The 54,805-nt window shown below is 39.5% G+C and overlaps 3 protein-coding genes across 5 annotated transcripts; 2 read left to right on the forward strand and 1 right to left on the reverse strand.

Moving 5' to 3' along the window:
* Positions 1-2,635: 2,635 nt before the first annotated feature.
* slc33a1 (solute carrier family 33 member 1) lies at positions 2,636-7,347 on the reverse strand. Of its 2 annotated transcripts, none has more exons than XM_023350877.1 (9): positions 7,267-7,347; positions 6,230-6,687; positions 5,993-6,146; positions 5,580-5,775; positions 4,581-4,780; positions 4,302-4,486; positions 4,095-4,212; positions 3,686-3,901; positions 2,636-3,595 (listed from the first exon to the last, which is right to left on the reverse strand). In XM_023350877.1, exons 2-9 carry the CDS (start codon positions 6,643-6,645, stop codon positions 3,428-3,430), a joined length of 1,653 nt encoding a protein of 550 aa, XP_023206645.1. In that variant the 5' UTR covers positions 6,646-6,687; positions 7,267-7,347; the 3' UTR covers positions 2,636-3,427. The 2 variants fall into 2 exon arrangements, with proteins under 2 accessions (XP_023206645.1, XP_023206644.1); XM_023350876.1 differs by having other exon boundaries at positions 7,118-7,320.
* Positions 7,348-9,489: 2,142 nt separating this feature from the next.
* On the forward strand, positions 9,490-20,937 carry gmps (guanine monophosphate synthase). 2 transcript variants are annotated; one of them, XM_005805925.3, is made up of 16 exons: positions 9,490-9,685; positions 11,396-11,568; positions 11,707-11,821; positions 11,985-12,082; positions 12,977-13,080; positions 13,293-13,486; positions 13,824-13,989; positions 14,472-14,623; positions 15,125-15,298; positions 15,643-15,748; positions 15,950-16,065; positions 16,768-16,893; positions 17,591-17,706; positions 17,814-17,944; positions 18,464-18,636; positions 19,107-20,937. In XM_005805925.3, exons 1-16 carry the CDS (start codon positions 9,659-9,661, stop codon positions 19,206-19,208), a joined length of 2,073 nt encoding a protein of 690 aa, XP_005805982.1. In that variant the 5' UTR covers positions 9,490-9,658; the 3' UTR covers positions 19,209-20,937. The 2 variants fall into 2 exon arrangements, with proteins under 2 accessions (XP_005805982.1, XP_023207324.1); XM_023351556.1 differs by lacking the exon at positions 9,490-9,685 and adding an exon at positions 9,736-10,365.
* Positions 20,938-24,028: 3,091 nt separating this feature from the next.
* Positions 24,029-31,735, forward strand: LOC102237707 (vomeronasal type-2 receptor 1-like). The gene is made up of 13 exons (XM_023350960.1): positions 24,029-24,635; positions 24,717-24,959; positions 25,070-25,261; positions 26,278-26,403; positions 26,506-26,678; positions 26,897-27,017; positions 27,099-27,326; positions 27,402-27,525; positions 28,676-28,836; positions 29,989-30,184; positions 30,264-30,499; positions 30,597-30,796; positions 31,128-31,735. Exons 1-13 carry the CDS (start codon positions 24,378-24,380, stop codon positions 31,459-31,461), a joined length of 2,592 nt encoding a protein of 863 aa, XP_023206728.1. The 5' UTR covers positions 24,029-24,377; the 3' UTR covers positions 31,462-31,735.
* Positions 31,736-54,805: the final 23,070 nt, after the last annotated feature.

Genomic DNA, 54,805 nt, shown 5'->3' on the forward strand with positions numbered 1-54,805 from the left:
AAACAAATATTTAATGCAGCGCCCTTTTACACTGGAGGAGACAAAAACTATTTGATTCCTTTGTATGGACTTAAATTAAAATTAAAGCTGCAAGCAGCCTCGGGCGGCCCTCGCAGCAAGCGCCGCTCCGGCCTATTGGCCACCGCGGGGGTTCCGGCCACCGCAGAAGCTCTCGCGCGGTTTCCAGAGCCGCAGCCCGCTCCCCACCGCGGAAGCTCCGCCGCAGTTTCCAGCACCGCCGCCCGCTAGCCGCCGCAGGAGCTGTCGCGCATTTTCCCCGCCCGTCCACCGGTCGACACGCGTGAATGCGTTCGGCGGCGCACCCCGACGACTGTCGAAAAATCTGGTGCAGATCGGTCGATGCGTCGAGGACATACGGCCGATGTATTAACTTAGGGGGCGCAGTGGAGCCAAATTACATCTCAACCTCGTTGGGCTCTTTAGAGGTGAACAAAGGTCATACATATCCAGTTTGGCGTCAATCGGATGATCTATGCGTGAGTAAGAGCCAAACGTATGCATATGGCGAGGGACTGATATTGGCCATGTGGCCACGCCCACACGGTTCAGCCAGCAGCGAGCATTGACAGAGCTTATCATCCGAATCATCTTGATTAGGTCAAGAGAGCCATAAACGGAGCTTTCCAAGGAAAAAAACGGCACTTCCGGTTCCGAGGGGGCGGGGCTTAGATGACGTCATAATATGATGACGTAGGATCGACGGGCATCCCACCAGAATCACTCAGGTCAAGTTTGATGCGGCTCGGTCAAAATATGTGGAATGTAGAGGCAAACGTATACGAACGGCGTTGCCGCCATTGAAAACTCTTGGCACTTTAAAGCAAGCGAGATCAACTTCCTATCTGTCATCCAACACAGAATCAACTTGATTAGGTCAAGAGAGCCATAAACAGAGCTTTCCAAGGAAAAAAACGGCACTTCCGGTTCCGAGGGGGCGGGGCTTAGATGACGTCATAATGTGATGACGTAGGATTGATGGGCAAGCCTCCAGGATCACTCAGGCCAAGTTTGGTGCAGCTCGGTCGAAACATGTGGAATCTAGAAGCAAACGTATGGCATCGGCGTTACAGGTCACTTCGCCACGCCGCCACGCCCAGCTGCTATCTCAAAGCCGGTCGGGGTTGGAATCCTCAACACACCAACATGTCTTCTGTGTCTGGACACAGTTTCATGTTGATTAGGTCAAAGGGCTAAGAGAGCGACCGTTCACAGTAAAACATGACACTTCCTGTTCTCAGGGGGCGTGGCCTAAGTGATGTCATCATTTGACCATATGGTATTGTAGGCCACCTGATGATGATCAATCACTGAAAGTTTGGTCCCTCTATGTGTTTTTATATAGGAAATATAAGAGTTTCGTGTTTCATGGCGAGTAGGTGAACTTTGACCCCTGGTAACCCCCCTTCAGCAATCTCAGACAGTCACCAATTTGATAACTTTAAATCAGACATGCCTTATGATCAGACTGACCGAGTTTGAAGCCGATCAATCGAAATCCCTAGGAGGAGTTCGATCAAATGCAAAGGCTGTAAACGTCAAAATCGAGGTCAAATGAACTTCAATCTAAAATGGCCGACTTCCTGTTGGGTTTCGACCATGGCTGTAATAGACTTTTTTGTACGTCCTGACAAGATACACATGTGTACCAAGTTTCGTAATTCTAGGTTAAAGCATGGCTTAGGGCTGTTCATTTAAAATACTCTAGGGGTCGCTATAGAGAAATTAGGCCACGCCCACCACATTTTGTTATGAATTCCTGTCGGTGGGTGGATAATGATCCATCCTAGTGAGTTTGGAGCAGCTGGGCCCGAAATTGTGGAATTCAGAGCCAAACGTATGGCAACGGCGTTACAGGTCACTTCGCCACACCGCCACGCCCACCTGCTATGTCAAAGCCGGTCGGGGTTGGAATCCACAACACACCAACATGTCTTCTGTCTCTGGACACAGTTTCATGTTGATTAGGTCAAAGGGCTAAGATAGCGACCGTTCACAGTAAAACATGACACTTCCTGTTCTCAGGGGGCGTGGCCTAAGTGATGTCATCATTTCACCATAGGGTATTGTAGGGCACCTGATGCCGATCAATCACTGAAAGTTTGGTCCCTCTATGTGTTTTTATATAGGAAATATAAGAGTTTCGTGTTTCATGGCGAGTAGGTGAACTTTGACCCCTGCTAACCCCCCTTCAACATGCTCCAAAACTCACCAATTTGATAACTTTAAATCAAACATGCCTTATGATCAGACTGACCGAGTTTGAAGTCGATCAATCGAAATCCCTAGGAGGAGTTCGATCAAATACGAAGGCTGTAAACGTCAAAATCGAGGTAAAAAATGGACGTTCAATACAAAATGGCCGACTTTCTGTGATAGTTGGCTTATAACATTAAATGTAAGTTCTGAGTCTTTTGGTGAGCTCTACAAGTGTACCAAATTTCATGTCTCTACGATGAAGTACGTTCATACCATTGTGTCAACAGAAAATTGCTAGTTGCCGCCGTTCAGCAATTTTTTTTGCGATTTTTGCGACAACCTTAAAATTCAAAATTTTTAAATTTTCTAGTCGCCACCGCCAAGTTTGGTGAGTTTTTGAATATGATAAAGCCCCCAAAAAGGCGCCTCTTTGGGGGGGCAGAATCGTAATAATAATAATAAGAAACAGTACAGAAACAATAGGCCTTCGCAGCGCTTTGCTGCTCGGGCCTAATAAACATCAACTGCTATAAATATTATAGTAAGATGTCTCCCAAAATGTGCTAATTAGTAAAACTGAAATAGGGACAATGAAGAAAAGATATTTCTGCATACTGTAGATATTCATTTTTTTCTGTTTTCTTTTTAAAACATTTATATGTAACGCTGTCCTATTTCTCTAACTGTTTCCCTCTGAACTGCACTGAGACTCTATTCCTGCTTCGTGGTTCAGGCCAGGGATATGAGGAGAAATCTTCACATGTGCTTTGAGTTAAGATTAGTGAATCTATTCTCTGAATATTCCTTTCATATAAGAAAGATATATAGGTTTGAAGATGAAGTGCTAAACCCAGAAAGCATCTTAAAAAAATCTTTTTTCAGATGAAAAAAAAATTTGTCAAGATCTTCTTTGACCCAGCCTTTGTTTGGTTTTGCTTAAGCAGCACAACATGGTAAAAATCTACTAGGACACTTTATAAGACGGCAGCAATAGTTTAAAAAAAAAAAAAAAGAAGACAGCAATGGCAGCTTACTTCATATGTGTGTGCATATATGTGGCATGTTTAATGGTAAGTGTTTCCTCAATCTGGCAGCAAAAAAGGCCAGACCAGAGCAAAACGTTGCTGTGTGGGAATGACTGTGAGTCCGGCTGGTTTTGGAGCAGGAAATGAAGGTGCAGCTCACTACTGAAATGTCTGTAGGATTCATATCACTGGTTCACCCTGCATCTCCACGCAGAGGAGCTCTGCTCCTGCAGCCGCCTCATTCTTTTCCCCAGCCACACCCACCACAGTAAACCGATGACGACACACACCACAGACTCCACGTAGTAGCCGTCCATGGTCGTCACACAAACGCCTCCTTCCTTGACGCACAACTGGAGGGAGAAAAAAAATAAAAAATTAGGGGTTTACTTTATAAATAAAAATACACTCTGTGGTTTTCCGCCCTCTCCCGTTCCACTCACCCCTGCCTCCAGTGACGAGCTGCAGCTCTGTCCCACAGCCCCGTGGCACTCCTTAGAGGTCAGGGGGTCGACCATCCACAGAGCCACGGTGGAGGGCCAGTTTCCTCCCAGGTTAGTGACCGTGTTCAGTAGCGTCATGTAGGTCCCTCCTATGAGGGGGTCACTCACTTTGGCATGGAAGGCCATGCAGGCCACATACATGCTATACAGCGCCACCTAGGGACACCAAAATGGGGCTGACTTCATTAAATGTATCCACAGTCAAACAAGGTGTTTAAGTGTTTTACTGTCAGAGGTTTGTGAACGCTCATCAACCGGTTTATTTGAACAGGTTCCAGGAAGTCAGACTGGATTTGATGGTTGTAGTTAAGCAGGGCAACCAGCAGAGAAAAGGAGAAAAACAACAAACCTGATGCAATGCGTAGCTGAGCAGGACTATGGCGTAGTAGTAAAGTGGGAATCCTCCTTCTTGTTTCAAATGGGGGGTCCACCATACCAGCAGAGCGAACTCAAGCCCGATAAGCAACCTGCATAACAGAATAGGATTCTGCTAGCTCTTTGCTTACTGCATACAAACACAAAGCGAGTTCATTTCTGTGTTTACGTGAGCGCTTACCGGAACGGAAAGGCTTTATAAAAGACATCAAGGGGTCGCGGCCCCGCCGTGTATCTGCTGATGATCACTGGAAGAAGGATCTGCAGAGGCACCATGGGAACCGCCAGGAGCGCCAGCTGCTCTTTGGGGACTCCAGCCTCCACCAGCTTCAGACCTGTAACAGCATCTGCTGCAGAGAAACCGATCTAATGCAAAAGAAAAAAAAATTAAGATATTTTCACCATGAGTTTTCTTCAGATACAGACAAAACCAATCATCTTGCTGTTTGCAGTTATGTACTTTAGCTGTGAGGAGCAGGGAACAAAAAGTGAAGACTGTTGGCATCTTGACGATGGAGAACAGGAGCTTGTAGGTTTCCGTGACACCCTGAGTCTCGACCGGGACGTTGCTCCTGCCTCTGCTGTGATCGTTCTCCCTTTTAAGGATGGCCACCAGGGTAGTGGAAACTAGGAATATCACCCCCCAGAAAAATAAAAAATCTGCAACAGAAGAACAAAAGATTGACTTAAATCACCTCCCTAAACCTAGCAGAAATAAGAAAAACAATCATTTTCAATACATCACCAGATCTTATACAGCATTTCCCAACTCTGCCTTGCAAAGGTTCTTCAAACCTTTGCAGTTTTAGACATATGCTTGGCATAAGAACAGAAGTTTGGTTTCAAGTTTGGATACATTCTCCCACAAGGTTTGGGAATATTGTAGTCAGACCAGGAGGTTTACTGTCAGTCTTCAAACCTCCTTTCTTACTGAATTTCTTCTTCTAAAATCAGAGATCCCAATAGCCTCTTCTGTGTTGCTGTTTGTCTCTAAAATGATGTGCAAGTTTAATAATTTCACCTCTGCAATACATTCTTTCCAAGTATCTGTACCCGCTTTGCCTGTGCTGTGTTAGACATACAGTATATCTCTGTGGAATGTTAGATAGTCTGATACATTTGTATGTTCAGATCATTGAGTTAAAAGATGCAAAAGAAGAGCTGGACAACTGAGGTTTATTTCAATTCAGTCTGATTTGCCGTAACTGATGAGAGGTTTGTACCAACAAACACTAAATGTTGAAATTGAGTCAAAGGTGTGTCAAAGAAGTATTAGTGTAAAGGTGGGCCCCTTATGCAACCAGATTACTGGAGCTTTTTTTAAACCCATTCCTAGCAGATTTGTTTGATTTCAATTTGACTGGTACAGGAAAAGTTCAAGTAAAACATTTTAAAATCATTTATTATACTTCTTTTTTTACACCACACTTCGGAATTCAACAGTGGTGTGTCCATGTACCTGGCAGGGTGACGATCCCGGTGTCTTTGGGCACTATTCTGAGGTACTTGTTGCAAAATTCAGCAGACTCCAGAGCCAGAAAGAGCACATTCCCCAGGAAGTACCCCGCCGTCTGGCCTACGGAGTTGCAGGTAGACGCATAGCCCACATTTTCTCTAGATAACATGGTGAGGGCCCAGCCATCCACAGCTATATCCTAGTACACAGAGAGAGAGAGAGAGAGAGAAAGAAGATGTTTTAAGTTTGTAAGGATTTTTTTTTATTATTTCATTGATTTTTGAAACAAAGGTTGCACATTGTATCCTTTTCTTTCCACTTCATAATTTTATGGAGCTCTACCTTTAAGGTGAAACAGTTCATGGAACACGAATACTTTTGCAAAGCACTACATATGTGTGCTTATTAGTGGTTACCTGTGTGGCTGCCAGGAAGGCAAGCATAAAGAAGACTGCAGTGAGTGTGACCACCTTGGGTCCCTCCTCGCTCTGCAGCAGTGAGGTGACTGTTGTTGAAAGATAGAGCATGAACAGCCCCAGCAGGTACTGAGTGGGCACCAGCCACGACTTTCTGCAGAAACACATGACAACAGCTCAGAGACAAAAACAAAAGCATATATAACAGTATCATCCGTACTTGGGTTTCCGTCCTACCTTCTCCCAAACCTGCCGAAGTACAGGGCATCCACCAACGGTGCCCAGAAAAGTTTCAAACTGAACGGCCAAAAGACGAAGCTGAAGAAGGCTTGGTCTTTGTAGCTGACACTCTTGCTCTGTAAGATTAGGGGGATGCTGCCAGCCAGTCCCAAGGGAATCCCCTGCAGCACATAGAGGAACAGGAGAAGTAATATATTCCCCAGTTCGCCACGGATACCCGGCCGAACCCGGTGACGCCTCCTGTTCTCTGTGTCTGAGCTCCTGATGAGGCTGTCTGCCTCCTCTTCCATCTCCGGCTCAGGAGAACTCGTCTCCCCTCTGTCCATAGAGCCGATGTGCTCAGACAGGATGGAGGCGCCTGGTACTCTCCTCTGTCGCCCGTTCCTGCGTGTCGTCAAATCTGAGGGCTCCATGATGGAGCAAAGGGCATCAAACCTGCTGTGCCCACAATAAATCTGGAAGAAGAAAATAAAAAATACCGGTAAAACATTTACATGGAGTTTCTAGTCTGTTTTTTGAGGCTTCTGGGTAAATCAGCTATGTCTCCTCCAAATGTGCTATGGTTGGAAAGGTAAGTGTAAATAAATGATTGCAATCCATTGAAAAAACGGCGGAAAGGAAGAAACACATTCAGAAGCAGGTTGGATTTAAGGTGTGAGAAGAATCATCAAAAAGTGCTACATTTTAAAAATGTCAAGAATACATCCATTGATCTCTAACAGGAAGTATAATTATAAGCCAAGTCAGTGAAAAATTAACATGTCAGGTTTGCTGCTTTCACTCTGGTGTCGTTTAAAAGTAAACAATATTGTACGCTCACAAACAACCACAATAAACTCAGAAACAGCTAAAAATCAAAAGAAAAGCGGATGGGTTTGTGCATACCTGGTTATGACAACATGCCAAAGCAGAAATAAACACACAAAATTAGAGGAATGAGTGAGCCAATCAGCGGCTTGTTTCATAAGATTGTTCGGCTAAAACACGGTGACGTCCTAACAGATTAAATGAACAAAGAGAAATAATTAGACTACCGTTTAACTTAAAAACACATCGGTGGACAAAAACACAGGACAGCCAAAAAGAGCGTTGTGTGCACCACGGAAATGTGTCCGGGTAACTTTAGCTGACGTGTCTGAAAACGTCACTGCACGAAGTTCCTCTTCAGAAGCAATGAGTAAAAAGACGGACGTTTTTTGTTTGTTTTTTTTCTATGGAAGGAAACAAATCCAATGCCTGTCTTCCGAGAGGGAAAAAAATAATTAAGATACATTTGTTATCATTTTGATATTGATTGTACTAATTTATTCTAAATAAAAACATCCAGATATATGGGACATGTATTTTATTACATAAACTGATAATGTCGTCTTAAAGATGTTAATTGTTTTGCAGACGAAAAAAAAAGACAAATTAAACAGAAAAACTAAATGCAAAATGACAAGCTGCAATAAGGTATAATTGGCTCTCATCCATAATAAACAGAGATGCATTGCAAGATAAGAGCAAAAAATTTACTACCAAAATAAAATGTTACTACAGTAAAATACAATGGAATGGTAAAAAACTCAGTTTTATTGGTTTATGAGTTTGAAGTCTCCAGGATGGATTGTCAGACTTTTGAGCATTAACAACCACACTTTTCTTTATAGCAACAAATTGGCTGGTGGAGTGTTGCTTGTTTATTCAGCTGGTTAAATTAAAATACAACAGGAATGTATGCAGTAGTAGACATGATCCTGATGAAGACTAATCTTGATTACCAAGTTTAGTCTTAAATGAGAGTGACTTCAATCGCCATAAAATAAAGGCAATTTAAATAGTTTGTCCTCCTTAGCCATGCTCTACCTTAGTTTATTTTATGGCCACACTATATTTTCAGATTAGAATGTTTAAATTGCAAGCTACAACAAATGAAAACACCACACTATTAAAAGAAGCCATTCCTTGTATATATTAGAGAAGGCATTTTACTTCATAGCTGTTAATTAAAAAGATAATGACTGCACAAATTTTAATCAACTATAACATGGTTTGAAATTTTTTTTTTTTTTTGCTTAATCTAGATAATTCTTAGCTGTCTCCATTTCCTCCTGTCTTAGTAAGAGGCACCCATGACCCCACATTAAAGACGTAATGAATAACGACATGGTCTGGCTTATGGGTTGGTTTAAGCCCATGTGAAGTTGCTTATCCCACCCGCAAACATATGACAAGACGGAGGCTTATTTTAATGACACAGCATGTGATGAAAGGACCAACGTAAAGCTGCCATTACCACCACTTACCAAGATATAGTTTGAGATGAAGGGATGCTATTACAAGACCTTATTTTCCCCCCTATTTCACTAGACCTCCTGGTAAACCATGCTTAAATTACTTCATGTCTGAAGATATCTGTTATATATTTACCGGGTGCATCTACCAATCTGCAGACATCTTTGTCTATGACATAATTTTGAGAACAGCTGTCAGAACATTTTTCTTTTTTTTTTTTTAAAGTGGTGTGGATTAAATTTTAAAGACTAAAGATTAAATAAATTCCAACCCACAAATGTTGCTTGAATAAACACGCATGGTAACTAATTGAAGGTCTTCAAACATCCATATTGCAAACAGATTCAATGAATCTGATCCAGTCCTGAACCTCAGAGGTCAGTGTTGAAAACCATTTGACCTTCAGGTGAGATTTTGTTTGATACATCCTTCCACTTGGATAATATACCTATATGAGCTAGTTTAGGGAATGTTTTTCTCAACATAATCTAATCTGCATTAGCTCTGTGCAAAATATATACCTCTTTTTCCCCCCCAAAGGTCCTATGAGGTCAGATTTCAGCTTCCTTCTAGGTAATTTTTTTTTTTTTGCTAGAATGAAGAGAAGCACACTCTCCATACTGTCTTAGCAGGAGATAGAAAAGCATTCATCAATGCTTCATCTTAAAATGCAAATGCCTCGTTGCATCCTCACGGGCTAAGAATTTGGATTTTGGAGTCAACTCTAAAGAAATGTTGATGAGTAACAAAAACACTTAATTAAAAAAAAACAAAAAACTTATCGAATTGAATAAAAGGACAAAGCATCTGCTGGCTAGCAGTATACAGTATATGCTCCGTGTATATACAAATCCACAGTTTATTATTGTTGCTTAAAGGTAATTAAACAGGTAAATAACACAACTGTGATTCTCAGCCTCCAACGCAGACAGTCCTACCCTTCCCCTTTACTATCTGTTGAATTTCACTTTGCGCTCCACCCATGAGGGGAGAAAGAGGAGCTTCACCAGACCCACAGCACAGTCTGCCTCTCCAGCAGTAGTCGGCGTGCTGATCCAAGAGCTAACCAGCAGCCCTCTTTCAGTGTGAGACCTGGGACAGTGAGGCGAAGGGGAGAGCTTTCTACACTGAACACAGCGGCAGACCCCCATGGCTCTGTGCAACGGAGACAGCAAGGTCAGTGGATAGGTTACTCCGCGCCGCGACTCTAGCACTGAGTGGCCCGGGTGACTGGATCTGGAAGCCGTAGTACCCGCGGTTTAGAGACGGCCTCTGTGCACCTCAAGGGGGGGGGAAAGTTAGTCAGCATGTTACCAACAGCCCCGCGGAGGTGCGGGTAGTCCGCTGTGTGCCTGTTGCAGTTTCCCCATTTACGTGTTGCTCATAACTGCTAACTAGCTACGCGTCATATATCAGACTCATCTGACATGAAGCAAGTCTGTCACATATTTTTCCCACCATTTGCGTCTTCGTCGAGTAGGTGCCTGCAGCTGCTGGCGCGACGCGACGTGGGTTTTAGCATAGCTCTGTAAACCGTGCTGCTAACAGGCTAACGCTCCTCGCTGTGTGTTCTTCGCTCGCTAGCACGCTACCGCTAGCTAGCAATCGTTAGCCGGGATGAATATGTTGGGGCAGCATCGTTAACAGTGTAATAATGACATCATATTTATTTATTTTAGACGCAGCATCGGCTTCGAAACTAAAACGTTAACTCGTGTCAGTCTCGTTTACTTTGCAAGGCTGCTGTCACTCAGTTTGAGCTAAAATAACGTCAGTCTGCCAACAATCTGACGAGGCTAGTTTGAGCAAACTTAAAACTGACACCGACTCCTACTGCGATGTTAGCGGGTCGTCTGGTAAGTACTTTTCCTGAACATTCTTGGTTACTAAATATTTCTATCCAACCTCTAGGTATTGGAACAGTATAATGTGCATTTGGAAACAACTAAAATATGCTTTCACTTTTCACATGGGTCATATTTCTGGTCTTAGCGCTCTTCGTGGGATATTTTGTTGTTGTACATTGGTTGACTGGCACTTTCATTTCTACAGGTCCTCAACTGATGTGTTTTGTCACTCAAGCATATGCCATAAAACAAATGGTCCAAAATACCTTGACATGGACCAAGATCCTAGAGTAAACACGACTCAATCACCTTTTAAATACTCGTAGTCCATCAACCTTTTTCCTTGTCAGCTTATAAAGGGGTATATTTCACTAGAAAATTTTATGTGACACAGAAACATAGACTCTGTCTAGGTAAACAGAGGGGAGATGTTACGAAAAAGACGCCATGCCCAGCTGGATTTGCTATTCTCTCATTATCTTCTGATGATGATGATGATGGATAGAACAATGCTCTGTGGGATGTTTAATACTTTAGTGTTTCATAAACAGAGGTTTCTGATTTTTTTTTTTTTTAATATTGTCTCTGTTTTTGGTGATCTCTTACCAACACCCTCCCCTGAAATCCAGATTTTTCTCCTTTAGCTCCAGTTTCACTGGACCAAAATGTCCATTTAGGAAGCTGATCAAGCTAATAACCCTTGACTAGCTTGAGGTTTCACGTGATTTTTCTGAATGGTTGCAGCACATTTTCAAAGAGTGCCTGTCTGTCTAGATGTTGTAGCTCACATGTTCCTAATCACGTTGCGCCTATTTGTGAGTCACATTTTCCGCAAGGAGGTTAAAGATGGAGCACAGGAAAGTTTTGGAGAAGTTGACTTCACTGTGCTGGCTCTCATGCAGAGATACCAACTTAGCATTGACATTTCACTTTTAAGTCTGTGTTTGTGTAACTCTTGCATGTGTTTCTTTTTTTAAAGGCACAAAAACAGATTAAATTTAATCAACATGTTAATGTGTCTGTGAAACTGCATCCACAGCTGGATATCAGCACCTCAGCGCAGAATGGATCTTGCGAGGGGGCGGTTGCAATCCTGGATGCAGGAGCACAATATGGGAAGGTGATCGACAGACGAGTGCGGGAGCTGTGTGTCCGCTCAGAGATTCTCCCTTTAGAGACCCCTGCCTTTGCCATCAGAGAACAGGGTTACAGGTGAGAATCCTGGGGTGGGGGAAAAGTGCCTTTATTTTATAGTTTTTCTCCCTTTTTGTATGCTTTCTTTAAAATGAAGTGTGATGGTTTTGCATTGTCTTTATGTTTTTTTCTCTGTCTCTCTCGTTCACTCCTCAGAGCCATCATTATTTCAGGAGGTCCAGCCTCTGTTTATGCAGAAGATGCTCCGTATTTCGACCAGGCCATATTCACCATAGGAAAGCCCGTACTTGGCATCTGCTATGGGATGCAGGTAGCTTTATCCATGCTTCATACTTGAAGTGTCCTAAGAGGCTGTTTGCCTCTTAAGATAAGGAACAGCAATATTTCCTCCACTCTCTGAAATGATTTACTGTATTTCAAGCACACCATAACTAAGTCAGTTTGTAATTATTAACTCTGTGTGTTTGCCATAGATGATGAATAAAGTTTTCGGTGGTACAGTCCATAAAAAGAGCGTAAGGGAGGATGGAGTGTTCAACATTGTGCTGGACAACACGTGCTCCCTTTTCAGGTATTGTAGAAACTTTTTATACATTGAGTATCTGAAGTATTCAAACATAATTGTTGCAAAAATATTAGTTCAAAGGTTGTTGATATTATGAAATATGTACTTTTTTTATTCATCTAAATGCTTCTCTTGGCTTTGGGACTGCAGTGAACGATTATTTTAGTAACCGATTATTCTGACGACGGACCAGTTAAATAGATTTTAAAAACCTGCCACATTCTGCAGATTTTATACAATATTAGAAATATTTTTTTAAAAATGCAACTAAACAAATAATTCTAATCCTGTCTTAAATAAGAAAAAAATATTTGCTTGCCTAAAAGAAAAAGAACATAGCATTCTATTTATAGCAAATGATGCATTTGTAGTTCAAAAATACTTCTAACATCAACATGTGAAAAATTCAGCCCTTTATATGTTGTGTTTTCAACAAATGATCTTTTTTGAAGTTTGTATGTTCTAGTTAACGATTACTAAATTAGTTGATTACTTTAATATTTGATTCATCACAATCCAGTTCAATTGTTTCAGCTTTACTTGGCCTGCAGCACATTTCACTCAACTTTAAATTTAAACTAATCTTAACTACATTGCAAACTTTCTTATTTAGATAAGTTTAACTTTAGGTAATCTTCAGAATCACATTTATTCCTATACATTTTATTTCTTCTTGAAAGGTGCAATTTCTCACACAATCCGAAAAAAAAACATTTGATCAGAAATATGTAAGTGTCAAAAACCTTTTCTCTCTAATATGTCAAAAAATGTCACATTCATTGTTATTCTAGACTCCTACCACAAACACTGGGGGTACACAATAACTATCACCCAACAGATCAGTAAACACTTGTTATCTTCATTTGACGTTTGTGTGTGTGTGTGTGTGTTTCTTATCAGAGGCCTTCAGAAGGAGGAGCTGGTGCTGCTGACCCATGGTGACAGCGTGGATAAAGTGGCTGATGGCTTTAAAGTGGTGGCTCAGTCAGGGAGCATCATTGCTGGTGAGAGGCACTTTAGATAATCTTAGATAATCAGAGTTTTGCATATTCTGTATTGTTGTCATAAAACCTAGAAGCATGCATAAACTTCTGTACTATTTTAAAAACGATGTGCAGCGTATTCTTTGCATATTAGAGTATGTAGTTTAATTCAAAAGGTTTAAATGGCACATGTTTGGTCATGATTTGTGTTAAAAGCCCTGTTTTCAATCTAGGGATTGCTAATGAACAGAAGAAGCTGTATGGGACCCAGTTTCACCCTGAGGTCGACCTAACAGAGCGAGGGATGGAGATGCTGCGCAACTTCCTGTTTGAGATTGCGGGTTGTACAAGTAACTTTACCGTGCACAACCGGCAGCAGGTTTGCATCAATGAAATCAGAGAAAAAGTGGGCACATCTAAAGTTCTGGTGAGTGGAACTGCCTAAAGTTGGAGGAAAAAAAATGTTTTGCTTTGATTTCCTTCTGGAAGAAAGAATATTTTCTGACTATTAAACTTGGTGTGAAGTGCTGTTGCTGATTAGGAGGTGCGTACAGAAGTGGTAGTTTGAAGATAAGTAGCAATATTTGTATTCACTCTGTTGAATTAAAGTCATGACTTGGTTCTGCGCTTTAGCGGGAGTTTTAAACGTTACTTTTTTCACAGCGGACTAGGTGGTTAAGTCATAATGATTAGTTGGTTAAAATAACATTAAATTGATAAAATATTGATCTTGGTAAAACTCAAGTCATTTTTTGGTTCAACAGGTTCTTTTGAGCGGTGGAGTCGACTCCACAGTTTGCACTGCTCTCTTGAACAAAGCTCTAAACCAGGAGCAGGTGATAGCAGTTCACATCGACAACGGCTTCATGAGGAAGAGAGAGAGTCTGAGTGTGGAGGAGGCCCTCACCAAGCTGGGCATTAAACTCAAAGGTAGGAAACAAGTTTTTAGTTGTTCTGTAGTTTCTGTAGAAGTATTTTTATGTGGATCTTCTATGGGAAACGGTTTAAGATTTTGCTAAATTTTTTTATTTTTTTATAGAAAGGTGGTTACGTTGTGACATTTACAGGTTGATAAATGTGAAAACCTGATCAGATTTTCAGTCACACCATTCAAAAGTGAACCTCGTGTATTTTTTATTTATTTATTTTAAGAAAATTTGAACAATAAGACTAAAAACGTTTTTTTTCAATACAGAAACATTTGGAAACTGAAAACTATGTAGATGTTCTTGACAATATATCATCTCAACAGTTGGTGTTAAGGAGATCCAGGTTCCTTTAATGGTGACCTATGAGTTGCACTTTCAATTGAATTACTGGAAACACCCATGTTCTTTATTTATTTAATTTACTGAGTTGTGCATGTCTAACCATTCTGTATAAATTAACCGTCAGTATGTTCGTTTCTGTAGTGGTAAATGCAGCTCACACCTTTTACAACGGGACGACAACTCTTCCAATCTCTGACGAGGACAGAACGCCACGGAAACGCATCAGTAAAACCTTAAATATGACCACCAATCCTGAAGAGAAAAGGAAGATTATTGGAGACACGTTTGTCAAAGTAAGCAGCAACTTTTTGACAATTCTATTTAAAATTGTCCTTTACGGTTTTCGCTCTTTATAGAATAAAAATACTCTTTATTGTCCCACATTGGGGGAATTTGGGTGTAACAGCAGCAAAGCGACAGGCAGAAATCTAAAAGAATATCTTACAAAAAAAACAACTAAGAATATACTGTACTGTATCGATAAAATTACAACATAAAAATAATGTGTAGTTATTAAAAATAGCTCCAAGGATAAGGAATGTGAGACCGAGTAAATATTTTTTAAAACTGTGCATGTGTTATTTTGTGTTAAAAGGAAACAGACTTTTTACAATATGTGAAAAATTAAACTGTGCCGTACCAGCAGAAATGTTATTTCAATTAGTAAAACTGTGGAAATAATTGCGCAAATACCAGCAAGAATGTAAACACTTCTTGAGTTTTAGTTTTGACTTACTAACCGATTGCTTTTAATATTATAAGTTCACCATTTGATCCTCTGTGTCACTTGACAGGTGGCTAATGAAGTGCTTGGAGAAATGAACCTCAACCCTGAAGAGGTTTTCTTGGCGCAGGGCACCCTGCGCCCTGATCTCATTGAGAGTGCCTCTCATATTGCCAGCGGAAAGGCAGAGGTCATCAAAACACACCACAACGACACCGAGCTCATCCGCAAACTCAGAGATGAGGTAGGTACTTGCTCACACAAACTCCTACTGTCACCTAACTTGGACTGTCTGGTGTGAGTTCTTGCCATTTACTGAATGCAAGTTGGATTTCAGAAAGTAAATTGAAAAACAAATTAGTAAAGAATTTAAAACTCAGTATTTCAAAGAATTGTTTGCCTGCTCTCATGCTTAATCAGCACAGTATAAATACAGGTTCTGCTGGATATCTTGCATTTATAGATACATTTTGTAGATATTTACTGATTGTGCTTATGGATTAGTTTGTCTTGCTTTTGCCCTTTCACCTAAATCCACAGATATGTGTAAACTGTAAAAATGCTGAATACATTTTTATTTCCGTCCAGGGAAAAGTAATCGAACCTTTGAAAGATTTTCATAAAGATGAGGTGAGAGCGCTGGGGAGAGAGTTGGGCCTGCCAGAGGAGATTGTCTCTCGGCATCCTTTTCCTGGTAAGTAAACATACACATGTGCATTCACTGTCACTATAGTATTCAGTTGTTAAATCAATACAGTCCACACTAAATAAGCATTTTAAGCTTTTCATCTAATGTGTTTTCTCTTTTTTCAATCATATAAACAACTACTGCTCACATAAGTGTCAATCCTGGCGCCAGTGTACACATTATTTATTTATTTATTTTTTCCTTTAGGTCCTGGTTTGTCCATCAGAGTGATTTGTGCTGAAGAGCCTTATATTTGTAAGGACTTTGCTGAAACAAACAACATCCTCAAAATTGTCACAGACTTTTCTGCAAGTGTCAAAAAGGTCAGTGAAAAAGTCAGACTGTTTTCTTGTCTAATGGTCTTTTTGCAATGCATGAAAATACGATAACCATCATTAACTTTTATGCTACACTTTTCTCTAAAGTGTGGATGTTCTGTTTTAAGTCAACTAAAGATCCACTTCAGTTGAACAAGTTCATGTCTGATAACTTGAGTCTCTTTTGTTATTCTGATCAAGCATCTCAAACTTTGTCTGCAAAAAGGTATTCTTTGAAATTTGCAGGGACATAATTGGTGTTCGAGTTCATTTCTTACTGTGTAGTCCGATGACAACTCCCTGTTGCTTTCCAGCAGTAATATAATTTCTCACATGAAAGTTTATAGGAAGAACGAACTGTGGGAACATTCAGCATGGAGACAACATGGTGCTGCGGTACAGCTTTGGACACACTGAAAAGTGAAGACTTTAGTGGCTGTTTCTTCTCTAGGTGCTTTGTAAATAATAATGAGATGCTTCTGGTTGATTAGTCACTCCAGAAATATCACCCTTGTAATCTAGTTTTTCCATTTTGCCCTGAAAATATAGAATTTGCCTAAATAAAATTACTAACAACATTTAAGCCTCTTCAGTTTGCTGATAAAATAATTTTATGTTTATTCAGAGGTGGCTTGTTTTTCTGTTTGTTGGGACAAAGCCAGCTGCATTTTGTCATGTTGAACCTTCTCGTGTTTCCTTGCCGTCCAGCCTCATGCCTTGCTCCAGAGAGTCAAGTCGTGCATATCAGATGAAGAGGAGGAAAAGCTCATGCAGATCACCAGCCTTCATTCACTTAATGCCTTCCTGCTGCCCATCAAAACTGTTGGTGTCCAGGTAAACCAGAACATCAAATGTATTCAAACTCTTGAATCAGGGTCTACACTTTAGCTTGTCATAATTGTTACAATTTTTAATTTTCAGTGAATTTTCATCTACAGATTAGAGGACCTTGAGACAGAAGCTGTAGAAATATTTTATGCTTAACCCAAAAACAGCCTGTTCTGGAAGATGTCAGCTGTTTCACTTATGTGGGAGAAGTAGCATTGCTTCAGAGACAGAGTTACTCTGACACAGTGTCTGTCTCCAGCGGTTTGCTTTTTGCTGGGCAGGGACAGTAATTTAGATGTTTCCCACAAGACACACCCACACAAAAGCCACCACATTTTTTTCATTACTTTTGTCTTGGAAAATGTGTTCAGAGCAAGTTCTTGTCTTAAGTGTTTGGATCAGCTAGAGATGAATGGCTCTAACTTCTGACAAACATTACCAAAGTCAGTCAGTGGCAGAGAGTTTGCTGTAGGTGTGCCCTGTGACTGCCTGTTAGAGACCAGAGGTTTAAATTTAACTCAAACCTCAATCTGTGGGCCAGACAGGACACCGTGGCTAAACATAGATGGCTTTTGTGTGCCTAGTCTGAAAATGAAAACAGGACTTTATGCATCTTAAATGTCTATTTATTACACAAATGTCCTGAATTAATTCTGAAGACTTTTGTTCCCATTTATTTGATAGTGTTTTGTCTCTGTTGCAGGGAGATTGTCGGTCTTACAGTTATGTGTGCGGTGTAACGAGTAAAGAATCTCCTCACTGGGAATCACTGATGTTCCTGGCCAGACTCATCCCTCGCATGTGCCATACCATCAACAGGTAACACACACAAAAAAATCCCAATTTATCTTCAATCAGCAGAAACATTTAGAGCTCAGTGTTGTTAAAGACCTAACCTCAACTCTGTGACTCATGTGTTTCTCCAGAGTTGTGTATATTTTTGGGTCCCATGTAAAGGAGCCGCCAACAGACATTACCCCAACTTTCCTGACCACCGGTGTTCTGAGCACGCTCAGACAGGCGGACTTTGTTGCTCATTCTATTCTTAGAGAGTCTGGTAAGTTTCGATTTCTTTAAAAGTTAAAATTTTTGAGATGTGTGTATATATTTTCAATTTAGTACATAAATAATGTAGTGGATGCCATGAACTAAATCCATCTTTTTTTCTTTTAAATCTAAGCAGTAGTGTTTTTTTTATAAAAGCCTTATACTAAGTGTTAACTTGAATGTGTGGAAAATCTTTATTTATTCTCATTAAAGGTATTTGCTTATGATATAAGCATATATATATTGAAAAGAAATATATCATATATTTCATCATAATATTCCATATTATATGTTTCCTTATTTCATCATAATATAAGGAATTATTAATTTTTACTGTTCATTTCTCTCATGCTTCCCTCATACATCTTCAAAGGAGATTAAAAACGGATCTGTATTCCTCCCTGTCAGGCTGCAGCATTAATTAGTATTCTCTGTGACAAATCTATTGTCACAGGTTTTATTATCAGATGTTTTTGAAACTAATCAGAAACATTTGGTTTGCCTTGGATTCTCTTTGTTTTTATTTCAGGTTATTCAGGCAAGATCAGCCAGATGCCGATCATCCTCACTCCCCTGCATTTTGACCGAGACCCCCAGCAGAAGCAGCCTTCCTGTCGGCGCTCCGTCGTGGTCCGCACGTTCATCACCAGCGACTTCATGACGGGCATCGCTGCCATGCCTGGTAACCATATCCCAGAGGAGGTAAGATAATATGATGCAGTTTGCCACATTATGTACTTTCAAATTAGGGAGTATAAACTCAGGATTTTACAGATTAAGGCTGGTGGGCACCGAAGGCACCAGCTCAATAAAATAAGATAATAATAATTTAATAGTAATTAAATTTACTAAAGTAAATTTAATTAACTTTACTTTAATTTACTAAAGTAAATTTACTTTAGTAAAGTGTGACTTTTAGTGATGGCTTAATTGTACAGACTAGATTGTAACGGTGCTCCATTGTGACTTGACGAGTTGGACTCAGCTGACCAAAACTTGTGAGTAACTAGGAAGTCCATGTCGAACAATGGGGGCGAATACATTGTCACATAGACACCGGTTGGTTTGAATGGGTTTTTTTTCCCCCCAGTCAAAAGAATTGGTGATGACAAAAACCCCAAACAAAAACAAAACACTCTCATGATGCAACTTGGTTTTGGTCACTCCACCAGGTGGTGCTAAAGATGGTAAATGAGATCAAGAAAATCCCGGGCATCTCCAGAGTGATGTACGACCTGACTTCCAAGCCACCCGGCACCACAGAGTGGGAATAGAGCCACATCATGACTTCATATCAATAGGACACACATTCACACACAGTGCACAAACACTCTCCGCAGACACCGGAGGGCCGGTGAGCCGCTCTCTCTCTGTCCTTCCTCCCCCGATCCCTCTTTACTTCCTCTTTCTCTTCGACATTCCCATGGAAGGCAGACCGTACTGTGACGAAGCCCCTCCGTTCTGCACTCCCCATCACTCCCACTCCTACCTGGTCTTAATTTGTTTTGTTTTCTTTCTTTGGATGTAGGGATCCAGTAGTGTTGGTCATGGTTAATATATTATTTTTAATTCATGTACATGTTCTGGCTATTATACAAAGGTAAATCGCTGCTTCCTTTTATGAGCTTAACCTTTAAAGGCAAGCGGTAAGAAGCTGTGATGTTGACTCGATGTTGTGCCTAAAGATTAATTGTGGGGTGGATAAAATAAAAATGAGAGACGCAAACAGTGTTGTCATGAACAAAAATGCAGTAGTGGGTTGGGGATGAACGTCTTCAGCTGTTGCTTTGTATTTTTTTCTTGTAGTACAGAATGTTTTCAGACTATCCTCTGTTTGAACTCTCTCTCTATCTCTCCGCCTCCATACTGTGTTACAATTGAGGTTGTCTGAATCAGCAGCCTACATGACCAATCAATTTTTAAGCCCTTTTTTTTTGTTGTTGCCAAAAGTAGAATATGCTGTGGTGGTGTTGAATATTGTGGGCTACTCAGATTGTTTGGCTGGAGCTGTTGTGTTGTTTCTGCATCCTTCCTGGACAGCAGTCCACACCGCAGTGGCTTCGGAGAGATGACTCCTGGGAAAGAAGCCAACAATACCGTTGGTAACTTTGTATGTGCCTGTTCTGTATTTTCATGTTTTTTTGTTTTTTTTCTTTTCTGGTGTGAAATGAATGGACTCTGTCCAGAGAGGAGAATGCCGTTCTCCTCATGCTGCAGTATGTGTGCTTTTTTTATGAAGAAGATTATAAAGGCAAACGGACTAATATCAAACCTTATAAGTACAGTAGTAAGAGCTTTTAACCACATCGTGTCACTTGCTGTTGTTTGACGATTTGGCTGCTCCTGCATTGTGCAGAGGCACGTTTTTGCACATTTTTCACTCATGAAGCCTCGGTGCTACATCAGCATAAACATCAAGTAGGAACTTTATCTTAACTGTGTCCCTCTTTAGTGTTGAAGGTCCATTTAAGGGAGTTGGCTCGAGCTCCTGCCTCATTTCACGTTGTCGCGCCTTGTATACATGGTCACTTTCACAACTGTCGACGCATCATTTCCGGTCTCCCGTCTCATCATTTAGACCTCAGTGAATACAGTGCTCAGGTTTAACTGAGTTTTTAAAAGCGTGTAGTCTCCTGTTGGCGATATTTACCCTGGATGTGACACCTTCATCTGTTTTTGTGCCTCTCATCCTTCCGTTAGCTCAACTCTTTGGTGACCTTAACTGCTGTTTGTGATTGTCCTTCTGTTTTGCCTTTGTAAGCGTGTTTCTATGTTACACAAGTCCCCATAAAACAGCTAAAGTGGATTTTTTTTTTTTTAAATCTCAATAAGATTAAGTTATGCAATATTGTCCTTAATTTTTATTTCCTTCAAGTTTGCTCAGCGATGTTCATTTTTCCTTAGTAACGTGCCTCAAACCAAGCCACTGCATGCAGTTTCAACTATGACATTTGTACAATGGAAAACTGAGCTTTAATAAAGATCTCAATGTTAAAACTTCTACTATTTGTCACTTTTTCTTCCAGAAATGGCATAACATTATGACCAGTGATGCTGCTGTGATATTAAATGAGATGAAACTTTCCCTGTGTTTGGTTTACCAACATTTCTATTCGCTAAATACTAATTGAAAGAATTTTTTTTTCTAAAGTTTTATTGGCTCTCGCCTTTATTTGACAGTAAATTGGGTAATTAGAGAAGGGGGAAGACATGCAACAAAGGTCGCCAGGCCGGGAATCGAACCTGCGACAGCCACATCGAGGACTAAGGCCTCCATATGTAGGTGCTTAACCCCTTCACCACCTCAGCACCCTTGAAAGAATTTCTTAAGAGAATTTTTTTCTTCATATTCAGAACTCAACATTAATTTTCTTTAGTTCCTTGCACAATTTTACTAAATATCTCCTCGTTGCTTCCTGAACTATGCATCACTGAATATATGCACTTTAGAGCAGTTGGATGAATGTGAGTCTAATGTAAAAACATCAGAAATGATCTTGAAGAATAGCTGCGCCCCATCAATCTAGGAGAATCGATTATCCTTGGAGTGAACAGCCTAGTACCATCACCAGAAGGTCAGACTGACCAAAGTATGTAGGGAAAGACTCTACAAAGAGAAATTCGAGGATGATTTAGGTTCTATTTTGATGAATCAAAAATACTTTTTGAGCAATTTGATTTAAATAAAACTAAATTTGAGATGCGTCAAGTCACAGCGACTTCTTTGGAGAAAGCTAAACAGCATAAATCACACACACACACACACAAAAATAAAAATCATACCAACTGTCAGACATGGTGGTGGAGGGGTGATGATGTGGGATTGCAGCCATAAAAACTATTCAGCTCACAGTAATTGAGCCTTCCTCCATATATCACAGTATTCTAGTCAAAAGTGAGACTTCAGTCTGATTGAAATCCTGTGAAAAAGTAGGAGGTAAAATTCAGCCACGGTGATGAAAGATTAATGAAGTCAGTTAGAAATTAATGCTGTTGAATTTGTTCCTGCTGAATCATGGGGAACGATGAGTTTTTCCAGTGACTGTATTGACTTGTCACGGCTAGGTGAAATGTCACAGGTCAAAGATGTTGTGGATTTGTACATTTAAGAAAAATGCTCTGTTCCTTTTAAGCTGATTTTTCTTTTTAAAATTTTGTTCTATTTTTAAATTCAACTTTTTCTTTGCAGGATATATAAACTTTTGATTTCTGCCTAAAATAAATCACAAAACCTACGAACGCCACAAAAGACGTTAATCGTTCCTTCAGTTTACGTAGACGCTTTCTGGCTGAAAATATCAGACATCATGATGTTGTTGAATATAAATAGTTTAACAGATTCAACAGATGGATATTTGGCTGCTGGAGGTTCAGGTGTGTGTAGCTCCCCCCAGACTGAGAGACAAGAGCAAACAGGTCCATCACACTGCCAACCTTTACTCCTGGGACAAAGGCCGATCTTGGAACAGTTAGTGAAATGTAACATTGCATGTAACTAACAAGTCAGCACATGCACCTGACAATTAACTTGTAGCCTGTGGCAGTTTGCGCAGAATAATGAAGCATATTTACAGGAGACAAAGGATGGGAGGCCGGGAGATAAAATGAAGACATATATCGTTTCTTAGAAATGATCGAACTCTGAAGTGTGCATCTATGTTAATTCTCCTCAAAGTTCAGCATTTAGTTCATATTCATCAAAAGGATAGCAATGTACTGGAACATCTCTTAAAGATGTGACTTAGCAGCTATTCTTTATTTTGAGTGGTTGGATGTCAAAAAAATGACAGAGGCTCTATGTTTTGAGTCCCAACATCTAAAGATAAATGACTCTTCAGTTATCTGCTGTCTCTCTGCTTTGGTTGCACTCGGTTAAGTCTGTCAGGCTACCTTTGCAGCTCTTCTCCCCAGAGGACGGATGAGACACCTGTCACGAGACGCTGCTCACTTCTCTGTCTATTGTAGAGGGAGAGAGAGAAAGCTTTCCCGACTGTTGAGCATTGACGACGCATAAAAATGAGAGGCTTCTTGCTCGGATTGTTTAGCTTTTTCTGCGTGTACGGCTCTCTTTGGGCTGAATCCACTTGCAAGCTGAAGGCCAAGTTCAACTTGAGCGGCTACAAGAATGTAGAGAAGAAAAAGGTCGTCATTGGGGGAATGTTTCCTGTTCACATGAGTGTTGCTTCCAGCAACGGCAACACTTCGAACCTGCCTGTCTCCTCTGGTTGTGCTGGGTGAGTGGGATCACTTTAAACCTTTTCGCTGTTTAAAAGTTTTAACAATATTCTGGATCTGTCAGAGTTAATTAACTTAAGATGCTAGTTACGAATAATTTGACTTTATTCACTGCTCCCACAGTCCTCAGGACCCCAGGGGCCAATTAGCTACTGCAGCCACTCTATTATGAAAACAAGTTTTTATAGTGTAATACAAAATAATAATCAAGTCTGTGAACTCCTAATTGGAACGATGCTGCCGAACAACTAAATTACTTGGTCTGAAATATGGATTTGTACAAAATAAGACAATAAAAGTAGCCTCTATATTCCATTGTGGCGTTGGGACTCAAAAGAAAAAATTTGATATGGGAGAATTTCACCCCAGTCACCAGAGCTCAACAAATATTATCTTTACATAATCTACCCTTAAATATTTTATTCATTATACATCTTACAATTAGAAAGTAGTATTTATCACATAATACCCAAATATTGAATCATATTCACAATAAAACTGAGGTGTGAGAGCACTTGGGATAAACACAACATCTGAACACTGCAAAAAGACAAAAATCTTACCAAGCATTTTTGGTCTAGTTTCTAGAGCAAACATCTTAGTACACTTGAAATAAGACAAAACTAACTTAGAAGTAACTTTTCAGTAAGATATATAGAGGCTTGTTTTAAGTAAATAATTTCTTATTATTAGGGGAAATGTACTTGTTCCATTGGCAGATTATTTCACTTATAACACAACATTTTTTCCGTATTATAGAGCAGATAAATTAACTCAAAGCAATGTGTTTAATCGTCTGAAACATTTAAGTGTGACAGAAAAAGCAAAACCAGAAGTCTAAAGGAGCAAATATAGTTTAACAGAGATCTACATGTAGGATTTTAAATATCAATGTAGCTATCTTTAGTTACTTAAAATACAAAATCTAAAGGTCATATGTCATCATCATTAGCGTTGACACATTACAGATCAGCACACTAAATATATATGTTTAAAGGCTCCTTGCTTGAAAAACAATGAAAAAGCTTATTGTGATTTATTTATGATTCATACTGTCAGATCAAAATTGGCATTTGGCGCCAGATTTAGGAGCCAGACATGTAGTGATTTTTGAACTTCTCTCACCCTCTCAATAAATCTGTTACTTCCTTATCGTTCTTTCTTGATTCTGTAGATTTAATTTCCGTACCTTCCGCTGGACACAGGCGATGCTGTTCGCCATCAATGAAATCAACCAGAGGGAAGACCTGCTCCCCAACACCGACCTGGGTTACGTTATCTATGATTCATGCTTCACCATCTCCAAGGCCGTGGAGGGAACCCTGACATACTTGACGGGACAAGATGAAGCAGTACCTAACTATCGCTGTGGCAACGGGCCACCTCTTGCCTCTCTAGTGGGTGCTGGGGGTTCTGATCTGTCCATTGCTACAGCCAGGATATTGGGACTTTATCATTTTCCACAGGTAGGCCACACCGATGACTGTCAGAACAGCAAATGAAGATGAAAGAAATGGATAACAAATCCTTGCAACTTGTTTCTTTAGGTCAGCTACTGCTCAACATGTTCTGCACTGAATAATAAGTTCCAGTTCCCCACCTTCCTAAGGACCATCCCTAACGATCTACACCAGTCTACAGCTATGGCCCAACTGGTGCTGCACTTTGGCTGGACCTGGGTAGGGACCATCGCTGCTGCTGATGATTATGGTAAATACGGCATCAAGGACTTCAAGGAGCAGGTGGAGGAAGCTGGAGTCTGCATTTCCTTCTCTGAAACTCTGCCTAAGGTAGACTGTATTCCTACACATCAGACTCTGTACCATCAGATAATTCACCACAAAACCCTTCAGTGAGATCAGCATGGTGTCCTGAAATCAATTGTGTGTGTAAACTTTAGGTGAGCTCACCAGAGGCCATCCAGAGCATTGTTCAAACTGTAGTTGAGTCCACTGCCAAGATCATCGTGGTCTTTTCATCAGATGTAGATCTTAGTCCTCTCATCGGCGAACTTCTCCGCCACAATGTGACGAACCGCACCTGGATTGCCAGCGAGGCCTGGGTCACCTCTGCCCTCATCAATCAGCCTGGGGTAGGACACATGGTGTCCTCGTTTAGTATAAACTCAGATTAGCTGGTCATGGAGAATGAAGCCAACACTTTGTCCAAAATGAGGCAAAGAGCAAAGTAGACTTCTTTCATCTTTAAATAACTTCGATCTCAATATGTCATAACAGTTTATGCAAATGGGATTTCAGGAAGATTAAATCATCACTAAGTTAGGGTGGTTATTTACATAGAAGTTGATGATTTTCTACATAGGAAATAAAGAGGCGATGCTCCACCAATAATTCTCCTGTATGTAACATAAACTCAAAAAATAACCTGTACAGTGAAGTGAAGTAACAAGCAAAAATGGATGGATGTTCACTTTGGAAATGCACTTCAGGTGATTGAAGACCGACTTTGTAATTGGCTTTATATGTCTCTGAAGGATCAGGTCCCATTCCATCACTACACACACATTTCGGGCCTGATCACTAGTTTCTAGCTGTGCTGAGTCTTGATTCTTCCTCTGTTGGTCCAAAAATAATTACTCCACTTCTGTTTTTATTCAGTTGAAGGACACAGGAAGATCATTGGTGGTGCATGGGCTCCTAACTTTATTTTCCATGTAAATAATTATTGACTTCTTTTAGTGACTGCCCATTAAAAACAATAAAAATGGCTTAAAACAGAAGCATAAAACAATCCTGAATGTTTTGGATGTTTCCTCTGACTCACTACACCTCAATCCAAAGAATTTCTTAGGTTTCTACCAAACTTGATGACATGCTAAGGAGGCAATTCAGTCATTTGAATCAGGTTTAGATTATCATCTATCCAAATTGCTATAATATTTATGAGATTGGAGTTGTTATAAGATTGAAATCTGCTTTGGGCTTCGACCCTCTCTGACTGGCCATTAGTTTTAGCCTTTGTCACCAACCAGTCTTAACTTATACTGAATGAAGACAATGACATAGTCCACTGCTGGCAAGATATTAACTGAGACACAACCTCACTTCAAAAATTAACCTGAATGTGCATGCTGTTTTCTTTTTCCAGGTGAACTCACTCCTGTCTGGTACCCTTGGCTTTGGGGTGAAAAGGGCTGACATCCCTGGTCTTCAGAGCCACCTACTGGATCTGGATCCCTATGCAGATGCCCTCACTGAGGAATTCTGGGAGACTGTGGGTTTAAATGAATTTGACCCAAGAAACTGGAAAACGTGGCACGTATTAAATAGAAATTTAGAGGACATAAATGTTGTGAATTTATTTATGTTTTTTTAGCTGTTTAACTGCACACTGGACTTTGGCAAAGCGCTGAGAATCGCCAAAGAGGTGAACGGCACACTGTCCAGAGCAGTGAGGGGGTTACCATATGGTCTGTGTACTGGCAGTGAGTCTGTGGCTCAGCTCAACAACACCTACTCTGATGTCTCTCAGCTACGAATCACTTACAGGTCAGTACCCACAGCTCAAACAACCATTAAAGAAGTCAGTGATGCTTGTGATGTCCTCACGCCATCTTTTTACTGCTATTTCCACATTATCTAACCTTCTGCACAAACATTGTTGGGAACCTATGAGTAATACTATTTCAGGGACAGCTAACCATAAAAAAAATTTTTTGGAGATGAGAGCGATAATGACATTGTTAAGAAGAAAGTGGTTTTCACAGTGTTTACAAAGCAGTGTATGCTGTGGCCCATGCCTTGCACAACCTGGAGCACTGTGAAGACGGAAAAGGCCCCTTTGTTGGAGGCAGCTGTGCCAACATCACTAATTTTGAGCCTTGGCAGGTAGACATGTACAGATTTTACAGATGGCATTAGTTTGTGGCGCTGATTGTCCTCATAGCTCCCCGACTTTGTCTTCTGTAGCTGATGTATTATGTGAAGAACGTGCGCTACAAAATGCCAAACACTGGGGAGGAGATCTACTTTGAAGACGGTGATATAAAGGCCTTCTATGACATCATTAATTGGCAAGTCAGTGATAATGGAGAGATATCTTATGTCACCGTGGGACACTACAATGGATCTGCAGCTGCAGAGGAGAAGATGCACATAAGGAATGAATCTATTGTTTGGAACAATGAAGAACTGGAGGTCAGACATTTTATTAGAACAGCAATGTTTGTGTCATGTGATGGTATGTATAGTTATCTCCTGTTTATTTCTAAGCCTCCTCGGTCGGTGTGCAGCGAGAACTGTGAGCCCGGCACCAGGAAGGGGATCCGGCAGGGGGAGCCGGTCTGTTGTTTTGACTGCATCCCCTGTGCTGACGGAGAAATCAGTAACACCACAAGTCAGTGTACAGCTTTCCAATTTGCTTTACCATTTCAAATATCTAAAAGAGATACACACTCGTTGAAATACATACACATACCCCAACTGATGTTTGGTTAAAAATCAATTAGCTATAGACATGTTTCTGGTAGGGGTGCGCTGATTGCAGTTTTCTGGCCGATCACAGGATACCAATCTTTTAAAAAGCTTAATCTGCCAATTAAGTCTTTACTAAGATTCCGATTTTGGCCGATACCAATTTTTAAAAATCTGAAATGTTGCTCAATATAGCAAGAAAGTTGTTGAGTTGGCAACTGTGAGGTCACTATTGTTAATTATAAATGTGTAGACATAACTTGGTGGGCCGATCTGTCAGTCAAAACTTTCTCACTGGAGAGCAAAAGAGAACAGTGGTTGATTATTAGGCTTTTTCCAAGCTAGATAAGATAGGTGGATAAGACTGGCTTTCCTATGTAAAAATCGGCCAATCACCAATCTCCCAAAATTAATTAAATCGGCCCCGATAAATTGTCTGGCTGATAAATCAGTGCACCCCTAGTTTCTGGCATAAGATACTCCTATAAATAGACTTGGTAATTTATTCAGACTGGTTTCCTTGCAAAAACTCAACTTTTAATGTAGTCCATATTTTGATTGGTCGGAGTCAGGGCTACAAGAAGGCAATTTAAGTAGCTTAATGTTAGCTGTTTTCATTCTAAAGCGGTTTTAGTGCATGTTAAAACCCACTATTTGTGGATTATCCATTATGTGTGTTAAATTCTAACCAGCATTGTATCAACAGACATTTATGTCTTATTACAGTTTCTTTGTTTTTTGTGATTCTTTAGACATGTTTATACCTTCCTTATGAAGTTTTAAAAAGTCGTTCTAAGTGCCCTACAAGATATCTATTAAGCTGAACATTTCTGATTTATTTTTCCTGAGAAATCTCCATTTTTTTGGTGAAATATTGCTCGTGGTTCTCTTTACCAGAGACAAAAACAGTAAAAACACGAGAAAATAGTGTGTTCACACCTACATAGGAGAATGCAGTTTTTCACTTTCATTTTGCTGTATAAAATTAGGTTTTACTAATGAACCCAATGCATATTTCCCCGCCACTCTCATACCTGTTACTTAATAATTGTCCTGTTCTCCCTCAATGACAGATGCCCGTGAATGCATCCTGTGTACTGGAGATGACTGGTCTAATAATGCTCATGATGCTTGTGTGCCTAAAATCATTGAGTTCCTGGCCTTTGGAGAACCACTGGGAATCACCCTGATAGTCATCTCTGCCTTTGGTGCTTTAGTAACCATAGCTGTTGGGGTGAGATTCATGCAACAACACAAAATCTATAGTCTATAGTTAAAAAAATGCATATTTCCATACACTGTAAAAAGGGGCTTATTATGAAGAGCTTAAAAGTACATATTTATCCTTACCATCTGACACTAAATCAGACTAAAACTTTTTGTATTTTAGGTAGGTAAGGATTATTGTTGCCTGACAATAAAAATGAGAGATAATATTTTAGGGAATATTTCCATGCTTTCTTCAAATTCTGAAGTTTTCCTACATTTCCTAGTGCTTGGTAGATTGTCTTGAGTTTTCTATACGCTAATTTCTGACAATAGTTTGCTAAAAATTTGGCCAATTCCTCCTGGCAGAACTATAATAAGCTGCATTTTACACACCCTTTCCCCCTCTGTCCACAAAGTCTCTATGAGACTGAAATCAATTTGTAACTTATTTAGCTGAATGCCAGGAATCATTGTCCATTAGAATACCCTTTGGGGTCCAAAGGTAGCATGGTATTCTCAATTATAACCAAACACTATAACCAAACACTTAAATCTTACTTTCATTAGACCACAGCACATGTCACCAGAAATTAGGGGTTTTGTCCCTCAGTGAATTTACAAAATGTAATCTAGCTCTTTAATGGCACTTTTGCTTATTGATTCCTTCATTTTATTGTGGATAAAGACATTCTCTGACCAGCTTCACCCAGCATCTTCATCATATATTTTGCTTTTATTTTGGGATCAATACACTCTTCCGCACCAAAACACATTTATCTTTGCAAGACAGAACTCATCTCCTTCATGAACTGTAAAATGGTTGAACTTTCCCATGCTCTTTTTTCTTAAAATACACCTGCGGGTTTGTCTCCTGTTAAATTGAATGCTATGAATCAACCTTTCAGAAGCTCATAAAGGCATGACATTATCACCTGGGCTTTCCAAAATTGCTCTAAGGCCTACTAATCTTAGTGTATGCACACTTCTGAATTTGCAGAAAACAATAAAATCTCTCCAGGATTTTCTCTCACATCATTCTGCCATTTAGCAAAACAGACTAGTTAAGGTTATAATAACTTAAGGAAAATGAAATGTTGTATTTTTATCCACTGTATGTAACTGCTGAAAAATACTAAAGCAGCTAAAATATTAGGTGTTTTCTTTCTTCTTTTTCCAGGTGGTGCTTATTATGTACATTGGAACGCCTCTGGTGAAAGCCAATGATGCCCTGTTGAGTTTCTTGCTGCTCTTGTCACTTGTTGTAACCTTCCTCTGCTCTATCGTCTTCCTTGGTGAGCCACAAAACTGGAGCTGCATGACTAGCCAAGTAGCATTAGCTCTTGGCTTTGCTCTGTGCCTTTCCTGCATAATGGGTTAGTTAACATTAAAAATCAAAAATAATCTTCTCATCTTAGGATACCCTGGTAGCCTGTCTGATTTTCTTTACCCCAGGTAAGGCAGCTGTGCTGATGCTCAGAGCTCGGGCTCTAAAAAAGGCCAGAGCCAAAGCCAAGGCAGCTGCCAAAGCTGCCAAGGCTGCAGCCGAAGCAGCAGCTAACAGCGGCAGTCCAGATGTGATAGTATCCAGCTCAAACATCAATGATACTGCTGCTTTGGATAAGCCTGAAGTTGACATTCTTACCTTCGGGCATCAGAGGGCAATAGCTGCCGTAGCAACATTGATACAGGTGAGAAATGTGAAATAAAAACAGAAAACTAGCCACTTGAGATCACAACAGGTGTAAAAAAAACCTAAATTAAAACTGATCTCTGATCGCTGTCTAGGCTGTAGCGTGCACTGTGTGGCTCATCATCCTCCCTCCTCACCCGGTTAAGAACACCTCTGCCCAGAATGTAAAGATTATTCTCGAGTGTGATGAAGGTTCTGTGGTCTTCATCTGTTGCATCTTTGCGTATGACATCCTGCTGGCTCTGCTGGCTTTCATCTTTGCCTTCACAGCCCGCAAACTGGAAGACCACTTCAGGTATGTCACATAAGGTTCTTTGCATAGAAGAATGAACAAAATTTCAGTCATTTAATGTGGAAAGTTGGTGGAAAAATTTGCCAAAAGATCAACAGCAGTAATTGCAGCAAAGGCCGGTTCAGCACATCACATTTATTTATTTTTTTTTTTTGTAAAAATGTTTAAAAACGCTATAGGAGTTGTGTGGATTATTTATATAAAATTCCAATAAAGTACATTATAGTTTGTGATTGTTACAAAACAAAATAAGAAAACATTTGAAGGAGGTTGAGCCTCTGGGTGTTTTTTTTAAACTTCAGGTTGGTATGTATGTTTTTTATTTATCTTCTAGTGAAGCCAAGTCTATGACCTTTGGCATGCTGGTCTTCTTCATTGTCTGGATCTCCTTTGTCCCGGCTTACCTCAGCACACGAGGAAAGTTCATGGTTGCTGTCCAGATTTTTGCCATTCTCGCCTCCAGCTTTGGCCTGCTCACCTGCATCTTCCTCCCCAAATGCTACATCCTTCTCGTCAAACCTGAGCGCAACAAAGAGGAGCTGATGAAGCCCAGGCCCAAACCCAAAGATGGCTCCTCCACTGGGACATCAGCATCTCTTGCTACAGCTGCTACTGATGTCAATGCCTCATTTGCATCCACTGCTATTGATGATCACCCTGAAAATTAAGATAATCCAGAAAAAAAAGAAAACTTCGCATCAAATTGGTCTTCCTATTCTGTTTGTGTAGGCTTTTAAGCCAAAAATCAATGTATATTTATCTATTTTAAAAAGAAAATTGCTGTGGTATTTGCCTATGCAAAGACATGCTACATGTTAATTTTCTTTTTGTTAACATGTAGCTTATTTAAAATTGAAGCTATGTTTTCATTGCCTTTCTATTGTCAAAGTATGTTTATTTTAATTGAAGTTATGTTTACATCCCATTTATCTTTAAATTATGTTTCAGTACAAAATTTAAAACTATATGTTTTAGTTTAATTTTAAGATCTGAGAAAATATTTTCTCTAAAACGTTTGACTTTACATTAATTCAGTAAACTTTGCTAGGTTTAGCATTGCTATCAGCACAAGATAGTTACTTACAATGCAATAAATAGTATTCATAATAATTGTAATATGTGTATTTCATGTAAAGAGATAAATATGTTTTCCCTCAATCTTTAAATCTGAAACCAAAACTTAGTAGAACTATATTAAAATAATTTTAGACACAGTAGGCTATTTTGTTTTGAGCGGATTAATTATTTTTAGCTTAAGACTGTTACATTCTCAAAAAAGAAGAAGCTGTTTAATGTTTATAATGGGGGTAAAAAGCAGTTAGGGAACCATTACTTGTCAAAACAAAAGTATGTCTAAAAGTAGAGATGTTCTATGACTTTAGAGGCTTGCAGGATTAGTAATCTTAAGATTTATTCTAAGAAACGTCAACAAATTTCTCTGCAATATCTTCCATGAGGAGCTGCTTTGTGGAGCTGTTGTTAGCCTTGTAGCAAGACAGACATGAGAATTTCTGTGTTCATCTTACATCTATTCTTCCTTTGCAAATGTATGATCTCTCTGGGTTTTCTGGCTTTTTGTTATCATCCAAAAACATGCATGTTAATTCACAAAGTGATTGGTGGCAACCTATGTCTTGACAAACACACTTTCCACAATCTTCCATTGAAAAGATCTTTGACTCATTCTTACTCCTACCTCTTCCCTGAGGTCATTTTGCTATGCCGGACTGTACCATGGGCTGAAGGCCCAAACAACTCAACCCTCAGGGTCAGAAAGGCTGCTCAAAGCCCTCCATTATGTTAGAGAGGGGATGGTTTACAGCTGTATTACTCCCTTCAGGTTAGGGGTCACTCTTTTCCTTAAGCAGAGTAGTTTGAGTATGCTGCTGTCCTGTTCACAAGTAATAGTAGAACAGAGTAGAAGATGGATGTTAGTTTATTTGACTTTTGATGGTTGCATTTACAGATTTACCTGCGGAAAATTGATGGAACGAGAGCTTTTAATTCAGAAATCTTACCATTTTGTCTGAAACTTGTGTTTGTATTGTACCAGCAACATACTTCTGTTACATGACAGTTTACTGCTCTAATGTAATGGGTTTTAAACGTTTTCTTCTCTGAAAAACACACCAACAATAAATCTCAGTCTCTGAAAGGAGTGAAGGGATTATTTAAATCCACAAGGGGGCGTCCTGAACTGTCTTACACTAAAGACTGAGCAGGAAAGGGAATTAAACCCAACCATAGTTATTGTTTTAGTGTATAATGTAGAAAATATGTGACATTAGTTACACACAGAAAATGTACATTTTAACACTATTTGTGACTTATGATGATATAAAAATAAATAAGTTCTTTGCTTGCTTATATTCTGTGTTGTTCAATGGACTGAGAGACTGCTATGATTTTTTCTCCTGGAAAATCTCAAATCTGGCAACAGTGGCTAATGGCGCCATTTTTGTGATTAATGAGCGTGACGCGCATGCGCCATCCTGGATAAAAATATGGCGCAGCTTCCACGTGATCGTTTAAAAAAATAGATGCAGCTAGCTCCTGGCCGCACGGAGACACGAAACTGTTGGTCTGATATTCATGAACTTTGAGACCTGGATTAACAATGATATTTTCTGATCTCCCAAGACGCGGAATCCGAGTGGACGCCCAGCCTCATGACTGAAACTTCTGTGGATTCGATTGAAATCGTGTCAGTGTTTGTCGAGGCCTAGCTTGGCGTCTTGTGCTTGACCTACGAGTAGGCTGCAGTGATGGCAAGTAGGCCGCGGGTCGGGAGCGCCATGTTTGAAGTCGCTGTGTTGTTTATTCGGTAAGTTACTTTTCGGAAACCTTATTCTAAGTTAGCATTTCTCAACGGGGCGTTCAAAGGACGGCAGGAAGCACTGGCAGAAATATTTACAAAAGGGGGGGCGTTTGCTCGAAGGTAAACTTGACACCTTATGCACAACAATCGAGCTTTGCAACCAAAGTCACTGCGTATGACGTTTACGTCAGTCGCAGTCGCTCGGCGCCATCTTTAAAGGTCACAGACAAAAACAAACTTTATTCCGGTGTTTGTATCGTGTTACCGACCGCAGTGAAGTCTTTTCAAGTTCGATATTGGATATTCGTGCTCCGCGGAGCAAGCGGCGTTCAGCTCAAGGTTAATCCGATTTAGGAACGCTAATTTCGGCCAGCTGTACTCTACCGCTCCCTCCTCAATCGCTTGGAGGTTCACTTAGGGACGGTGAATTTTCGAACCAAACACTCATGTCAAACAAATGTAAAGAAATGCCTTCCCTTGAGACGAACTGACAAAAAAGTGGTAATTCATGCTATTACATGAGACTCGCTATATTCTATTAAGATTTTAAGTCATATTCAATATTTTAAATAATTTTAATATTAAATCTAATGTTTTCTGCCAAATTAACTAAAAATCAGTGTAAAATTGTTCTATTAGACTGTATAGATTAGGCAGACTCATCCTTATTCCATTTTAACCATTTTATTTTTTAGCTATTTTTTTTTTGTCACAATTTAATATTTTTCTTCAATAGATTGTAGGTCATATGACCTATAGAGTGAAATTCAGTGTGAAAAACAAATCCTTCCATGGGAGGAAGTCATTATAATGACAAATTTTTGGCATGACTATTTAGAGCGCCCACCAAAGAGAGCGTTCATTTTATAGAGTTAACATCGGTGGTATGTGGTCCAGTATGCAGCTGTGCTACCAGCACTTTTAAATCTCACTTATCAGTAGACCAGGATGTTTTCCGTTGTGGTAACAGGTTTACGTCAGTCTGCTTTTCCCCATCAATACGCTCCCTGACAGCGCCGCACCATAGGAGGTTAAAAAAAATAAAAGAAGAAAAATAAAATGACACGCAAAACTCAGAAACAGGAGAACCGAGGCATAAGACGGAGCAACAAAATAGATATGGGTGAAATTTTATGGTTGATACTTTGATGTCCCATTCTCCTGAAGGCAGCACAGAGCTTTACCACCAGAAACTGACAGAAACACTGAAGAGAAGAAAAGTTATGATTAATATAGTTGCGGTTTTATCCATGTTCTAATGTTGCAGAGCACTGTGTTTTGGCAAAGTTTAAACTGGCAGTGTTGTACATCTTTTATCTGGCCATTTTGTGCAAGATTTAATAACCAACATCAGAAAATGATGGCACAGAACAGAATTTTTTCCTACTCTGGCTTGTGATAAGCCTACCGATTTTAAGTGGAATGTCTATTCATTGCATTTTTCTTAGATACCTTTACAAATGATTTCTATTCAAATGGCTTGTTTTGTATTTTGGAAACTAATAATTCAGTAAATGTGTTTCTTTTTAAGGATTTTTGATGATAAATGCAGAAGCAATAAAAATCTAGATGGCAACAACAATGATAGTAATATTAATCATAAAATTATATTCTGTCTAAGGGGTCTGGATAATGGATAGGGGGGCTCTGGCCCAAAAAAGGTTGAGAAACACTGTTCTAAATTTTGTCTTTTTCCACCGATGATGTTAGTGAAGCCTTTTTTTTTTTTGTCTAAGCAGAGCAGCACACAAGGAGAGACCCGACCATGGCCTCTCAGCAGTGGTTTGTTAGGTTGCTGGTGTCCCTGAAACATGTGAGGCGATATAATGGCATCAGGAACTAGCAGTTGATCGATTATGGATATACTACAATCAAGCTGAGGATCCCTTCAATCAAGCTGAGGATCCCTTCAATCAAGCTGAGGATCGCTTCCATCAAGCTGAGGATCCCTACAAGGTGCCTGGCGGATCCGCCCGACCCATCAAAGGTTGGTTAAGTCAAAGAACTGTTCCAATGGCGGGTCCAGAAGACATCTCAGGGTAGGAGCTGTTGCGGGTTTTGCTACGCTGCTGATGCTAATGTTGTTTGTTGAAGGCCAACGTTAGGCCTCTTGGTGTGCTGGTTTGATTCTCTGCTGAGAGTCATTGAGCTGAGAAGGATTCTGCTGTTGTAAATCCTTCAGCCTTTTTCATTTTTAGTGTTGTTTGAAGCAGTTGCTATGGTCTTGTGACCTGTGGAGGTTTAGGTGTAACTAGAATCTGATATCTACAATCTGAAATTCCTAGCTTAAATTCAGTTGTGATGTGAAAGAAAATGGCTGCCAATGACTTGGCAAATACAGTTGAAAGGCTGTGATAACATACCTACTTATTAGTACTAATATAATGTGGCTATGTTGACATTAGTATAGCTGCATTTAGGATAATAGTTATCTTTCCAATGAATATCAAATTGTTTTTGGGTAAAGATGAGGTCTTTATTTTCAACATACATACATTTTTTTGTACCTATTTAATATTTAGTTTGAAATTTAGGGTCCATACTTTAATAATTTAATAACTCAAACAAATTCAATTTACGTTCAATCTAAACACGAAAACCGATTAGTTTTTGCGCCGTAACAACGCGTGGCCTCGTGCAATTTTGTCATGCAACTTCATTTCTTCTGGACGACGACGATGACAGACAACAGAGAGCTCTCCTGGAGCTGCAGGCCGGAGGTCACGGAGGTAATGTTGACACTGTAATCCACCATATCTTATTTACAGGTTTTCAGCTGAACTCCATGTTTTCCTTCTGGAGAGAATCGACTGAGACCTGTTCTTCAGTGTTTGTTTTAACCCATTTTCTTCTCCTAGACTAAGCAACTGGTGGACTTTTTGTTTCAAATAACCTTTTTTTTTTTTTTTTTAGATAAAGCCACCAAAGGAGCTTCTACTACTACTAATGATCTTTTCTCCTATAGAAACACACCTGGAGCAGCTCTTTTTCTGTCTCTCTCTTTATTCTGTCCTTTCAAATCCCCCGGGGGTAGTGACAGATGGCTTTCATACAGAGCCAACTTCTGGTTCTGCTGGAGGGCTCTTCCTGTTAAAGGGAAGTTTATCCTCTCCACTGTCACTACATGCATCCTAAATGTGAGGCATTGATTTAGCTTATTTAACTGTTAACCAATTCAAATAATTGGTGCAGTGTTGGCCTCATTCTGGAGAGTCTTCCTGTGAAAGGGAAGGTCTTCTTTTTGGAAAGTCTTCCTGTTAAAGGGAAGCTTTTCCTCTCCACAGCCACAACTTGCATCCTCAGTACGATGCCTTCCTTAAGCTTACTTTACTTTTAATGAATTTAAATACTTAGTGCATTGTTTAATTATTATTTTTTTTAAAGTCTTCCTGTTAAAGGGAAGTTTTCCATTCTTGCTACAATGTGAATCCTCAGTAGGAGGCATTGCTTAAGCTTATTTAAAATGAATTTACATAATTGGCGCAGTGTTAATTTTTCTGGAAGTCTTCCTGTTAAAGGGAAGTCTTTCTTTTTGGAAAGTCAGTTTTTCCATTCTCGTTACGACATGGATCCTCAGTTGGAGGCATTTCTGAAGCTTATTTATAATGAATTTATGTAATTAGTGCAGTGTTATTTTATTTTTTTTTTTTTAGGAAGGCTTCCTGTTAAAGGGAAGTTTTTCCTCTCAACTGTCACTAGATGGATATTAAGTACAAGTAATTGCTTTAGCTTAACTTTTAACCAATTTAAATAATTGGTTTAGTATCAACCTTATTTTGGAAAGTCTTCCTGTTAAAGGGAAGTCTTTCTTTTTAAAGGGCAGTTTTTCCATTCTTGTTACCATGTGGATCCACAGTAGGAGGCATTGCTTAAGCTTATTTATAATGAATTTATGTAATTGGTGCAGTGTTAATTTTTCTGGAAGTCTTCCTGTTAAAGAGAAGTTTTTCTTTTTGGAAAGTCTTCCTGTTAAAGGGAAGTTTTTCCTCTCCACTGTCACCACATGTATCCTCAACATGAGGTGTTGCTTAAGTTTTCATAACTTTTAGCCAATGTTTGATAACCGGTTTTTATTTTTAATTTTTTTGGGAACATCTTCCTGTTAAAGGGAAGCTTTTCCTTCTTACGGTCATAACATGCATGTTCATTATGAGGGATTGCCTAAGCTTACTTGTATAACTTAATACATTTAAATTGGTGCAGTATTGACTTCTTTTAGAAGTTCTTCCTGTTAAAGGGAAGTTTTTCCTCTCCATTGTCACCAGATGGGATCCTCAGTATGACTCATTTGTTTAGCTTAACTTTTAACCAATTTAAATAATTTGTGCAATATTAACCTTATTTTGGAAAGTCTTATCACGTGGATCCTCATTAGGAGGCATTGCTTAAGCTTACTTACTTGGTGCATCGTTCACTTTTTTTTTTTTTTTTGGAAAGTGTTCCTGTTAAAGGGAAGTTGTTCCTATCCAATGTCATAGCATACATCTTTAGTATGAGTCTCTGCTACAGATTACATAACTTTTAATCAATGTTTGATAACTGCAGTTTTTTTTTTTTGCAAATCTTCCTGTTGGAGGTAAGTTTTTTTTCTCCCCTGTCACAACATGCATCCTCAGTGTCTATGGTGGTGACTGATAGTTTTGAGCTCATGATTGAGAATTTAAGGCCTTCTCAACACCACATGGTATATGGACCGGGAAGCTATGGTATATGGACCGGGAAGCTATGGTATATGTACATGGTATATGGACTGGGAAGATATGGAAGCTGATGAACAGTTTTTGTTGACATGGAACAATGACTCCGAAGACACCAGATGGCCTCGGACTGTGAAAGGTAGGAGTGTGAATTCAACGGCAGGAAATGTGGTTTGCTACTGCAGGTACTCCTCAAGGCTATGAAGTCATTGGATGAGTTCAAGGAATTTAGTAACAAACAAGTACAATGAAGGGGTCAATCCATTCCATGCACAATGCTCCACGCAAGAAAAACATGGTAGGCTACTTGAAATGTAGGAGTTCTGATCTTGGTTACAAAGGGGTAACCAAGATCCTTTTGGTTACACAAAGGGGTGTTTGTTTTCACACACCCGACCAGGTACCAAGGGACTAGGGTTACCCTTTGGTTGGGTTTGTGTGAAAATGAACCCTACCGATGGGTAAAGGGTTAGTTGCCTTTCGGTCGGGTTTGTACAAAAACGAACCCTCCCGACGGGTAAAGGGTTAGTTACCCTTCGGTCGGGTTTGTGGGAAAACGAACCCTCCCGATGGGTAAAGGGTTAGTTACCCTTCGGTCGGGTTTGTGGGAAAACGAACCCTCCCGACAGGTAAAGGGTTAGTTTCCCTTCGGTCGGGTTTGTTCGAAAACGAACCCTCCCGACTGGTAAAGGGTTAGTTACCCTTCGGTCGGGTTTGTGGGAAAACGAACCCTCCCGACGGGTAAAGGGTTAGTTACCCTTCGGTCGGGTTTGTGGGAAAACGAACCCTCCCGACGGGTAAAGGGTTAGTTACCCTTCACTCGGGTTTGTGTGAAAACAAACCCTCCCAAAGGGTAAGGTGTTAGTTGGCCTTCGGTCGGGTTTGTGCGAAAACGAACCTTACCAACGGGTAAAGATATGAAAACTAACCAACCAAACTTGGATTCTTTAGTCATATGTGTATGGAATTCATTACAAAGATTACTAAGAAGGTAATTTAAGAGGTCTCTTGAGTTTTTGAAAAGGGATGATTTCAGAGTTGTTAAAGATTTTGACCTTAAACCTGCATCTGTCTCCTTGTTGTCCTTCTGTCCTGTTCTTCAGGAATCCTCCTGGATCATCTTTCTTTTTTTGTCTTGGATTTCGCCCCCCCATCGGCCGACAGTGGAAAATGGCTGAACTTAAAACATTTCTCAAAACGACTTCAGTTTCTTTTTTTTTTTTTTCTACCAAAACTGGATAAGTCTTCAGTCTGGTACTTTGGCCTCATCTAGCCATTGTTTTATTTATTTTGTTTTATTTATTTTCAATAGACAATTTTGTTTAGAGACTTCATAATTAATTTTGTTTTATTTATTTTAGATATGTAAAATGTCTTCCTATTTCAATGTTAAATGTTAGAATTTAGTATTGATTTTTGAGAATGTGTTCTTGCATCATTTTAGTGCTACCATAGTTATGGCATTTATTATGAGAAGGTTTAGACTGGTTTATTGTGATCTGTCTGTATTTATACTGGTGTTTGTCATTTTCTGTTTCTACTGCATTATTTCTTACGACTGTTTTTTGTTTTCTCAGTTATTTTTCTTTCCATAGGTGAAACACCCGGTCTGTTGTTGATTAGCTGTGGTTGCTCCCTGGAAAAGGGCATTTTCTGATTTGATGCTGTCATCACCTAACCATTCTCCCTCTCCTTTTCATTTCCATGAACACGGAAAGTACTCCTGATCAGTTGACTTGTTGTTGTGTCTCTGCTCTGTCTTCTCTCATCTCCAGTCGGTCATGGCAGATGGCTGCTGGTACTGAGTCCAGTTCTGGTTCTGCTGTTTGTTTGCTCCTGTTAGAGGGAAGTTCATCCTCTCCACTGTCACAACATGCATGCCCTGTATGAGGGACTGCTGTAAAGTCAACAACTCAACACAAGCGGATTTGCTGGTGCCCCCTGCTGGTCAGATGGAGTGAATGCTGTAAGTAATGACTCCATACAATCTGCTGGGTTTCATTTGGTACAAACATTTTAAACTACTTTAATAATCAACTGAGCTTATAGCACTAGTAATTGGAATACATGTGATTGAACTAAAATTACTTCAAAGTGCATTGAGATGACATTTGTTGTGAATTGGCAATATATAAAATTTAACTTTCAAACTAACAAATGAGCCCCACTAATAAACGATATAAAAATAAAACTCCAACAACCAATACACAAAAGTTCAAAACCCCTAAAGTAGATACCAAAACATTCAAAACCCCTAAAGTAGATACCAAAACAGTCAAAAGCCCTAAACTAGATATCAAAACATTCAAAACCCCTAAAGTAGACATCAAAAGGTTAAAAGCTTATAATTGTAACGTTAATTCACAACAATGTTCTTGTCAAGGCATTTTAATTTAGTCAGACTACTATTGATCCAAGTTATCAATTCCTTAGGTTCACTTAAGTATAAAATAGTTTTAAAAGTTTGTACCAAATAAAACCCAGCAGATTGTATGGAGTCATTATTTATGGCATTCACTCCCCCTGGCCAGCAGGGGGGGTCAGCAAATCGTTTGTGTTGAGTTGTTGACTTTACAGCAGTCCCTCATACAGGGCATGCATGTTGTGACAGTGGAGAGGAAGAACTTCCCTCCACCAGGAGCAAACAAACAGCAGAACCAGAACCAGGCTCAGTAGCAGCAGCCATCTGCCATGACCGACTGGAGATGAGAGAAGACAGAGCAGAGACACAACAACAAGTCAACTAGTCAGGAGAACTTTCCATGTTCATGGAAATGAAAAGGAGAGGGAGAACGGTTAGGTGATGACAGCATCATATCAGCCAATGCCCTTTTCCAGGAAGCAACCACAGCTAATCAACACCAGACCAGGTGTAGCTTTAGTGGAGAGAAAAATAACTGAGAAAACAAAAAGCTTAGTTTCTAACTAAACTTTTTAGTTAGAAAAGGTTTTGTTTCTAACTAAACTATTTAGTTAGAAACACCAGAGCGCCACCTTCTGGCCTCTCTCCAGATCAGTTCAGGTCAGAGAAGGGAACTGTTTCTGGCTTTGTTTTTTCCCCTCCGTGGGCTGCCACCTTATCGTGGTGGAGGGGTTTGAGTGTCTCAGTGATCCTAGGAGCCGTTGGCGGCTTCGTGCCTCTATTTGGGTCGGGTCTGCCAGGGCAAACGGGTCCTAGGTGAGGGAGCGGCCCAAGAGCAGCCCAAAGATTGCTTAGAAATATAAACACAGAATGTTCCTATTTAGAGATGGCGATATAGATAGGGTTCTATCTATATCGCTCATTTGAGGCGCCATTGGTGGGGGAGATTTGAGATCAAACAGCCTGAAAACGGCCTCACCTGTTGAAATTGAGTCGCTACATCACCCTGAGCCAATGGACACCGGAAGAGATGACGCGCAGCAAGCTTCTCCTGCTGGGCAGATCTGAGAGAAGAAAATGAGGATTTAACTCTATCGTTCTGATGAGAAGCTCCTTTGCGACCCAGATGAACTCCATCCATCCATTCCTAGTTCCCTTCATTCTTCTGTCCTGGTTTCCTTCATTCATCTATGTGTCCATTCATTCTTGTTCCCTTCTAGTGACATGTTGTGAGGTTCATAGCTGGTGAGGCACTGACCTCATAATCATATTTACAAATATAGACCCCCTACACAATTCGTGACAAAAAAACACTGTACATTATATAAATAAGCAAAATTATGGAAAATCAGTTCAGATTTTTAGTTATTTTATTGGCAGCGTACAGACGGGAGGAATATGCTCCCATAGAATGGGAGCCAGTGCAGTTAGCGAGAGGATGCGCAATCCCAGGTGAGGCTCAGCTCGCTGCTGCCACACCAGCTTCAGTTCCAAGCATTTGAATGGGAAAATGCAAAAAATTCAGTGATTTTGAAGAAAACATTATCAGAATTGGTTAAGCTAAATGAAAAATAGGTACTTTATAGTACAAACCACAGGGTGAAAATAGCAATATAAATTATTTTATCATTGTATATTATTTTTCCATGATGACAGGTGAGGCAGAGCCTCACCTGCCTCCCCTGACTGCATGTCACTGTTCCCTTCATCTATCCATCCATCCTGGTTCTCACCCTCCATCCATTATGGTTTCTTTTCATTCATTCGTCCATACATCTAACCTGGTTTTCTCCATCCATCCATCCTGGTTCCCTTCATTCATCAATTCCTGGTTCCCTCCCTCCTTCCTTCCTAACCATTGGTGGTTAAAGCTTAATATTGGGGACAGTGTTAAACTTTATTTTCACACAATTTATTAATTTGATTTCAAGCCTGCAAATCTTAGAACCTTAAAGTGTTTTTAATGAAAAAAATCTACTTAAGTTCAGTAACAAAGATCTTCCTTTTTCCTTTATAGCTCTGAAATTAGTAATTCAATTATAGTAATGTATGTGAAGAAGTTCATACTAACTAGAGAAAATTGGCCATTTATCCCAGAGTGTAATGGTTAAACACAAATTAAGAAGAATTTATCTGTGTACATTGGCAAGGAGTTGGTAATTATTCTATGGCTGTACGTCCGATTGTTATTTAAATTGTCATTATTACTGTTATGCATCCGTAGATTTTTCTTGTCTTATGAGTTAGTTTGTAACCGTTTTGTCTATGTAGTATAGTTCATTTGTTGGCTCTTTAGCACAGTATATTGAAAAGGAAAATTAATATTATAATGTGGTTTTAATTTTTGATAATTAGGGCATTGTAATTAAGTCATTAAATTGAGATAAAGGATAGGATTAAATAAGTGTTCTTCCTACTCCTTTTCAAACAAAAAAGGAGTGGTAAGCCAATTATTTTGTTGGTTATGCATGATTTTTATTCTGCCCTGCAAATTGCTTGTTTTTAAAGACCTGTTTGAAATAAATCAAATATTTGTTTGAGCAGCACTTGCAGAATAGTGCTGCTATAATTGCTTGTGTGCTAGTAGTGAGATAAGGTGGAATAATTTGTTTGTGCCAGATTGTAAATATTTATTTTGAAGCAGGTCGACCAGAATCCAGCGCTGTAACGGCTGTTAATTAATGGAGATGCTCATTGTTGCTCTTATATCTTGTTTGTCAACAGTCGTCTTTAATAAAGAAACCCGTAAAACAACACATTAATTACTCGTGTGCTAAATAGAGCACTTTGGTAGCAATATTATGAGATATTGAAGCTGTGTAATAGCAGTGTAATAGTGTAAACAGTGAGAACAGACTGCCTTACAACGTATTAATGCGCAAAAAAGAGCTTGTGGTGATCTGTATTTGTAGTTGTCTGTGTTTAATTTAATTTCAATGAAAACCTGTTTCACCCGTCTGATACTGTTTCATTCTTACCTCTGTATTTAAAATATTTTTAAAGGTAGGATATTCTCTTTAAAGGATTAGTGCAAACATCTGGATAGCTTTTCATTTTAAACAGATACTGTAGGATATTCTGAAGTAGGAGGTGATATTTTTGTGTTTTTGTCGTGTATATAAATTGTTCCAATACTATGCTAAGCATAACTCTTAAGCTTCCACTTCAGTCTCGTCACTCAAAGAACGTTATCCAATGATAATATTTAACATTAACACAGCCTGCTGTAGTTTTCGGCTTGTAAACATCATGGTAGAAATTTTAGACGCGTAGACATCTGTCTATCTGTCGGTAGGAAGATACCGACAGATAGACACGGTACGGTGCTACGGTAGGAAAATCTGACTAGGTAACACAGACAGTCAAAGCACCATTTCTATGTGATGGCAGCAGCTGATCGCCGTGACGCTCATATTCGTCCTCAGCGTCACTTGCAAATTTAATGAGTCGCGGACTGCGCTTTTTTTGGGCTTGTTTTTGAACGTGAAGTTGCCTATTTGGGTTTTGAAATAAGCAGAGATTCTTAATAAGCCCCAGAATTTGTCTGACAACCAGTTAGTTTAGTGAGACTCTCCCTGTCCATCATTCGGGAAACATGTGTTTTCATGTGAAGTTAATATATTTGCTGTGAACGATGTCCAGCTTCACGTTGCGCTCCAGAAAGCTGCAAATATCGAGACTAATATGAACAGCACAATAAACGTGAAAACAGCCATGAATGAACGTGTCCATGGAGTTGCGCAATGAAACGCCACTATAATAATTAATATTAAGGTAAGTGTCACAAATCTGTACAGTGGGCCATCCGAGTTGTGAAGCCGCAGGAGAAGCGCTGCACTGTGACAGCAAACGCAGCGCCGTTACGTAGAACCTGGAGGCTGGAGCAGGGAGGGGGGGAACTCTAAAATCCTACTTAGTTTTCGGACAATAGTGGAACACACAAAAACATGCAAAAATTACTAAGGTTTTTTTTTTTTGTACTTTTTTAACTATTAAACAATCTCCCCTTCAGTTCAGGAACTGTTGAAAATATTTGAAGACCCACAATCAGCCCACCAGTGGTCCTCATTCTCAGGCGACAAAGACTTTTCTACTATAAATTGAATTTTTAGTTATTGGAATTAGGTCTAAGAGAAATTAATTTAATCAAAAATACGTCATGAATATGTGTATGTATTCCATTTTAAATAGGGGTGCACCGATTGCAGTTTTCTGGCTTATCGCCAATTACAGATCTCCCCAAAATTCAGGAAATTGACTCAGATAAATGTATCCTATATGACACATATAAGATATAATGTTACCAGCACTGTTAGAGATGCAATGAGTTCATAGCAGGTGTTCGAATGATCTAATCATATGACTGTTGATCGTAGCAAACTACATTATTAGTATAAATAGAGGGCCCCAAAACCAGATTTCACTTAGAGCCCCATGGAGGCCTGAATTATGGACATATGCATGGAAAAATAGCTTTTGTTGAAATGCATCAAAAACCTTTCGTACAGGAACACTTGAGCTAAATTGAGACAAAATGTGTACATGGTGCATGTGTGCACATCAAAAATCTTGATAAAATGTGTATCAAAATTGCTAGTCCAGCAGAGGGAGTCAGAGGAAACTGAATTACAAGCAGTCGTTTTTGGTGAGAATGCATTTTTACAGTGGTGAAAATGTAAAGAGACTGTTTTATTATGGCTACAAATAATACAACAAACCTTTGCCACTACTGATGTTTAGAAATGTTAATTGATTAGGAATCGAAATGATGGATAACAAAGTGTTTAGTTGTGTTGAGTGTTGACATATGTGTGTTTTCTGGCAGGAACACGTGGCTTTGCAGAGATCCATGATGCTGTAAAGCTGTATCCAGTCAAATCTGTCTGTGTGGACAATAATAAATTCTCCCAGTGACAGAGGGGTGAAGGTATGTGTTTATAATTTAATGCCAGCTGACGCTTCCATACAGGAACACTTGAGCTAAATTGAGAGAAAATGTGCACATGGTGCATGTGTACACATTCTTTTTGCTTTGTATTTGTCTGAGTTAACTAGTGTTTACATAAGTTACTTTGAGTTAGCAGATTTATTTTAATGGTGTCTCAAGTCTGAATGCTTTTTCTTAAAACTACAAACAGGTTTCTTTTGATAAATCTGTTGTCCAGGTCAAGAAGCCAAAGATCACTACCAGCTGACCCTCCAGATGTTATGTTTGTGTAGGTTTTTAGTGTTCAGTTGGGTGGTATTGCTAAATGCGTGAATGGAAAGCAGCAAAACAATGTCTGTTTTTCTGGTGGATTTCTTAACACTAATACAAAATTGTATTAGCCTTTAAAATGTATGGGTCTCAACATGTGGGACATCTCAAGTGGATTTAATCTTTGAGTTGATCATAACAGTTGAACCTAATATGTGTTTCAGAGTAAATTATTGTAAAGTTCCCATAAGAAGATAATCAAAACTACACTGAAAACAATTGATTGTTAAAACACATGGTCAGTGTTAGAAAAATGAATGATGTATCTGTTCTCTGAGTGAGATAGAGAACAGGCACAAGAGGAAGAGTGCAGCACATTGCATGTTTAATGTTTATAAAAATATAACGTTATCTGAATTGTTCACACTGCCTTCCCACAAGTGCCAGGTACAGGGTAAAGAGGCCTAAGCCGAACCCTTTTGCAGGGTTGATTTTCTTAAACTTTGTATAGCTATGATCTCACCTTATTGAAGTAATATGTAACTGCAGTGCTAAACTAAATTGTTCTAATTAGATGTAAGTGAAAATGAGACCAATGGGACATCCAAAGGCTCAGGTTTGCTTAGCTTAATCTAAAACTGGGAGAGCAGCTGTTCCAGTTTGTTTCATATAGTTTGTAGCCTGGGTGGGTTTTCACACACGTATCTATGTATGTCTTTAATTTCAAAACCTTCTCAGTATGTCTTACAACTCTCTCTCATTTCTTTCCTAAATCCTGTCTTGTATTTGATACGCAATACCTTGCAAAAAATATTGTACGTTTTTCAACCCTTTCTGTTGACAGTTTATTGGCCAACAAAAAGATTTTTTTCTTTTAAAAAAAGAAATCAAATAATCAAAAAAGTGCAACCTTTATTTATATTCAACCTATTGGGTAAGCACTTTGTAAAACTTTCATTGTTCGTATAGCTGGTACGTAGCTATCAGCTTTCCATGCTAACTTTCAGGTAGGTTACTTCTTAACTGGTTACACTGGATTTTATTGAAACAGCAACAATCCAAAGATGCATCACACTTTTTAGATTTGCAATATTATTTGTTTTAAAAACTGCTACCAACCTCTATGCATTTGGCAGTCATGTAAAACTGTAACAAAATAAATTAAAGTTTGTGATTATATGAACAATTGTGCTGGTAGGGTAGGATGGATTTATGGCAAACTTGTTCGTTGAAGCTTAAGAAACACAATGGATGTTGTACTGATTCATACTAGTACTAATTAGCTATGAGACAGTTTATTTATGGGGTCTTGCAATTTTAGTAACATCTTCCTGTGAGTAAAAAAAGAAAGCTTTTAAATTGACTTTGTTCTCAGAACTGTTGCTAAAGTTTTTTTTCCCATCACATGAAAGATGCCTCAACTTTGGGGATTGCTAATCGTTTGGGGATTGCTAAACTCCTTAAAAGGAGCCATGTTATTGGGCTCCTTTTAACTTGACTGAACAGAATTATTTTTGCTCTATAAACATAATGAATTTACCCTGAGTCTCTGTGTCAGAGCACACATCGTATATGTTTGCAAAGTGCACTGTATCAGTTTGCGTCTCAGCGGAGCTTCAGGATAAAGGCCGGGGATGACGGATTTTGCTTACGGTAGGATTTCCCACTAAGTGATGAAGAAGTAACAGAGAGGTCAGATCAGATAAACTTTGTGTTAGGAATCCTCTGAACCAGGGACCTTGGAAAGCAGCAGATCTTCCAGCTGATGGGCTTTGCATAAGGCCGTATGACTCCAGTGAAAATGTGTCAACTGTCATTTTACTCAAAACTCCCATGCTGCAAATGTAGATCAGAAAGACATCAGTGATCTATTTTTACCCCATTCGGTGGTGAAGACACAAACCCAACACAATTTATTACCTCATTCTGTGTCGTTAAATATTATCAGCACCCCTGATGAAAATGAATAGAAAGAAAAACGTAACATTTTTATGTCATTAAGTTAATAGAACATAACAGAATTGCAGTGGTACCCTCAGCGATTAATTGTTTTATTTTATTATTAATTTTAATTGGTTGTAGTGTCCATCTAGTATTAAATTGTAACCAATGTCCACCTGCTTCTCAATGATAAAAAGTATAATGTGATACTTTCTCTTGGCCACTCATCAAAATGGGAAAGACAAGAGAAAGCTCTTAAAGATCACAATTATGAACTTTGCCACCATAAAGCTAAACACATAATACTGACAGGTTTTCAATCAAAGTATCTGGAAGCACCCTTGATATCCAGCACTGACTCCAACCTTTTCCCCAGTCCACTCTGATTGCTTATGTCCAGTTTGTCCAGTCTGCTTCGATCTCATTACTGGGCTAAATAATTTAATGCTGGTTCTCCGTCACTGATCTATTCACTTGACCTCAGAAGAGTCAAATCTCTAAGTATCTGATTAGATTTCTAGGGGATTCTCAGTCCACAAAGCTTGACCACAAGGAGCTGTTTAATGCATGAGTGCGTTCACATGTCTGTTAGCAGATTTACTACCAGTCCAAAATAGCAGTGGATGCAGAATTTCATGCAATAGCTAGTAACGTTTGTAGCTCATCCACACTTTGCAGTTTAAATGCTGTTTCTGTTGTCTGCACGGTCTTCTTCTTCAAGCCACCCTGTCACCGGTAAAATGTAATATTTTAGTACTTCAAACCTTAAAAGTGGTACAATATTTGATTGTTCTTACCTTTTAGTTTACTTCAAAGTTCTGCCGAATTTGTCAGCGTTAGAGGGAAGGAAAAAGTCTGCACTACCTATCTATTATGATTAATCTTATCAGCAGGCAACCATACAAGTAGATAAGAGTAAAGGAGAGAAATAAGGACTAGCTAGAATAACAAGGGTGTTTCTAGTGCTAGAAATCTGCTCGTACACCTACAGAAAGAGGGAAATTAACAGAATTGAGAAACCATAGCAACAAACAATAACATCACTGAAAAGTACATGGAACAAGTTAGTAGGCCTACTTAGTAGAAACTGCAACCCAATGTTAAGTGCATTTGAAAAACACCTTGGTAAGCCTTAGCATGCTTGTGTATAAAGGCTGTTTTGTAACAATGTTCAGTATTGGGTGTGGGGACCCATAGACCTGCCTACCAGGAGCCACAGATAAACATCCAAAGGCCCCTTCAGCACAGAAACAGAAATCAAATCCAGGACCTTCTTGCTGCAAGAGTGCTACCAACTGTCCCTCTCATACTAATGAAAGGGATTAAAAATAATTACTAGATTTTTGAGAAAGAAATGAACTAGAAGTAGAAATATCAGATTATTGTATCTGTTCATAGTTTAAGAAAAGTGTCTAGACTTTTTTATTGCTATGCTTGACAAAGGTGTAAATTAGAGTTTCTCCCCCACTAGCAGTGTGTCTTATTACACAAAGAATGGTGTTAAGACTCTGAGGTGGTCCAGGAAAAGCATAAATATAGAGCCATTACAGATGCTGATGACATATATGTGTGTACCTCTGTAACATTTGTGTCTTAATTATAGTAAGTATCTATGCATATGCTCCCGCAGCATTAAAGACATATTTAAATAGGGATGACTTTATTTATTCCTTGTGGTCACTTATTTATTTATTCCAACTGTGTTCATTTACTTTAATTGCATTAACAATACTTTTTCTTCAATTTATGTGTTATTTTAGGAGGTGCCTTTTGTGCACAGGTATTACGTATGCAGTCTGTGTGAGTGAGTAAGTGCATGCATTGTTGACGCCCTGGCATGTTTGGCTGCTTCCTTTTAGGTCAGAGCAGGCTGTGACGAGACAAGGAAACTAGGATCTAGTTTCAGGCTGGATGAGGCTATAAGAGCACAGAGAGAACACTGCACAGACAAAAAGACAGGCAGTCAAAAGGCATCAAGTAGAATTGAGATCTAACAAATCTTAAAGACAGGAGAGGGGTGAAGAAGATAGCTAACTAATTAACCATAATCAAGAGTTTTTTCTGGTTCACCTGAACCTTCCCCAAGACGGGAAGGGCCAACCTCCCGGGCCATGCTAGCAGCGCGGAGCAGCGGAGGAGGTGTTGGGGGGCCTGGTGGACACCAGCCCCCAAATATGCACCGAAGACAGTCGGTGGCCTCTCTCAGTGGTTCCAAAACCCACCGAAGCAACTCCCAAGATGCTAAGCGCAATTCCTTTTCCGGAAAGAAGGTGGCGCAGCAGAGGCATAAAGCAGCGCTGATCAGAGAGTTGGAGACCAGTTGGTACCTTCGAATGTTCGGACTGGGCAAAGAGGAAACCGTTGCAAATAAGACTGGCATGCCCTACAGGTCAGTTAAATCTTGTGAGTGTGAAGAGACACTGTAGCTTCACCAAGGTGTGTCAGGTGTGTTTTCCCTCTTCAGACAGAATACTGTAATCAGTAACATTTTGTGTTCAACTAACAATGTTTGGGATGGACCAACAATGTTATCCGATGACATGTGCTTCCCTACCCGTCTGTCCAACCATCCATTTGGGTGTTGTACAAGTCATGCCGGCCATAGTGACCTCCAGATTACACTGGTGTCACCTGATCTGGCTATAATGTTATTAGCATGCATCTGTCTTGCTGGATTTGGCTGTGTTGACATCTTGGACCGCCATGGTGACAAAACATGTTGAGGTTGAAGCGACTGTTTTGATTCTTGTGGGTTTGACTGACCAAGCACAGATGAATTGCTCACTGTTGAATCTCATATTGGTAATAGTTTTTCCTCATGTTGTCTGGTCTAATAATTTTTACTTATGCAAACAGTTGTAGTTCTGCGTTCTCCTTGTCTGACCCTTTGGTTTTGTCTCATTTCTCTTTTTTTTCTGATTTAAATGCTTCATTTGTTTTTTTCCAATTATTCAAGCCTAGAGCCCAAAAGTTATTCGTTTGTCGCATCGCCTGTTCCCTCTTCTCTTTCCTCTTTCACTTTGTTTACTCCTCTCCCTGGGTTTGGACTTTGTTTGATGTAATTTTTCACAAAAGGAACTAGAACTTTCAGTTCCATGAAAATAAAGACAACTATTGAGTCTCATATGTGTAAAAATATTTACTAAGGGTCACAGAATCATCAGTTCTGTTACTGGCATTCCCATTTTATGTTGCTTGAAACTACAGATGCATATAATATCAATATTTCTCTTTTAAAGTGGCCCCAAAGCCTTGATACACAGTGAGTCCTTGTGGGACGAATCAAGAGCTTGTAAAGTATTGAATTTTCTAATTAACTGTAAATATTTTCCAACATTACTTCAACTCTTAAAAAATGGTTTTCTCAACCAATTACTAGATTCATTCTGAAGTGTCCTATAGGCATTTCTAGCTCTGTTTGATGTATTTGCAGTCAGTCGTTCATGGAAAATCTCAAAAGTTAGGTATTCGTACCCCTGAACTGACTCCTCTTGCATCTAAGAATGAAAATAGATCCAACAGTTCATTTTAAATAAAATTATTTACTAAATTTGAAAGAAAATTCCAAGTCATTAATATTAACACAAACACCAAATAAAACTAAGCACTCTGTCTTTAGTTAAGGCTTTCAGACGTTATCTAAGAGTCCTGCTGACATGTTTGTGGCTACACACTTCTCATAATCTTTATTTACAGGCTCATAAAAGGCTCATATGTTAAGAATTTCTCCTGACAGGTGGAGGAGGAGTGTGAAGATGGGGCGATTATCTTTAGTAGCTTTGCTTTAGAAGTGATGAGCTTAATGGACTACCAATAAAAAGGACTTCACACTGTGACCCACAGCTAGATCAACAAGACCTCTGCATTCCTGTCTTTACTCCATTACACCCCCCCCCCCCCAACTCCCATCAGTTCTGATAATTTTATTTAGTCTGAACGCCATTATTTTGGTAAAGATTCTGTCTTCTTCGTAAAACATCTGATAACAAGTCAGGACCTCTGTTCTCTGTTCTTGCCAGTCAGACACGCACATGCATACGCTCGCACCCACTTGCAAAAATGCCTGCCAGCTCTATTCTCTGAGACCCTGACATTAATGCCAAATGCTTTGGATTTTCTCTGTCATTTAAATCAGAGCAACTTCTACAATTTTTGGCACTCCAGTGGTACTCTGCAAAAAACTGGGGCAGAGTATAACCAGAGAAATCCCTGGGATTGTGTAACTCCCTCATAAATAACTGTTTCCCTCTGTCACCCATCCTCCCCTCCCCACTCTAATTTAGTGAAAACCTAATTGCTTTTGACAAAGGTGGAATATTTATGAACTATCCCTAAATCATATTGTTGACCATTAGGAAGTATGATCAACATAATCTGCTATAACAGATTTAATTAACAGTGTGGGACATTATCAGTTGTGTGCGTTTTTGAGTTGAAGTGTCATTTATTTTTCTGAGGTTCTGTATAGTGCTTATCAGTAAGATATCCCTTACCTACAGTTGAAAAATGTCTTATTTCAGCAAGGTTTTTCAAAGTATAAATCAATGTTCAGAGTTGGAACCAAGAGCTAGAGAGATTTATGCTGTCTGTTTTAGCTGGCTTCAGCATTTTCAAACAACTGTACCTGTTCATTCCAGTGGGATGGAAACCTACTGATTTAGTTCACACCTTCAGCGAAGCAAAAGCAGGGACTGTTTCAGAAACAGCAAGTACAATTTAACATTAACCTAATGTTAAATTGGTTTATCCATTCCAAAACCAGTTTTGATTAATTTTTTTAAATCGTTGACCTGATGAGTCCAAGTTTCATCTGTCTTGCTGCTTATTTGAGAAGTAAAGATTGTACTCCCTCATTTTTATTTTTCCATCCATTCCGTGCAATGCACCAGTACCTCTGGCATCAAAACAGACCGTCAGCATAATTCAACCACTGAAAACGTTTTTACAGTGTTGCTTTGAAAGCATTCTGTTGACTCCTCCAGAAATACTTCATCTCAGTGCAGCCAAGTAGCTCAATCTCTGGTTCTTCGGTAGCTCGATAACAGCTGCAAATTTCAGTCAGGCTAGAGGGTGTTTATGGTTGAGCCGATTTTCTCTTTCAGATGACGTTACAACAAAACTCCATTCAATGTGAAAGGAACCCCTCTGTAGTTTTCATTTTTAAAGAATTTATAGTTTAAAAACTGTGCAATGTATAACTTTCTAAAGAAGCCCAAGCTCTTAGCACTACGAGATTAAACTATCTGAAAACATTGCACTCATAGCACCGCCTTTAATATAACCCTGGAGCCCAAAAAGAAAACTTGTGTGAGTAGTAGACCCAAGTTGTTCTGGCCCGGATCATCCTAAAACTGTCCCTGGTTCCAAGTTAGTTTTAAATCTCCTAACAATGTTTATTTCCTCTGAGGAGAGCAGTGTTGGTTTGTGTGCCTCAACAGCAGAATGATCCCAAACACACATCACAACTGTTATACGAATGAATTAATCTTTCTGAAAGCATGTGGTTTCTCTGTAAACTGCTAAGGAATATTTAACCAAATATGTTCATTCTTACCCTGTGGGGCACAGAGAAGCTCTGATAAATCAAATTCTGTTACCCACATTCTTTAGAAATTGCAGAATTTATTTTGTATTTTCTAAAGAAAGAATGGCACATGCCTGTCAGCGTATATAAACTTCTCGCCACAACTGCATTTTGGTGTTTATTTTTATTTTCTTGTCATATATGCTCTGAGTAGTTAAAAACGGCTGCTGTTAGCTGGACCATCAGGCATTGGTCCAATTTCAAGTTGGCGAGTCCATCACTGGAGCCAACAATATCGCTCATCTACTTTGACAAGGCAGTGGAATTAGGTTTCCTAATGCCATTGGCAGCAGGTGTGACAATGCTGTGGAAACATGACTCTGTTGTACAGAGAACAGCAGCACGTGTTCCTGTAGAACCTGTTGGATGAAGCGTGGAGCTGGTGCCAAGATTGGCACGTTTCTCTTATGCAGCAGCTACGCTTTTGGACTTTTAAATGTAGCTGAGATTTGTAACTACATTAATGTGAGTTTTGCTCAACAAAACAACAAATTATTAAGGTGAGATTCCTGAACAGCTCTTAAAATAGAAGTCACACTCAAGCTGCACTTAATGTTTGTTTCCCAAACAGTTTTTAGATTGATAATGCAACATTTACTCTACTCTCACTGGTCATCGTTAAGGTTTTGACTTTCAATAAACAATGGGATTTAATGGATGATGTAGGCCAACACACTGGTGTTAAACAGGAGCAGGACAGTCCCTCAGGGCTAGAGGATGTTTGCTGCCATTATTATCGCAGCCGCTCAGTCAAATGGTGAGGAGAAAAGCTAAGTTGTTCAAGTAAACAATGTAAAAACAAATTTTTATGTCCTGCAGTATTCAACAACCTCTTGTAAAGCGTCCTATGTTTAATCTTTTTCACTAAAAGAAAATCAAGAGGAACAATTTTCTGTGCTGCTCGTTCTATTTCTGTCGCACCGTGGACACTGGATAATTGTCACGGAGCACAGTGATTATAACAGCGATTCACTTGGGGGAACGAGCACGAGGGGGAGGAAGGGTAGGAATAAAAGATAGAAAACGACAGCTAATTAGTCTCAAGGAGCATGAAGCTGATTGTAGAAGCTTAGAGAGGAAATGTGTGGAACAATAAGCGAAGACAGAGACAAGTGAGACAGAACCCTGGCTGTCTAAAGCTGTGAAGCAGAGTTCAGTTTGTTTCTGGATGGCCCTCTTCATGGCCTCCCCCTCTGCTTCTCTGCTCTGCCTTTTTTGGTGTTCTTGTCAGCAGCTCACCTATATACATGATGAGCAGCTCGAAGGCAAACGCCAGGAGTCATAACAGAAGTGAGACAAGAAAATCCAAAGAAAGAGCAACAAAACATCAACATCAACCAAAATCAATTTCTGTTTTGATAATACAGCCTTTAGTTTTTCTATTGAACACGTGACCATGCAAAAGCCTCCATC

The sequence above is a fragment of the Xiphophorus maculatus genome, chromosome 18, assembly GCF_002775205.1.
Source record: "Xiphophorus maculatus strain JP 163 A chromosome 18, X_maculatus-5.0-male, whole genome shotgun sequence".
In the NCBI taxonomy this organism is placed as follows: domain Eukaryota; kingdom Metazoa; phylum Chordata; class Actinopteri; order Cyprinodontiformes; family Poeciliidae; genus Xiphophorus; species Xiphophorus maculatus.

Coding starts and splice junctions, on each gene's coding strand:
- LOC102237707 (XM_023350960.1), top strand. CDS start 24,378: ATGCTGTTCGCCATCAATGAAATCAACCAGAGGGAAGACCTGCTCCCC. Junction 26,679..26,896: donor CAGCTACGAATCACTTACAG/GTCAGTACCCAC, acceptor TGGTTTTCACAG/TGTTTACAAAGCAGTGTATG. Junction 30,500..30,596: donor CCGTAGCAACATTGATACAG/GTGAGAAATGTG, acceptor ATCGCTGTCTAG/GCTGTAGCGTGCACTGTGTG.
- slc33a1 (XM_023350877.1), bottom strand. CDS start 6,645: ATGGAGCCCTCAGATTTGACGACACGCAGGAACGGGCGACAGAGGAGA. Junction 5,776..5,992: donor CCTTCCTGGCAGCCACACAG/GTAACCACTAAT, acceptor TCTGTGTACTAG/GATATAGCTGTGGATGGCTG. Junction 3,902..4,094: donor TCAGCTACGCATTGCATCAG/GTTTGTTGTTTT, acceptor TGGTGTCCCTAG/GTGGCGCTGTATAGCATGTA.
- gmps (XM_005805925.3), top strand. CDS start 9,659: ATGGCTCTGTGCAACGGAGACAGCAAG. Junction 11,822..11,984: donor GCATCTGCTATGGGATGCAG/GTAGCTTTATCC, acceptor TGTTTGCCATAG/ATGATGAATAAAGTTTTCGG. Junction 14,624..15,124: donor TTGGAGACACGTTTGTCAAA/GTAAGCAGCAAC, acceptor GTCACTTGACAG/GTGGCTAATGAAGTGCTTGG.